Source organism: Sminthopsis crassicaudata, chromosome 1 (assembly GCF_048593235.1).
Source record: "Sminthopsis crassicaudata isolate SCR6 chromosome 1, ASM4859323v1, whole genome shotgun sequence".
Lineage (NCBI taxonomy): Eukaryota > Metazoa > Chordata > Mammalia > Dasyuromorphia > Dasyuridae > Sminthopsis > Sminthopsis crassicaudata.
In genome coordinates this window covers 143,605,459-143,668,374 of record NC_133617.1, presented here as the reverse complement: position 1 = coordinate 143,668,374, position 62,916 = coordinate 143,605,459, and the positions used below count along the sequence as shown (strand labels likewise).

Genomic DNA, 62,916 nt, shown 5'->3' with positions numbered 1-62,916 from the left:
TTTGCATATTTAGAAGTATTCCATTTCCTGCCTAGTATATATACCACATGCTGCATAGCATATCGTTGTTCTACGAAGATTGTTTTGTGAAGTGACCACTCTCCTGAGGGATTAGGAAAAAGATGTTCGGACAGACTGGGCATTCGCCGGCTGTCTTCCCCTTCCCGTTCTCATTCTTTCCTTTCCCCACCCTGCTCTCTAGTCCAAAACTAACACTAGAAGGAATCAATGATATTTGGCGTCAGGGACTGAACTAATGAACTATAACTCAAATAATCATTAGCCAAGGAGGCCGATGGCCCATCACCCAAAGTAGCGAAATCTAAAGAGTTCACGTTATAAGACAAGTATTTGTTCAGTCATTTTTCAGTGACCCCATTTGGGGTTTTCTTGGCAGAGATACTAAAATGGTTTACCATTTCCTTCTCCAGCTCATTTTACATAGGAGGAAATTGAAGCAAACAGGGTTAAACGACTTGCCCAGAGTCACACAACTTATATCTGAAGCCATTTTACAGATGAGGAAACTGAGGCAAAGAGATTAAGTGACATGGCTGGGGTCACCAGGCTAGTCAATGTCTGAAGCTAGATCTGAATTCACTTTTTCCTGACTCCAAGCTCAGTGTTCTTGCAAGTTATTAGTCTATGACTTTCCTTGCTTTCTCAGCTTAATTCCTTGAAAAAATTATTTTATTTTTCTTGTTTTCACTTTTCTGCTCACTTCTCAACATTTTTGCAGTCTGGTTTTCAGCCTCACATTCAATTGCCTCTCCCAAATTTATCACTGATCTCCCAATTGCCAAATCTGATGGCTTTTTTATAAATCCTCATCTTTCTTGATATTTTTTAGTGATATTCAACACTATGGATCACTTTCTCCTTCTCCTAGATACTTTTGTCTTTTGAGTATATTGGTTCTTCTCCTATCTGGACGTCCTTCAGGTTCTTTGCTGGGTCAGAGGCAGCTAGGTGGCATAATGGATAGAGTGTAGGATTTGGAAGTAAGAACACTGAAGTTTCAATCTTTCTCACTTACTAGTTGTATATCCTGGGCAAGTCAATTAGAGTCTATTTTTTCATGTTTTTGTCCTTGAATCAATAGGGCTACTGTCAGGGTTAAATTAAATTTATATATATATATATATATGTATGTGTATATATATACTTTGTAAGCCTGAAAGCACTATATAAATGTTATCTATGGTTATTGCTCAAACAATGTATCCATCTTTGTAAGCCTGAAAGCACTATATAAATGTTATCTATAGTTATTGCTCATATAATGTATCCTCCCTGTACAGCTCTGTTCTGTCACAGAATTTTTAAGTTTGCTTTCTATTGGCTCCAAAATAGCACTTTTATTTGTACTGAGTTAATCTAACTGGTTGAGGTTTTCCTTCTAAGTGTGGAATTTATCTGAGACCTCCAATAATTTTACCCAGATGATTTACAATTAAGGGGTTAATTAATTTTATGATAAGCATTACCTGGCTAATTTTAAATGCCTAAGAAACTGCACTATTTGCTGATTTATTTGCAAGCTGATCTGATGTATTTTTCCTTTTCTGCTATTTTTGATATGTAAACTTCTTTCCTCTCCAATAGCCTCCTATTTACAAGTTTATCTTTTTTTTTTTTTTTTTTTTTAATATGGAAAAGGGAAGAATTTAGGACCAAAGAAGATTGAGAGCATTACAAAATGTAAACTAGATGATTTTGATTACATAAAATTAACAAGTTTATGCACAAATAAAACCAATGCAAACAAATTTTAAGGAAAGCAGAAAATGGAATAAATCTCTTCAACACGTATTTTGAATAGAGGCCTCATTTTTCAAATATATAGAGAATTGAATCAAATTTATAAAAATACAATTGATAAAAGGGTCAAAGGATATGAATAGGCACTTTTCACACACTTGCTTTATAAATCATGTTGAGAGAGAAAAATCAGAACAAAAGAGAAAAACCATGGGAGAGGAAAAAAAAAAAAAACAGAAAAAAGAAGTGAACATAGCATATGTTGATTTACAGTCTCCTTTTTTTCTGGAGGCAGATGGCATTTTTGATCCAAAGTTTATTTGGAATTGCTTTGGATCACTGAACCACTGGAAAAAAACCCAGGTTTTTCATAACTGATCATCGCATATTCTTGCTGTTATTGTATACAATATATTTTGTTTTGCTTGCTTTGCTTAGCATCAGTTTGTGTAAATCTTTCCAGGCCTTTCTAAAATCTATTATCAGGAAATAATATTCCATTATCTTCACATACCACAACTTGTTCAGCCATTCCCCAATTGAAGGATATCTACTCCTTTTCTAATTCTTTGCTTCCACAAAAAGAACTGCTACAAATATTTTTGCTGGACTGAATTCTCTTGAGTATTCTTTTAATTCCATAGTCATCATCAACTAACCCCTGACATCATGGAACTTCCAGCTACAAATATTTGCACAAATATTTTCCCTCCTTTATGATTTCCTTGGGATACAGACACAGTAATGACATTGCTAGGTCAAAAGATATGCACAGTTTTATAGCATTTTGGACATAATTCCAAATTGTTCTGTGAAATAGTTGGATCATTTCATAACACCACCAACAATGCATTAGTATCCCAGCATTATTTTTTCCTGTCATCTTAGCCAATCTGAGAGGTGTCAGGTGGCATAATTTTGGGGTACCACTTCACGCCTATTAGAGTGGCTAATATGACAAAAAAGAAAAATGTTGGATGTTGGAGGGGATGTGACCCTAATGCATTGTTGGTGGAGTTGTGAACTGTTTCATATTACTCTGGAGAGCAATTTGAAACTATGCCCAAAAGGCTATAAAACTTTGCATATCCTTTAATCCAGCAACTGCTAGGTTTATATACCAGAGGCATCCAAAAAACAACAATAACAAAAAACAAAACAAAAAAAAAAAAACAGAAAAGAATCTATTTGTACAAAAATATTTCTAGCTACTCTTTTTGTGATGGTTAAAAATTGGAAATTAAAGGAATGCCCATTAATTGGGGAATGGCTTAAACAAGCTGTAGCGGTATATAATTGGAATTAAATATTATTGTCCCATAAGGATGACAAGCAGGATGGTTTCAGAAAATAAGCAGGAAAGAAGGATGATTTCAGAAAAACCTGGAAAGTCTTACATGCTCTGACACTGAGTGAAATGAACAGAACCAGGAGAATGTTGTATCTAGTAACAGCAATATTGTTTAATGAAGAATTGTGAATGACTTATTCTCAGCAATACCAAGACAATCCAAAAGGACTAATGATGAAGCATATTATCTGTCTTCAAAGAAAGAATTGATATTGATTGAATACAAACTGAAGTATACTGTTTTTCACTTTCATTTTTTTTTATTGCATCTTCTTGTAAAAAATGAGTAGTATGGAAATGTTTTATGTAATTGCACATGTATAACCTGCATCTAATTGTTTACCATTTCAAGGAGGGAGGCAGCGAAGGATTGACAGAATTTGGAATTCAAAACTGTAAATAAAAATGCTAATTTTTTTTTAAGTTTGAAAAAATTCAAGTTTATCTTTGAAATACAAATCTTTCCTTTTTTTTTTCCCGATATAATTAGAGACTTTTAGTATTATGAAAATTTTTTCTTTTTTTTTTTTTTTTTTAGGCTGGGGTTAAGTGACTTGCCCAGTGTCACACAGCTAGGAAGTGTTAAGTGTCAGACCAGATTTGAACTTGGGTCCTCCTGAATTCAGGGCTGGTGCTCTATCCACTGCACCACCTAGCTGCCCCCTATGAAAATTTTTTCTAGTCCTCAGCAGTCATTTTTTAAATATCAGGACCCTGTGCTTCAGGGATATAATAAATCAGTTACTAGAATATCTCTTTATGTTAGTATGATTGGCAGCAGTACTTATCAATGCATCCCTGAATATTTTCAGTCTAGGTCCTCTCTCTTTTGATATTCTTTAATTTGAGCATTTAGCTTTCATGGGTTTGCTAATTATCATCTCTATCCTGATGACTGTCAGATTTATATATGAAGCTCTATTCCCTCTTCTGAGCTTCAGGTCCACATCACTAGCTATGCCTTGGAAATTTTGAACCAGAAGTCCCAAAGACATAACAAATTCAACATTTTAAAAACAATTCATTATCTTTCCCTAAAACATATCCATGTCCCAAACTTCCCTGTTTATTTTGAGGTTACTACCATCATCATTTTAATCACTCAAGCTTACAACTTCAGCATCATCCTGTCTTATTCTGATGTTCAGTCATTGCAATCATTTATTTGTGACCCATTTGGAGTTTTCTAAGATACTGAAGTGATTTGTCATCCTTTTCTTCTAACTCATTTTACAATTGAAGAAACTGATCAAACAGGGTTAAGTGAGTTCCTCAGGTACCCACAGCAAATAAGGATCTTGAAGTCACATTTGAACTCAGATCTTCCTGACTCTGTGTCCTGTCCACTGTGCCACCTAACTGCCCTAACATATGTTAATTATTCTATCTCAACTCTCTCCTCATTCCGGCACAGCTGTCCAAGTGGTTTCCTAAATTATAGGTCTAATTAAGGCACTACCCTGCTCAATAAACTTATCTCTTACCTCTATAATCAAATATGAATTCCTGTTTGTTTGACATTAAAAAATCTTTCACAACCTGACTCCAACCTATTTTACTAACTTTATTACATATTATACCCTCTCTTCACACTATATGGTCTGGCCAAATGGATCTTTATTTTGTATTATGTAGGTTTCCACTACATAATACTCCTATTTCCTGGTTTTGTGCTTTTGTACCGGCAACCTCTCATACCTGAAATTCACCCATTTTTCAACCTCTCAGATTCCATAAGCTTCCTTCAAGGCCCAGCTAGGGTCCAACCTTTATGAAGTCTTTCCACTTATTCCTAGTTATTAGCACTTTCCTTCCCCAAATTATCTTGTATATACTTATATAGATATATATTCTTCCCCAACTACATTGTAAGCTCCTTGAGAGCAAAACTTGTCCTGTTTGTATCTTTTTTATCCCCAATATTTTGGAACACATAAGTATTTAGTATAAAATGTCTGTTGATTGATAATGCTTTAGTCTCTGCCAGTTCTTAAAATTTCTGCCTTCTATTTATCTTGATAGCTTCCATTATCCATATGGAAAGAAACATTCCAGTTATTTGGCTTTTAAAATCATTGGCAAAGTATCATTATATATTTGGTAAATAGAATGGATGATGAAGAAACCTTATAGAAGCTTTTAATAGCAAAATTCTGTTTCATAATAATGATATTTCTAAAATAAATGTTACCACACAAAAAATGTGCATGTTTTCATTTTATTTCCATTAGAAAAAATACATTTTGTCATTTAGAAATTTTTGGTCCATTAATTTCTTTCTTTGTATTTTTTTTCTTCTCATTAATTTCTGCCACACTCTTTGATTAGATTAACAGTGGAAATTCTTTAAGAAGAAGTTGATGGTCTTTTGAAGGAAATGTCATTTTTAAATCCTTAGCATTACATGCAATTAATTGAAAGAATGCATACAATGATTTTTTGCTTAATTTTTCTTATAAAATTAGTTAATTATAAGAACATTCATCAATTATTTCTCAGATTATGTATTTAGTAGAATTAAATTCCAAATATGTTATTTTTTCTCCTTTCATATATAAAACAATCCAGAATTCGTGGAGAAAAGCTTCAACCTGCATTTCTTTCTACTCTTTGCTTTTATTTAATTTTGTAGAGAAATACCATAATTTCTATATCCTACCTTTCACTTTCAATAGTATGGCTGTATGTATTGTGTTTTCCAGTAAATATTTTAGTTTGCATTCATTTTCACCCATTATGTCATTTCTAGAATGCCAAGTCCTCTACATTTCATTAAGGCTCATAATTTCCACATTAATTTTCAGAATTAAAAGTAACAACAATCATTTATCCTAACCAAATTGGCAAAACAGTAGAGGGCATGAATTATAGTCAGGATTTCAGTCCTGCAACAGCTACGGCTTCAATTTCAACATGTCCTCCCTGTGGGAAAAATAACAAAACAATTTAGAGGTAATTATATACCAGTGAATAAGGTTAATATTTAAAAAACAAAACATGTTATTCAAATATTCTTAATGTATCACAAAAAGGAAAGCAGTAAAACTGAATAGAAACTAAATGTTAAGTTGTAGATGGTTTTAAGTAAATTCACTGAAAAGAACATTCTTATAGGGAAATGAAATTGTGATTCTAGGCACAGAACAAAAAGCAACCATGACAGAACCATGTAAAATACATCCAGACTGACAGATGTAAATGTACTCTGAAAATCAAAGATATATAAGAAAATGAAAGCTCTCAGGAGTGATATTGAATCCATTATACTTATATAGCACTTTTATGCAAACATAGTTTTACTATTTTAGGTTTTAAATGATATTCTGGTGCCAGTTGTTATTAATTAGATGATACTGTATTAAAATTAAAATAATACTTTGAAGTATCAAATATCGCATTTGTTCTTCACAACCAACTGAGATAGGTATTGTCATTCCTATAAAGAATAAGATACAGCAGCTCTCAACCTTTTTGGTTTAAGGAACCCTTAAAAAGAATGCTTAAAAATTGAAGATCCTGGCCCCCCAAAGACCTTTTGGGTTTTTTAAATTAAATTTATTGATATTTATCATACTAGAAATGAAAATGTCTTAATTTTGACCTCACAAACACCCTGAAAGGCTTTCAGGGCCCTGGACCACACTCTTGAGAACTACTGGTTCAGAGAATATGAGAATAATGGGAATATTCATATGACAATAATTCTCTAAGACTTAAGATGCAGGGCACTGAAATGTCTTGTTAGAGAGGCATTTTACTCCTCCCAAAGTTCCCTATATCCTTGAAATCAAGTCCAGTTTTCTCTATGTGTGTTATATATCTTCAACTAGGTAATACATGCCCACAAAGGGCATGAATTGTCCTTCTCTTTCAAATTTTCCAGTAATGCTAGTTGAACATTCAGAATATAATGTAGAAATTAATATCTAATATCATGTGTTATCTTAAAATAACTTACTTTGGGCAAAGCAGCAACCTGGTAAGCAGCTCTGGCTGGAAAACTACTCTTGAAATCTGGATTAAAAACAATGATAAAAAACAGCTCTATGGCACATTGTTTAAGAAAAAAAAATCAGTTAAATATCAAGAATCTTATTAAGTATATCACAGGAAAAACAAGACTGATTTTCAAATATGTAACTTACATTGTATAAAATACTTTATATAATGATTACTGTAATTCAATATTTTTCTACTAAAAGTTTCAATCTCTTGATCAAAAATGTTTTTGTGATTTTTGAACTTGGGGATTTTTTAAAAATGAAACTGAACTTTGATTTTGACATTTTTTCCCTTTTCCCCTTCAAAAAAAGAGTTCCTACTATATAAAAGACATTTTGCTGGATGCTCTGGAATACAGTGGTCAATCAGGCATTGTTTTTTTCCTTAAGGAGTTTATAGTTTAATGAGGGAACAGAAGACATATACTTAAATAACTGTAATACAAGGCATAAAGTTTAAAAATAACACCCTGACTTCTCAGTTTCTTCAACTTCAGCTCCAATATCTTATTTTTCTACCCCACTTCAGTTATAGATAACCACAGGAACAATTCATAATACCACACATCACCTCCAAAATGCTTAATTTTGAAATTCTATTCTTTTAGCAAGTACCTAGCTTTTAGAAAATAAAAAAACAAACAAAAATATCTTTCTCATTGTAAACTTAACCTTTGCCTGTGAAGTGAGCTTTGATCCCTTGTCTTCTCCCTATTTTTTAAATCTTATCTCTACTTTGATTTCACTTGTTTCTACCCTATGGTGTACAACCTTTAATATTTCACCAGCCACTACTCTATAATCCCTTGATCCCTTTATAACTCATATTATCAAATTTTTCTGTTCCTCCCCCTTCTCCCCCCCCCCCAATACTGAACAGCGTTAAAAACTGGTCTAATTTCATCCATTAAAATTTACAAATTCAGCTGGGCTTGTTTAACAATTTTTACTAACAATGACAGTATTATAATTTTCAATTAACTTCTTTCTTTTGCTCCTATCTCAACCTCTGATTAACCTGCTAAAGTGGATATTCTCTAAGAGTCTAACTTCAGCTTTCTTTTTCAGGATATTTTTTATTAGCAATCTCACTTACTCAGTACCTCTAAGCAAATGACTTAACTCTATATATCAAATCCTATGTACTCTTCTGAGTTTCAGATCTATTTTTAGGAAATATCCCCTAATACTGCAAACTCAGTAAGTCTTACTGACCACTGTATCTTCCAATAGAATGTAAGCTCCTTAAAGATAAGAATTGTCCTTTTTTTTTTTTTTTTGACTTATATTTACATCTCCGGTGGTTAACAGAATATGGCACATAGAAAGCACTTATACATTTGTTTCCTTCCTTCTAATATCAAGGAGCTGTCTTATAATTATTTCTCCAACACAAATTTGAATATATATATATATATATCTTAGAGGCAATTAGAAGACTTTTTGTGGAAATTACAATATTGAAATAATTATTATCAAAAAAAGAATTAACTTTATTAGGTATGTTCAAATGAGTTAAAATAGGAATTAAAAGAATTAAGTTATTTAGGGAGAATGAAGTTTATATCACCTATTCCCAAGCAATATAAAGTCCTTATTCATGTTGTGTAGGTTGTAGAATTTTCCTCCCAAATTATAGTGTAAAAAGTCTACTCTTTCTATGGTATACCACCCTTTCCTTGATCTTAGTGACATCTAGTTTACTATTAAATTCTTTAATATTTTCAGTGGATTTTTGATTTTATTTAATTGAGATTCTGATGAGGTTATTGCAGGGCAGAGAATTGTGGGAACCCTTTCTGGTTAGCACAGGTCCAATGTGAAAGAATTCACAAACCCGAAGAGTTCTAGATGGCAATAATGGAAGTTTATTGTTGGATAAGAAGTCAGCTTTGCTAGAAAAACTGAGTTCTTCAGTGGCAAAGTCCTATTAGGGAAATGATGGCTGGCACTGAGAAGAGAATGCCTTCTCAGTGGGCAGGGTCCTGACAGGCTGCTATACCAAGGGACAAGGCATAGTCCTGCTTTGGACATGCTGCAAAGAATGAGTTTAGAAATTGCCCTTTAAAAAGGAATCTTGAGGCTCAGGTTTCAGGTTGAAGAGAAAGTCTTCAGGCCTAGATGATTATCAATATCCGGCCCAGGTCTCCCAAAATAATTTGAATGGGGATCTGGCTACCAGGCTATCAATGGGGTGATTTGCCTTAGAAAAGGCCAGCCAGGAGGATATGCTCTCATAGAGTCTCTGGAGTCTGGGGGTAAGGAATCAAAGGGAACAGAGTTTCAGAGTATTAATTTTACAGATCAAAAGGGAACACAGTTTCAGAGTGATAATTTTAAAGGGAACAGAGTTTCAGAGTGATAATTTTAAAGGGAACAGAGTTTCAGAGTGATAATTTTAAAGGGAACACAGTTTCACACCCCCTTCATCTCCACTGATACAGATGGTAACCTGTCCATGCCTTCTTATTCTATTTCCTCTGTAGGTATTCTATAGGGGATACATCAGATATGTATCTGTACATACATATATATGTACAGAGGTCTTTTTCTAGGCATTTTTATATTTACACTCTGATTATTTGTTATCCCTTGCTCTTGTCAATGACAAATTCATACTACTTGCCAAATACACATTTCTTTCATAATATATACCATATATCACTTCTTGGATCAGTACTGCCAACTGGCTATAGCCAATTTTTGCTTACCATACCCCTCTCCAGTGGCCTTTAGATCACGGCCACTTTGATTCTTCAGAGATTGTAGTATTTCAAGATTCACATTCATAGAGCTTCTCCAGGAGAATATATGGATTTAATAAAAAAATTTTTTTCTATTGGAAAGTGGCTTGGGATCATTAAAAGTAGTACCACATAGTTTCTCTAAATATAAACCAGAGAGTACTTTCTTTTCATAGTTAATTCTGCATCCAACTTATTTTCCATATACACTGTCTACTACCAATCTATGTACTTATAATTCAATGGATTAGCTATCCAATGCATTTCAAATGCATCGTTCATCAATTTAGTTTTTTCTATGTGGATGGTTAGACTGATGTCTTGAATAATTATGAAATTCAACGAGAAATCCCTGTAATGTCAAAGGGTTTAATGCAATCAACACATATCATTTGCAATGAGTATCAGCTATAGGTCCTCAACCTTCTACATGGAAATCTTCCACACAGATCCTTGAGCCCATCAAAATGAAAATATCAAATACCTTTGAGGAAGATACATCTGCCTATTTTATAACTTGCTTGATGTTAATACTTAGAGGACTATTGAAATGAGTTATCACTGAAATTATATATATATATATATATATATATATATATATATATATATACACACACACACACACACAAAGAAATCTCGAATATCTTAATATATTCATGAGATACTTATTGTTGGAGAAACTTTTAAGACTACATTTTCCCCCCTACCAAGCCAATTGTATTTATATTCATTTATGTAACCAACAATTATAACAAAGTCTATGTTCTTGGGTATTTAAAAAAAATTAATACTGAGATTATAAACATTAAGTTTGCTAGAGAACTGTTTGCAAAAACTTGGATGTTCTCTTCTTATATTTTCATCAAGGATACCCTTTTCACACACACACACACACACACACACACACACACACATTTTTATATATAATTTTTTAAAGAATTTATCAAGATGAAAGAGACATAGTTTGGTATTGATAGTAGTTATCAATAGTCTTCTGATTGTCTTTTGGGGGCCATATATTAACTGTGCTTAATACATCTTAATTAATAAATGTGAATAAGTAAACATAATCCATTACTATATTGCATGTAAAAGAGAAATAAACAAGTTACTTACACTGTTTGTAGATTTCATTAACAGCATTAAAGTCATTTATGTCAGCCAGCAAAACAGTTGTCTTTACCACTAGAAAACACATTGTTATGATGAGATACTTAATCTAACCCCAAATTTATTTTGGCAACAAAATAAGATTTTGTGCCCTTTTTATATTGAAATATGAATAGAGTATATATTAAGAAGCAATATATTTTATATAGAGAGAAACTGACATATAAAGAAAAAAGAAAAGTCCAATAACAGCACCCGGTTAAAAATCTCACACAGGGAATTTAATATTTTGTGAGGAAGTCCATTTTCTTTTTTGGATCTCAAATTGTTAGGAAATTCTTTTAGCACATGAATTTATTCTTATATATTTTCAGGGTGATACTGTATTACATTTTTGGAGAGAACAATGCCATTACTTTTCTTATATTCCCTTGCTTTTAGGAAGGAGGGTATGGCAATTAATTAAGACTATATTTGGAACATACATAAGTCCACCATGAAATCAGATAGTTTTCTGAGTATCTGAACTGGGAATTACAGAATGATCAAATAAGTTTGATCCAGAGTACTCTAAGTCAGCTGGAAAGAAGGAGGCTCCAAAGAGAAACTGTAGCTTGAGAGAACAGTTTAGAAAGTTTAAATATCACCTAGTCTGAAAGTAGGTGTTATTTATATCCACTTTTAATTAGTTTATCCTCGTATTTTAATATTAAATTTGTATAATCTTTCTAAACAAACTCTAGAAACACATTCTTGTCACCTGAAGTTAATGATATTTGGAATAGAAAGAAAGGAGGAATTGTATGTTTGAAATAAGTAGAAAAAGAGGGAAACACAATAAAAGACTAAGTGGTACAGCAAAACTGAAACAAGAAAGCTTAGAGTACAGTTCAAATTCCTGAAATTTACTATTTAGGATTAGTGATACTTAAGAAGGAAGAAAAGTAAAAGCCTTTGATCTGCAAAAGTCCTTTAGATCATTACCAAGGTGGACTGAAATCCCCAGAGGTGGATCTAAGATCAGTAATGTCTAAAACTAGATCTTTCAATAGTTATTCGGCCTCCCTGTATATAACTCCTAGTTTTCTGCTCTGGAAGCACAAGTTTAATTGTTATTCCACACTTATAAAGTGATATTAGTTAACTCACCATTACTGTAATCACAGCCACCAGCTTTCAGAATTTCCCCTATGTTTTTAAGTGCCTGTAATACAAGGGAGAAAGGTTTAAGGTGTTGATAGCATACATAAGTTATTATTAACTTAAATTTATGATCTTTTATTAACCTGCCATTCAAGGACTTTATATGGTATTTAGTCTGAATTTCAGACTCTTTCCAGCCCACCTTTTTGCAAATGGCTATGGGCATTCCATTTAATAGCTTACTGTAAACTAATGAGAAGCAACATCCTTTTATGTTTTGTTAGATGTTTGGAGTTCTGTACTGAACCAGTCTCTCACTGCAAAATTTTCTTTACTATACTCAGTAAATTTTCACTAGACATTGAGTCATTTCTTTGATGATATGCTGCTATGAATCTATATAATCTAGTTTTAGATAGACATCCACATCCATCACTCAAAGTTTTCCCTGTCTGTTGACCTGCCACAACTTGGTCTCTTCTGGCATAGCACTGAGAACTCAGAATCACTTTCTTGACACAAGGAAGGAACAGGTCTTTAGTGAAAGAACTGAGCCAATATTAGCTGAGAATACTTAAGATTATATCAGTGAGACTAATTCTGAATTGCTCAATATTAAAAGGGAAAGGAAAAATAAAATGTAAAAAAATCACTTACCTGATTTGCCTCCTCTGCCACCCCTCCTGATACAAGCTGTCCACTTGCAGGATCCAAGCCTAGCTGTCCTGAAATATACATGGTTTTGTCTACCATCACTGCTTGACTGTAATGAAAATGATCAAATATTATACTTTAAATCAAATTTTGAAAACTTACTAATTAAATGTATAGTTTTCACCACACAGATATACTCATTATATTCTTAATGTATTATTGTGATTCCCCCTCCAAAAATAGCTGAAGATAAATTGTTACTTATAACTAGTTGGAACAAGGATTGGAATGGCCAATGAACTTTCAATTCACAGAACATTCTATTTGTGTGTTTTTAATAACAATAATGCTGGAGATTCATAATTAATAAAAAAGCTACAATAATAGAAGAAAAGTTATAGCTAAAAAAGGAAAAAAAACTATGTTAATGCCTTTTGAACAGTTACAAAAATTTAAAGTATCCCTACATTTTGAGATAAATTTGGTGGATGCTTGCATAGTTAACCAAGAAGAGAAAATCCTGATATCATATTACATAGTTTCTGAAATCAGATATATAAGCAATTTAATAGACTTATTAATTAGTTTGAATTTGTTTTATTCAGAACATTCTTATTTCCTTTTCCTGATTTTGTTATGGACAAAAGAACTTCTCTAGCAGATATCCTATGATTTATATCACAGGTATTTGAAAACAAAAATTGATGTGATTAAAAAATACTTAGGAAACTTAAGAAGAGAGTTGAATCTGTTTATTACAAAAATGAACACCTCTTCATGATTCACCTTGGCCTACAAATAGATAACTGTTAACCTGTTAATTTGTAAACTTCTCTAAGTTTACTATCAGCAATAGCTAATATTTACCAAATGTCTCTTACATGTCCTGCAGAGTACTATGTTACTCTAAATCCTATATATAGTTAAATCTTATGCTAAATATAATTTAGTCATGTATGTTTCTATCCTCCATACTTTATTTCCTTATATGTAAAATGAGGAATTAAATAATACTATAATTAGATAATAATATTCCATTTTTTGTTGTTGTTATTGGGGAAACATTTCAGAAGTTTGCCAGTGCTTAATTATAAGAGCTCTATGAAAATGGTGAATAGAATATTGCATGAACTATTCCAAGACCACAGGCAATAGTGATCAACTAGAAATATGTTCTGTCTTTTAGCTCAAGACCATTTCCAAAAACATAATTCATTAAAACTATTAGTAATTTCAAAAATTTTAACACCAAAATAACCACCTACGCACAGTTAGAAATCAATAACTAATGCAATAATAGCAAGTTGTGACACTCTCTCAGATTTATTTCAGATTTTCTGAAAAGTGCGGATTGGTTAATTTGTGACAACACCCTCTCCATTCTATGCCAAGGCTAGAATGTTCATTCAACACATTTGGCCTTTTCCTGGACAGGCAGTTCTGAGCTGGGATACAACATAACCAGAATACAAATATAAACTAAAAAGAATTTTTTTTTAATTAAAATTTTTAAATTAAAGCTTTTTAATTTTTCAAAACATATGCATGGGTAATTTTTCAACATTAACCTTTGCAAAACCTCATTTTTCCTCCCATCCCTTCCCCTAGATGGCAAGTAATCCAATATGTGTTAAACATGGTAAAAATATGTTAAATCCAATATATGTATACATAATTATATAATTACCTTGCTGCACAAGAAAAATCAAATAAAAAAAGGAAAAAAAGTGAGAAAGAAAAAACAAAATGCAAGCAAACAACAAGAAAAAGAGTGAAAATACTATGTTGTGATCCACACTCAGTTTCCACAGTGCTCTCTCTGGGTGTAGATGGTTCTCAACATCACAAGATCACTGGGACTAGTCTGAATTATCTCACTGTAGAAAAGAGCCATGTCCATCAGAATTAATCATCACATAATCTTGTTGCTGTGTACAATGCTCTCCTACTCATTTAGCAACAGTTCATGTTAAGTCTCTCCAGGCCTCTCTGAAATCATCCTGCTGGTTGTTTCTTACAGAACAATAATATTCCATAACATTCATATATCACAATTTACCCAACCATTCTCCAATTGATGGATATCCATTCAATTTTCAGTTTCTTGCCACTACAAAAAAGAGCTGCCACAAACATTTTTGCACATGTGGGTAAAAGGCTATGCACATTTTGATAGTTTTTTGGGCATAGCAGCAATTTGCTCTCCAAATTGGTCACATCAGTTCACAACTCCACCAACAATGTATCAGTGTCCCAGTTTTCCCACATCCCTTCCAACATTCATCATTATCTTTTCCTGTCAAATGACTTTTTTTTTTTTTTTTTTTTTTTTTTTTTTTTTCTGAGGCAATTGGAGTTAAGTGACTCGACCAGGGTCCCACAGCTAAGACGTGTTAAGTCTGTGAGGTCACATTTAAATTCAGGTCCTCCTGACTTTAGGGCCGATACTCTCTCCACTTCACCACCTAGCTGCCCCTAAGTGATTCTTTTTAAAAATAAATTTTTGTGGTTATCTTTTGTTTTTGCACCATAATTATTCCAAGAATCCTTTCCCTTCCTAGAGAGCCATCCTATTTAAGAGTAATTTTTTAGAGAAGGGTGGTTTGGAAGTATCTTCTGCTATTTCTTCATTGAAGTCCTGCTTGATCTTTATAATTTCATTATTTTCACTTTTTATATTTTAGTTTGTAGTTGATCTTCCTATTTACACTGTTGTAGTTGTATATATTGTCTTCTTGGCTCTGCTTACTCTATTTTCAATTCATAAAGATCTTTGCATTGTTATCTAAACTCATCACATACATTATTTCTGATAGCATATCACATTATGCTCATGTACTACAATTTGTTTAGCCATCCCTCAATTGAAGAAAATCTACTTTAAGTGCAGCTATAAATAGTCTGCTATATATGGAGACTTTATTATCATCAATGGTCTTGTTGAGGTATAAGTCTAGGAATGGAATCTCTGGCTTAAAGGGTATGGCTATTTTAGTCACTTTATTTTCATAAATCCAAATTTCTTTCCAAAATAGCTGTAATTCTACTAATCATTCCATAATCCCTCCAATATTGACTTGCCATTTTAAAATGGCAAAAGAATTTAAATCCATCCACCTATCTATTAATGAATGTGTATGTATGTATGTTGTTTCATATCTTAGATACCAAACCTTTAACAGAGAACTATGATAACAAAGATGATTTCCCACTTTATCACTTCCTTTCTTATCCTCAGTGCATTAATTTTATATGAGTAGATGTTCTTAAGTTTCATGTAATGAAAGGGTAGTTTATGGCTCTATCCTCCACTCAGAGGGGTAATTAAAGAGATGTGAAGAAACAAGGTTCATTGAACTTTGCAAGATATTTCCCAATGGTGAGTTTACTAAGAGCATGGTGGAACAGCCAAAAAAAAGTCGAAAATAAGTACAGCCTCGTGAGAAATGAAGATATGTTATTTCAGAGACAATAGGGAAAAATTGAAACTTCATAAGCAGAGGAGTAAAATAGTCAGACTTTTGCTTTAGAAGAATACTTTTCTAGCTATGTGGAAGATGAAATGGAGAGTGGAGAGACCCATTATTGGCAATTAGAAGAATCCAGTAGAAAGGTTATAAGGATCTTAATTAGTATAATGGACATGTGAATGAAGAGAAAAGTGTGGAATTAGAATTAATATATTGGCAACTAATTGGATGGGGAAAGGCGTGGGATGGCAAGGAGGAAGTAAGGGAATTGAGGCTGACTGATTTGGTAAACCTAGAAAAACTAAAAGGATGATAGTATCCTTTACAGAAATAATAAAATTAGGAAGAAAGGATGGATTTGGAGAAAAAAGATAAAACAATTGAAGTTTTCCCTTTTGTCCTCTCCCATATTTGTGCAGATTCAATTTTTTTTTTTTTTTTGTCCTGCAGTAAGCGTTTATTATTCGACTGGCACATGTCACACCGGACATAACATGAGAAAGAGGGAAATCCCTTGTCCCAAACAGAAATCCATAGAAAATACAAGGAAATTTGGTTTTGGAGAGGGGGCCATCAGGAAGATTTTCATGTGCTCTTAAGACTAACTAGAAGTTCCCAATCATTCATGTACCAATAAGGATTTCCCCCCCCCCCTTTTTTTTTTTTTTTTTTTTGGATCTTCTGCAGCCTGCAAAACAGATTTTATCCTTATTTGCAAACAAGGAAACTGAGACACAGCATTCAATTCAATTCAGCTCTAAGGTGGGTCAGCTCAACTAGTCAACAAGCATTCAAGTGTTACTGGGACACCAGGAAAGGTACAATGATGCACTGGGAATAGACATAAGCCAAAAGACAATCCTTGTCCTCAACAAGCTTAATTTGAGGGATAGAAAACTACACTTAAGTGCTATCTCCAGTCATTAGACCAGGAGTGGAATGAGCTTCCACATTCTTCAACTGGCTCCCCTACTATAGTAGAAGCAATGTTTTTGTGGGTGTGCCCCAACTGCAGGATGGTGAAAGCAATCATCCACTTAATTAGCCTAAGTGAGGTGAGAATGAGATTGGAGTGGCTAACCTGATTAATTTATGTGAGATAAGTGAGGGCACAGGACCACCACCCACTTGTAATTGATGAGCTTTCAATGGAATGAGGCAAACAAACCAATTCTTCCTGCAGAAAGGGAGAGTTAAGTCAGAGCACAGAGGTGAGGAAGGTATTTTGGTGAACAAAAGTCAAATTCTGCCTGATACTGAAGCCCTGCCACAATCTAAGGCAATTGTCTTTTTAACCTTGTTTCTTATTCTTCCATTCCATGAATGTGCACCTCCCTTTCCCAAACTGGCTGAATTTTCTCCCATGCTTTCAAAGTCAAACTTAAATGAGACCTTCCTCTACCTTCTCTATTAGCCTTCACATATTTTTGTGTGTGTACTCATGTAACATTTTATACTTACGCATCTCATTTCTTATTTAAGTTCACTGACAGCAAAGCCATCTCTTATCTAAACTGTAGCTCCCCCATATTTTGCATGGTATTTAAATTACTTTGATCAGATCTACCTTTTAACCTAATTATCATCATTGCCTGGTGAACAGTAGACAATAAATGGTAGCTTATTGAATCAATTGCTTCATAGCTTGAAGTTTATTTTTCTGACATAATTACCATGTAATGTAAAACACATAAAGCACTATATTAATGCTAGCTATTTATATACACTTACGTATATGTCAAAAGATTCATTAAAGCAGTATGGATACGCCTTCCATTAAAGAAATTCAGTGTTCCTCAAAATCTTAGTGGTTTCATAAATTTCAGTGACCAACTGAAAATTCAATGGTTAAGCAGGGATCCTCAGACTTTTTAAATAGGGGGCCAGTTCACTGTCCCTCAGACTGTGGGAGGGCCGGACTATGGTAAAAACAAAAGCTCACACTCGGTCTCCGCCCCTCAGCCCATTTGCCATAACCCGGAGGACCGCATAAACGTCCTCAGAGAGCAGCATCTGGCCTGCAGGCTGTAGTCTGAGAACCCCTGGATAGTTAGCATCTCCTGATGAGAACAATAATACTTGATTTATCACTATGATTATCAATGCATTTATAGGTAACTTCTATATATAATTATTTATAGATAATTATTGATACAAGATCTGTAGGAGTGGGACCCCATGTCTGCAAGTTTTTAAAACTTTTAAAATGCCTAGCACGGTCCCTCATATTGAGCCTCATATTCAGGAATTTCTTTGAAAAACAAAAGAAAACATTATTTTTTCTACTACATTAACTAATTTTCCCAAACTTGTCACTCCGATTGCTTCGCTTCACCTGCAGCAGTTTTCGCAAAAGAGACTTGCTTAGTTTGCCAAGAGCTGTTCCGGTTGTGGCTTGGAAAAGCCTGAGGCAAACTCCAAGGGGTTCTGATTCTAGATAGATTTCCGGGAATCTGCGAACTTATAGGGAAAAAAAATCACATCTTTTTACCACATTAAACTCTAATTAAAACTCAGCATTTCTTCTAATTGTTTAAAAAAACATGCTACTCTAAGAAAGGGGCTGTGGGTTTCAGCACACTGACAAAAAGCTCTCTGGCACACAAGAGCCCTGGCTTAGAAAGGGACACAAAAGGAAAGTGGGTCAGAGCTGACACTCGGATTTGAAGAAATGCTCAGATTGGATCTCTGGTTCCCACACTTATTGACTCTGTTCCTTTGGGCCCCAGTTTTCCTGTGGGTAGACGAGAGTGTCTCTCCTCCAGGATGATTTTTTTGTCACCTGTTAGCCCTAATTCAGATTCTACAATCTGAATTCCCTAACAGCCAGCAGCTAGGCGGCAGAACAATCCGAGGCGGTGACTTGGTGATACTAGAGTAAGAAATAGGAGTATGAGTACGTAGATTTTTTTTTCTCAATGAATGAAACCCATTAACAGCATGCAAAATACTTTACTATAATCAGAGACTGTGCCTTCTTAGTGAGCAGATTTGAAATTATTCTTTATATCTTATACCACAAACAAGATCATGCTGGCCAGCGGGAGACTTGTCTATCACAGCGCCAGCTACGTCACCAAGTCTCAGACTTCTATTCTCTTTCAGCTCTAAACCGCCCCTATAGGGCACACACAAGCCCATTCTTTTTTTTTTTTACACAAGCTCATTCTTTTTTTTTTTAATTTTTTTTACACAAGCCCATTTTAAAAAAATTTTTTTTACACAAGCCCATTTAAAAAAAAACTTTTATACAAGCCCTTTTTTTTTTTTTTTTTTTTTTTTTTTTTTTACACAAGCCCATTTTTTTTTTAAATTTTTTTTACACAAGCCCATTCTAACACCTACCGTTCTTACCTATAGGGTCCGATTGCGCCCGGTGCTTTCGCGGTGCTGATCACTTTCTTAATCAAGGACGACATGTCGGTTCTTTATCTTCCGTAGCTTCTCTCCAGGGAAATATGCACGAAAAATAAATAGGACTAACTTTAGGCTCTTCGGGTTCTTCTACTTAGTCAGACCAGCCCACCTGCAAAATGACGTTTCGGCAAAAAGAAAGCGCCTCCAGGCGGAGTCTCTCGGCATTCTGGGAGTTGTAGTTTCCCCGGGAAAGACGAGCCACGTGAAGAAGCCGTTCTGTTAGCGCATGCGCTCTCTGCCGTACCTGCTGTGCACGCTGCTGGGGGAGCGCCGGCCGGAGTGCCGGTACCTGCCACACTTGGGCCCGAGGGTCTTTGGCCGTCTCCGGGAGCTCTGGGTCTAGGTAGGTCCTGGGTCCAGCAGTCGGGAAGGGCGAGCGACGAGAAGGAGCGTGCGGGGGCGGCATCTCGAGATCTCGGGCGCCTGGCTGGAGGTGGGGCCCCGCAGCCCGTCCCAGCCCCCACGTCCCTTACCTGGCGTTCCAAGCCCACCTCTGCCACTGAGCACCCGGCTGAGGGAAGAGAAGGGGCATTTATTAGACACCGAATGTGCGCCCCGCACGCAGTTTTACAGTCATTTTATGCTCTTATATAAGTAACCCTGAAACTATCCCATAAGTCCAGGAGCCCGCCTGAGAAGGGTCACTGGATGTCCCCGAGGCCCAGCCGGCCTTAAATCTGAGACCGGACCGAGGCCTGTGCACCTCCCCCTCCCCCCAGGCGGCCTCAGTTTCCTCAGCTTGCCCCTTCCGTAATTATCATACTAAGGCTAATCTACGTAGCCTGGTATTTTGCCACGCGCTTTGGAAGTATTTTGGAAGTTTGATTCTCACCCCGCCCAGGTCACTTAGTCATGGAACGAGGCTACGTTCGAACTTCCCGACTGGGCCCCTGGCGGAAGCCCCCCAGCCTCCTGCTTGCACCCCCACTCCCCCGGACTCCCCTACTTCTCCGTTTCCGAATATTTCCCGAGTATCCTGCGCGTGGCTTGCTTATCTTCCCCACTGGACCCCCTTTGGTATCCTCGGCGCTTAGACCGTATTTAGAAGCGTGAAGTACACATTTATTGATGGTCGGGGCTAGTCTGTGGCCCTCAAACTCACCCCCGCCGCTGCCCATTCCCCCACGATGTCCAGTAATCTATCCCAAGCAGTCCCAACGACAGCTAGCACTTATGTAATGTTTTAAGGCTTACAAAGCCCCTACAGATATTCTCTCATTTGGTGCCACAACCTGGGCGCAATTATTATTCCCATTTTACAGATGAGAAAACGGAGACAAGCCTGCTAAGTGACGGTCCAGACTTACATAACAAGTAAGTGTCTTGAAGCCGGAGTGGAGCACAACTTTTTCTGTCTCCAGTACCAGCTTTCTTAACATTTTACACCCAGCTGCAGCATCCCCTCCCCTTCCCCCGACAGCAAGTGATCTGGTATTCTATGAACATTCTAATACAAAGAGGTTCTTTTCCTCTTTCTTTCTTTTTTTTTTTTTTTTTTTTTGATCTCTTCAGGATACAGACCTAGTTAGGGTCAGAGGGCATTTGTAGTTCCAAATTGTTCTGTAGAATTGTTGAACTAGTTCACAGCTCTACCAACCGTGCATTAGTGTTCTTATTTTCCTGCATCCCTCCAATATGTGTCATTTCCTTTTCTGCCATGTTACCCAATCTGATAAGTACCTTGCAGTTTGTTTAAATTGAATTTCCCTAATTATTAGTGACTTAGAGTATTTTTTCACGTAACTATTAATAGCTTGAATTTCTTACTCAGATAATTGCCAAACAAGGCAGTTTCTAAATATTTTAAATTTCTAAATATTCAAAATCATTTAAAAATAGGGAAATGCAAATAAAACATTTATGAAGTTCCATTTAATAATCATCAGATGGACAAGAATTGACCAAAATGGAAAAGGGGCCTTGGGAAAACAGCATACGCGGATGCACTGTTGGTGGAGCTCTGAATTGGAGCAGTCTTACTGAGCCACACTCTCGGGTCCACACTTCATATCCATAGACTTAGATCCCAATGCTCCTGGACCACTTTTGATCTAATTTTAAAGGATGACCCTGATATTTTTTAAGTGCTCCTTGTAAGTACAATTGGGCTTGGGCCTCTCCTCACTCCAGCAGAATAAAATGAGCATCAAGAATTTATGATCCATTTTTATAATGCTGGTTAACTTGTTTGATGGATATAAATGGCTCTTTACCTGAGATAAAACAAGTTCTAGCCAAGCTCACTTTTTCATGACAATGTAGTTTCATTTCATGGAAGGCAGCATAATATAGTAGGTAGTATTAGAATTGGTGAGGAAGCGTGGATTCAAATTCTGCCTCCTTTTTAAAGCATGGAAGACCAAATTATGAGTATGGAAAAAATGAAAAATTATTCACAAAGAAATAATAAATCATTATTAGAAAGTATTTTGCCTAATTATATAGCAACAAAATTAATAAATAGAATAGTGTTTATAGAAATGTAAAATTGCTAAATTAGTAGAACAAGGGATTTTATTTAAGTACCCCAATTCTGAAAAATAACTTGTACAAGCCATAAAAATGAATCTTAATGTTTATTCAAAGAACAAGTTATTTTATTTATTTTTAATTTTTTTCACAGTATATATGCATGAGTAATTTTTTTTATATTATCCCTTGTATTCAGTTTTTCAAATTATCCCCCCCTCCCTCCATTCCCTCCCCCCGATGACAGGCAATCCCATACATTTTACATGTGTTACAGTAAAACCTAGATACAATATATGTGTGTAAATACCATTTTCTTGAAGAACAAGTTATTTTAATATTTCATAAATTATTTGTGAAAATAAAGAGAGCCTATCAAATTCTTTCCATCAGATTAATGTGGACAGATAAATCAGAGAAAGAAGATTATAAACTAATATTCCTAATAAGTCTCATTGTAAAAATCTTGAGTAAAATATTAGCAAAGATGCCATAGGGACATATTTTAAAAGATTGTACAGTAGCACCAGATTGGATTTAAACCAGAAAATGCAGGCTTGATTTAGCATTGTGAAAATTATGAACATAAAAGACTATTAACAAAACCAAGAAAATCACATAATTATATAGATAGAGAAAAAGCTTTTTATGAAACAGTATTCATTTTTGTTTAACAACTTTTTTAAGACAGGTATAAAGGGACTGTTTCTTAATACAGCAGATAGAATCTTATTTAAAGAACAGCATTATCTGTAATTTGTAATTAGTGATCTCCATTGAGATCAAAGGTGAAGCAAATTTATCCATTATTATCTGATATAGTTCTACAAAGACGATATACAATAAAGCAAGAAGACAGTATTGAAGGAATTTGTATTGTCAACCCATCTCCCTGGAATTTTTGTAGTTGCTATATTGCTTTAGAAAACTGCAAAGATTTAATTAAAACTTAAATACTTAATCACTTATGCACAGAGATAGAATATAAAAAAGCCCACAAAAACTACTAGCCTTTCTTTATAATGATAGGGAAAAAAATTCCTTTAGGAATAATTATAGAAGATCATAGTCAAACAGGTATCTTATATGGCAGGTACCATTCTGAGCACAAAGGATTCAAAAAACCTGGCATGGGGACATGATTCAACTGATGAAAAATGAGGCGTTCGTTGGAAAGTTTTGAGCCATATAGATAAAGGAAGGCTTTGAGAGACATTTATTGCACTGCCCTCCAGCCCCCCAGTTGGAGGAGAAAGACAATGGAAAAGTTGCTGAATATAAAAATCTTTCTGTGGTGATGAGATTTGAGCTTGTTCTGAGGGAGGCATGATATTTGAGGAGTTGAAATCAAGAAGAGAAGCAGATTGAAAATGCAAATGTATAAAAGATTTAGGAGTTCACCTACCAAGTCACATCAAAATTATATGAAGACAGTTGCAAAACACTTTACGGAAATAAAAGTTGACCTAAAAATTGAGCTATTAACTGCTTATGATTAGATTGTCAATATAATAAAAATACAATATTACTACCAGATTAGTTTGCAGATTTAGTGCTAGGCCAATCATATTAATAATTACTTTGTAGAACTTGACAAAATACTAAAAATCTGGAGAAACAAAGTTAGTAAGCATTAAACATTATGTACTTTTTCAAAGCCCCAGGGTTACAAAGAAAAAGCAGAGTTTATATTCTAATGGAAGAGACAGTATATATAAATCGGTAGATATACAGTGGATGGAAGTTAACATTATAGGGGATAACACTAAGCTAGGAACCATAAGCAGGGGAAATAATAGAGGGAAATGGGAGGGAAAGAGGAGTTGTTGGGTGAGTTGTATCCTTCTCAGACTAGAAGACTATAAAGCAGTAATGATTATAACTATTTTGTGTAAGTAACAATATAGAAAAGTTGATCCCTGGAGGAGATGAAGTAAAAAACCCAGAAGCAATGTAACAGAAGTAGCAGAATGCTTGATAAATTCAAGAACACAAAATAACAGGGATAAAATATTCAACAGAAACTGTTAGAAAAGCTGAAAAGCAGTCTGGCATCAATTAGGTTCAGACAGACATCATACACATTTACCAAAATAACTTCCAAATGGATAAAATCTATGTATGAAGTCATATTAGATATTACAGTAGGAAGAAAGGAAATACTTTTTATAGCCAGGGTTAAGGGAAGGTTTTTTGATCTGCTAAGGGTCAGAGAGGATAAAATGGAAAATTTTGCTTACATAACAAAATTAGTACATCTAGATTAGAAGAAAAGTTAATTGGGGCAGAAATTTTTTGCAGCTAATTTTCCTGATGAAGATCCTTTATGTTGTAGAAAGATTTGATGCAAATGTATAAAAACAAGAATACTTCCCCAAAAGATAGATGAATCATTTCAAACCGGGAATTTTAAAGAAAAAATGTAAATTATCAACAACTGAATGAAAAAATACCCTGAATCCTCAGTAATGGAAGATTCAAATTAAAACACTTCTAAAAGCAGAAAATTGGGGAGAGGGGGAACTTTCATAGCTAATCTCTCAGGTAGGATATGATTGGATTTGGAGTATTGCTTTGATGTAGGAAATGATGAACTGGTTGATTTAGAAAAACTTGGAAAGACTTAAGACATATGAAGGAAGATGTTATCCACCTTCAGAGAAAGACGATAGAAGGAAATAATCATAGTATGATCTTACATATATGTATATGAGTATATATGAATATGTGTCCATATATGTGAATGTGTAAAAGTTTGTGGATATTTTTAACATACACATGTATAATATATAATCTCTGTGCTTAATTGTAGCCTTTAAGTTGAGGGAAGGAGGGGGAAAAATTAAATAAAAAGTAGCAGTGAACAAAAGAGCCATCAGGAAAGAAAAAAAAAAGGTTTGGCAGCTTTGAAAACAATGTTTAGTATTATATAGGTATTCTTGAAATGGAAATTTGTTGTTTTATATTGAATTCTCATGGTCTGCTATGTACATGGCATTTTTTTTTTCATTTTGTATTTAAGTTTTTTAAACATTACCAAAAATTTCTCAAAACACTTGTGAGATTCTACCTCATTTCTATCAATCAGATTCACAGTGATGAAAAAATGGTTAATGGCAGTTGTTGGAGAAACTGTGCTTAGTTGGTGGAGATGTGAATTGGTATAGCCATTCTGGAAAGACTGACATGCCTCAAATTTATTTACCTATATATCCTTGGACTCACTAGTATCCCGATACCACATATGGGGATTAAAAAATCAGAGGGAAAGGATCTCCTGCACAAAAATATTTGTAGCAGTGCTTTTTATTGTAACAAAAAAGCAGAAACAATGATAATACCCATTAGTTGATGATAGTTGGACAAATTGTAGTATGTTAGTATTGTACAAAATGATTTTTTTAAAAAACATTTTCATAGAAACCCAAAGGCACTTGTATGAATTGATACAAAGTAAAATGAATAGAACTAGAACAATTTATACATTGATTACAGTGTTGTAAAGAAAATAGTTAAAAGACAAGGAAGGGATTTGTGTGTGGTGGTGGTCAGGTTTAAAGAAATGATGGGGGATGAAGAGATGATGGGGAACATGTGGAGTAATGATAATTATACCAGAAAAAGGAGAAAAGAAAGAATAAGAGTTCCACAAAACAATATGTACTTATTTTATTTTTATTTATTTGTTTATTTATTTTTAAATAACATTTATTTTTTTAATTAATTTTTACAATTATAACATTTTTTTTGACAGTACATATGCATAGGTAATTTTTTTTTTTTTTTTTTTTAACAACATTATCCCTTTTACTCCCTTCTGTTCTGAATTTTTCCCCTCCTTCCCTCCACCCCTCCCCTAGATGGCAGGCATTCCCATACAATATGTACTATTTTAAAAATCAAATTGTACATACATAATAACAATTCATAGTGTTGTATACAGTTTTTTGTCCTCTGTTCAAGTTCATAATAATAAAGTGTAACAATTTAAATGTAGTTAATATTTAATTAATCCTTCACTGCCCTTTGCAAATGATGATGTGTAGATAATAAGGAACCTTTTGCTGGAAATCCTAATTTTTTATATATTCTTATTGAATTAGATAAATACAATATAAGTATTTTGGGGGAAAAAAAGTATTAAGAATCTAAACATTTTTTCTGTCATCACTTTGGGTAGATCATTATTCTCCACTGCAATATTTTCATTTTTGAAGCAAGTTTTATGGGTCATTCTTAAATAAAATTATTCTAATATGTGTTGATTTTTGATGAAAAGTCTCACTACTTGATCTTTTGATTTATATATACTGGATGCTTTTTTTACAGAAATGTCTAATGCAAGAGAAAAGAAACATGCCAAGAAAATGAGACATCAACCAACCAATGTGACCTTATCTTCAGGTTTTGCTGCTGTTGATGAGAGAGGAACAAAGCATCATAATGGAAATGAAAAGTCTTTCCAATATCAAAAACAAGGTATTGCTTATGTACTTCCATCTAGATTGAATTGTTTTTACCAGATTGTTTTGGTAGATATTATACAGATAACATATTGCTTAAATTGTAAGCCTAACATGCATTTTTAAATTATATTTTTTATCCAGTAAATGTAACCTCTTTCACAACAGGGACTATTTAATATTTTTTTGGTAGTTCTAGTAGATACTATAGACACTTAAATACTTATTTCTTTAATAAAAGTGATCACAAAAATTTAATGTTCTGACTAGTAATTATAAACAGTAGTTAGTACTAGCCTAATAACTAACTAGTACTTAGTACTTTATAATTCAAGGAAGTAAAGTGGAAGAGAGGAAAAGTAGGAACCAAGGCCTGAAGGTAGGTAAATGAAGAGTGTGAAGATAAGGGATCTTAGTCCTCTTTTGTCTTCTATAGGTCATTGATTAAATAAATAGTTTTTGGCAATTTTAGTCTTTTTCTTTAGTCTTTCCATTTCACCCTAAAAAAAATTTCCTGCTGTACTTCAGCTTCCTGTCTTTTTTGCAAAGCAGAACTCTAAGTCAAACACTTCATGGTTCCATGGCTCCCTCTAATTAAGAGGACCTCAGGTCTTCCTTATGATCTGAGATACCCCTGGTCCTTAGAACCTTGGATTTATAATGTTTGATACTGTGTTTGATGTTTGGGAACTCTGGAGAGGCGATACAAAATACGAAGTCCCATTGATTGATACACCTTGTTTGGAGGGTCCAAAATAATGTATCAGTCCCCCAAAATGTCTTGGATGAAGACTCTGGCCATAAGATGGGCAAAGGTAAGAGTCATCACTAGTTACTGAATGGTCATAAGATAGTCACCTGCTTATTTTGGATAAAGAGAGAGGGGTCCTGAGTCACAGAAATAAGTTGGGGGGCTTTCCAAAGAATCAAGGCATCATACCAGTGCTGAGTTTGGATGTGGAATTGAGTAAAACAGAATGGAAATATCTTTGTCAGTGTTCTTGTGGTTGGACAAGTGGCATTATAGCTAGTAAACAGGTGGTGATTAAAAGTTTGAGACCAATGACAAAAACTATCTTACTAATCATCCCTAAGTGGTTTATATAAAATATCAATATTAATACTTATTGAAATAGAGTAGGGCTGCAAATGAATCGTTCCTCTCACTTGTAATTGACAGTGGCCAGGCTCCCTCCTTAAAAGATCTTGAGTATGGAGCGATTCACCACATTTAGATAGCTTATACTTTAATTGTTAGGAGTCTGTCCTCACAGAAAATTCTCTGCAATATTCCTAGGTCTATTATTTGGGGTCTGACAATGAGCCTCATCCCTCTTCTACATGATGGCCTCCTAGTGTTTGAAGGCAGCCATGTATTCCCATTATTATTTGTACAGGCTTCATATGTTCTACCTGTAAGTGCCCCTGTTGGCACTGGGGACAGGGATTTTGTCTTATTTGTCTCTGTTTTATATACATAATAAACATTCAATAAATAATGTTGAGTGATTAATAGCCTTTATGCCTGAGATATTTTTGTGCTTTTTAGTTTCATACTAAATTATATTACGTATTGTCTTCTTTTTGAAAATCTTAGAGTCCCGTTCTGGAACTCCTCAGCATCAGCAGCCAAAACCAACACATGGACCTTCTGAATCTTGTGCAAATGAACAGCCTTCCAAGGGTCAGTGCAAAGGAGAGAAGGGCAAAGGACAAGCAGGATGGAGAGGAGGGCACCAAGGGGCTTCTCGGGAAATCCCTAAATATATAACTGGTAGGTACTTGTAGGTAATTGGATTATAGCATGTCTCTCTTAGGTAGGGCAACTTAGGGAAGTTTAGTTCTACTGCTGGAGACTTTACTTTTCCTTTTGAGTTAAAGGTTTAAGTAAATGAAAAGTTTTGTGGGTATTTTCTGTATCACTTTTTTGCATTCTCAGAGTGTGATTTTCTTTGTAGCATCTACTTTTGCACAAGCCCGAGCTGCTGAAATTAATGCCATGTTGAAGGCAGTGACACAGAAATCTTCTAATTCACTAGTGTTTCAAACACTTCCCCGACATATGAGAAGAAGGGCCATGAGCCATAATGTGAAACGCCTTCCCAGAAGACTTCGAGAGATTGCTCAGAAAGAGGTATGGTTTTAGTAATCATTTATGGAAGAAAGGACTCCACAGATGAGGGCTCTCCCACCCCAGCAAGTGTGGCTCTAAAGGCTTCCTTCATTCCTATTGGCTGCTCTGCTTGGGTTCCTCTTGTCCATCATCATTCTTCTGCTCCCAGGAAACTCATCATCTTAAAAATTGCTTCAACTTTGATACTCACACGTCACTAGTGTTCTTCTCTCTGCCCCTCTCCTTGTGGAGGACTGGAGGGCAGATTGAAAAGCTCCCAAAGCTTCCATTTAAAGTGGGCCCAGCTTGCCCTCTATTTCTTCCTGACTGTGCTACATGTTTTGGACTCTGCAATCATCATGCCTTTTCCTATCCCTTTCCTTGCTTTTTAGTTTCCTGTTGTGTGATGCTTCCCATTTGTATCCTCAGCACTTATCATAGGGCCTGGTACATAGGAGGCACCTAATAAATATTTTTCATAATAAATCTTAACCTTCCTGTCTTTCATTTTAGGTGATACTAGTTTCACCCCTTAGTGGAAATTCATATTTGTTGCCAAATTTTAAACATTTAAACAAATATTGTCTATAAGAAATTAATACTAGGTCATACAGATGGGTAACCCAGTTAATTTAGTGCTCTGATATAGGGGAGAAGGGAATACTTTATGAAAAAGTCTTAAATTGCCTTCCTTCAGAAGGATCTAGATAGCCTTAAAATTGCTTTAAATTAGGAGAGAATAAGGCATTGTATGATTGGAATAAATATTAACAAATAAGTGGATGTTATTTCTGTTCTTGTATAGTTTTTATACTTGTGTTGAGGCCTTAAATACTATTTGATCTATAATCTATCTTATGTTTATTTAACATATTAAGCACACAATGCTGCTGCTTTCTTGGAGAAAGAGAACATGATTTTTATTTATCATATCTTTTATATGTCATTCCAGAAAATGCCACAAATTTTTGTATATTTGACATATGAAAAGTAAAATTTTAATCTTAAACCTAGGTTTTTAACTGTGCAGTTTAACATTTTTATGTGTTGAGTCAGTGTCTTATATTGGGATTTAAAAATCACCTCTAAAAAATGTTTTTGACAACATAGGCAGAGAAAACAGAGCATCACAAGAAGGAGCATTCAAAAAACAAGTGTCGCAAGGCTCGGAGATGTCATTTAAACCTGCTCTTGGAATTTAATCGGCGACAAAAAAAGAATGTGTGGTTAGAAACTCATATATGGCATGCCAAAAGATTCCACATGGTGAAGAAATGGGGATATTGCTTAGGGGAGAGTCCCACAATTAAGAGCTACAGAGCTTCCTACAGAGCAATGACAAAGCATTGCCTCCTTCAGGTATGATGTTGGCCTTTCATTTCCTTTATTTTGTTTTTATTTAGTATTTTCTAAGCTTTTTAGATAGAGAATTAATAGTTTGGCAAAACATCATTGGGCAGCTATGGGAAATAGGGATTAGAGTCCCAGGCCTGGAGTCAGGAAGACCTGAGTTCAAATTCAGCCTCAGACACATTATCTGTGTGGCCCTGGGCATGTCATTTAACCCTGCTTGTCTCAGTTTCCTTATCTATCAAATGAGCTGGAGAAGAAAATGGCAAACCATTTCAGTATCTTAGACAAGAAAATCCAAAATGGGGTCATGAAGAGTCAGATAGAACAACAAAAACCAAATGTGCATCCTGCACATTTGTAACTAGTAACAATCATTCTTTTTTATTTTTGTCTGATTTATTTTTTAAAGTTAATTAGTGATACATATGTGTAAGGGCCCTTTAAATGGCCGGGCACAGCGCAACAGATTTGAGTGGCCCAGAAGTATTCTCTGTGGATATAGGACTGCCCTGTGGGTGGGATCCTGGCCATATTGAGATAGTTTCATAATGGGTGACGGCTCTCTTGCTGGTTGGCTATGTGTGTGATCTCACAGGCCCTTTATAAGCCCACTGCAGACAGCAGTCGCTCTCTTTAACCTGGCTCCCTAACCTGGGGTAGCTGAGCCAAGCTGATAGAGCCGTGAGATTTAAGAAGTTAACAAGTCAGGGCATCAAGTCAAGGCATTATGTGAGTAGGTATAATAAAGGCTTACATGTGGCTGTCCTTGAGTGCGCTACCGGTTATTAAACTATAGATTCAAGAAATCATGGCCAGAGACCTTTGAAGGCCTCAAGAGGAGGCGAGTCGGGTAGAGTTGACACTGCAAAAGTCAGTGGTCAAAGGTACTCTGTTGGGCATAGTAATTGTAACTGCCAGGAGGGCATGTTACACATATGAGATTGCAGGGATTGTGTGTGTGTGTGTGTGTGTGTGTGTGTGTGTGTGTGTGTGTGTGTGTGTGTGTGTGTGTGTTTATGTGTTTATATTAGGGGGTAGTATTAAACTATTCCAGTGCTTAATTTTTACCTAACTTGAGAACTTTTAAAATCTTTTATATCCTTAAATATTGTATATTGTCAAGGTGGGAAAGAACAAGGAGTATGGGGTAAAAAAATAAAACATTGCCAAAAATAGTCTCAAATTCCTTAATTTTCAATAAATAATTTTGATTTACCAAGGAGTTACCTAATTGTTTTTATTTATGTTGTAAAGTATATCCTCAGAGGTTAGGGGGTAAGAATGTACTTTGAAGCAGTAATCTTGCTATACCTAACTTAGAGACAGATTTAGTTTAATTGCTTTCCTTCACATCCATTATCTTATCTCTTCTGATCCTTAAAATAACCATATGAAGTTGGCAGTATTGTATTATTTTCCAAAAGTTCATAACATAAAATAAATCATTTTAAAATAGTAAATTGAAATTTATAAATGTGAATCCTTTCCTATCTAATTCATTGTACAAAAACATTTACTGATGCTAATTTGGAACCTTTGCAAAATGATAATTTATAAAGATAATGAAAGCAATTCATCTTATTAGAATTTTAGAGGTCTAAAACATTAGTATGCTTTTACTTTTTGTTGAGTCCTATTTCATCAAAAAATCTCAAACCTAGCTTTTAAACTCAACTCTTTCTTCTTTTGTGTGCAGGATTTATCATATTACTGTTGTCTGGAATTAAATGGCAAGGAAGAAGAAATACTAAAGGCACTGTCTCGACTGTGTAGCAACGATACAGGTAATAATTATGTTGCTATGCAGGATAAAATTACTTCATCTTGTTTTAAGAATTAATAGAAAAAAACCAGTCCTTTTTCTAACAGAATTTTAATGAACAGCAGCCACTAACAAAGATCTTTTTGAAAAATTTTAGACCACTGTTTACAACTAAGTAGTAGTCATAGATGACTATATATATCTTTATCTCACATATCTTAGATGTGCACGCAACTGTGGAAGATATAGAGATATAAAAAAAAAAATGTGACTTTTGGTAATTCTAAGAGAATTTATAGTCTAAGGAAAACTGTGATAACTATCAAATTGTTTCTAATGCTGTTCCCAGAAGTATCTTCTCAAAGCTATCTTCTCAAAATTGTACTAATAGGGATCCTGTACATCTCATTGTTTTAGGACTAACTTTTGCAGCAGTTCATTGTCTGTCTGGAAAACGGCAAGGCTCTTTAGTCCTTTATCGGGCTGATAAATACCCTGAAGAAATGCTTGGTCCCATTACATTTATTTGGAAACCTGAAGGTGGCACTAGTGCTACTCCTATAAACAGAAAATTGTGGTTATGGCTACATCCAACTCTCAAACAGGTATAATTTTTTTTTTTTTTTAGTAGGCAACTTAGAATAGATTCTACAAAAACGTGAGATATTTAAACACTTAGCTGACTGTCCTGTATTTGAATGCATAAACAGAAGCTAAAGATGTTTCATAGGATTGTAAATATTGACTGAAAAGTAAGAGGTGATTTTTCAGTAATAATTAAGCTTTAAAGAGACTGGTTAAAACTTGCCTAGTTTGAAGATTTGTATTTAAAAAATCACAAACACTGGTCTAATAGAATCGCTGTAGTATTTGGGTGTTAAATAAAGGATGTTTGGTGATAAACCATTTTAAGAATGTTGGTGATTTTCTAAATTAAATTCTTTCATGGATTGGCTGTTACCTTTTCCATATTCTCATTGTGTTCCCATTTTAAAATTGTTAATTTAAGCTAATCTATTGATTGGTTTTTATTTGGTTCAAATTGTTGATACTTTAGTAAAAATGCTTTAGATAAATTGCCTAAGATGCAAAGTAAATGTGTACATTTTAACAAAAAGATTACCTTAAAGTCAACTTAAGATTTGCCCATCTTTTTAATTTTAAAATAACAATGAAATGCTTTATATTAATTCTATCCTTAGGACATATTAACTGAACTAAAAATAGTATGTCAGTGTGTGGAACCTCCAGAAGCAGCTGCCTCTATCCCTGGGGTGGCTTTGACATCACATGAAGAGAAAAGCCACATTAAGCAGATTGAGAATTGCAAGAAAAGGAAGAGGGATGATGAAGAAAAAGATACCAATCCAGTGAAAAAAATTGTGGGTGATGGAACTAGAAATCCATTTCAACCATATTCTTGGACATCTTCAGCTACTGGCATTGTAGTGAGGTAGGGGACCACTTCATCCTAGGGCGTTTTCAGCAAAGAGTTCTCCATGTTTGTTTTCCAAAGTTGTTTTTGACAGCGATTCATATTTACAGCCTTATCTTCTTTTCTATTTTTAGTGATTTGACCATGGAAATGAACAGATACCGGCTGATTGGTCCCTTATCTCACAATATTCTTATTGAGGCACTGAAAACTGCTTCTGTCTATGCTGTAAGAATATATAAAGTTGTAAATCTTATGATCATCATAGCAAATACACCAAATCTAACTTAAGATAGGGTATTAGAAATGGATAAAACTTCTCATTCTGTGTTTTATCATTGTTTACCTCTTTTTTCTCCTAGTGAAGTAAATCTAGGAAAATAACAATCATAACAACTCTTTTGGCTTTGTTTTTATTATTATTAATTGGTTTAACATATTTTTTCATGGTATCATTAAAAATTTTGTTTTTGAGTCAATTCAGTGACTCAGTACATAAACTTGGTAAAGTCAGGTTGCTTCTTAATGCTTCACGTTTTCCTTGTTCTGAACTCAGATACAGTTAGAACAGAGAAGATGTGCTGTTTAACTTTCAGAAAGGTAGATAAAATAAGGCTACTAACTTAAAGCTGATATGCTATTCCAACAAGAGCATAAAACAGTCTTGCTATAAAACATGGGATCTATACAGAAATTAGTGATTAGTCTGATTTGAAAATGATTCTGTATCTGATTGGTAAGGACAAAGTTACCATTACAGAAAATTTTAGGAAAGTTCCAAGAGGTGACAGGGATCAAAAGGATATGTCTTACATAAAGATCAGACTGAGATGATAATGCAGGTTCAGACTCTTGGTTCTTAGGAGATCGACTCATTTCTGAGGGACTTGCAGAATCTCTGATGAGTTTAATATTGATATTTACATTATTGTAAACTTTGAAATGCATACATTTGCATATGTTAACTTTTATGCTATAACATCTTGTAAAATGGTTTATTCCTTATTTTGCTGTATTACAGAGGAGTAGATAAAGGACTTGCCCATAACATTGAGAGCATAGGTGGGATTGTAAACCCAAGTCTCTGAAATTAAACTTATTAAACTCTGGATTTAGTGTTCTTCCCAGGGTCCTGTCCTGTTTCTTAAGCAGATACTTGTGCTAAACTTTGAATTCTATCTTATTCTTAGTGAAATTTATAAAAATGTTGTAAACTTTTTTTAGAATTAAAATATCTTAAAACATTCATGAATTATTTTAACTAACAATTCATTTTTAAGAAGAGTATTCTGTAAAAGTTTGAAAGCTAGAAAAAAAGGATGACTTCCTTTTCTTAGTATCCTGTTTTTTAAAAAATGTGCTTTCATATATATGTAAAAAATAAAAGTTGGTTTTGTTACAGGTGCTGAAATAGTTTGATAAGATCAACATCTGTGATTTTTAATAAAATTATCTAAAGCATTCTTCCCCATGTGAAATCTTGAAAAGGGATATAGCAACAGTTTCTTGGTTAATTAGCTGTATTTTTATCTCTAGAAACTATGACATTAAGTTGCATTAGTAATTCAGATTAATTAGTGGGTTATTTAGAGGAATAGTGTCAAGTTACTGACCAATATGAAAAATGAGAAAAACTACAAGTTTGGTCTTCATAATCAACACAAGCTAAAGATGTATATTATCCTAATTGATAATAGAATTTATTCTTTTTTAGCAGGTAGAAGATGCAGAAACAGTACTTCATAGTTGGTGGGTTGAAACCTGTAAGAAACCTGATAGTGTATCTGTTCATCGTCGTCAAGAAGCCATTTTTGAATTGTTGGGAGGTATACAAGATGGGAAATGAAAGAGGGTGGGTGCCTCTGCTTTTGGAGGTCACACATGGTACTTTTTGGCAGATAATATGTCCTAAGTATAGAATTAAAATATTAAATTGTTAATTTAAAATTGGAAAGTTGAAGAAATTTAAGTTGATTTTTATGCTATCTTTCTATTAAAGAAATATAATTAGTTTTTTGAAATTGTACATTAAAAATATATGTATATACATATATATATTTAATATATATATATATATTTTTTTTATATTACAGAGATGTTAAGGTTGTGATTTTTTGCATTTTGATTTAGCTATTTGTGCACTATTTGAAAAGAACCTCAGAAATCTGTCAACTCCTTGAGTGAGATGTAGTTACTAATCATTTTCAATTGACTGTTATTGTGAATTATGTAAAATTAGGTACTAAATAATTCAAACTTATCTGAATATTTTGTTGATACAGTCACTGTGTTCTCTTATTTGTCTAGATCGAAAATGTTTTATATTGTATTATGAAGTTTTTTGGTTTTGTATTAGTTTTTCATATATTTGTGATTCTTTGTGCATAAATTATTTTTTGCAATTCTTGTGTAAGGGAAAGTGAAAAAGCAAGTGTTGTTAACCTGTCAGCCCTAGAGAAAGGAGGCCCATAAGAAAGTCAGAAAACATCAAAATGAGCATAAATAGATCCGCATATTTTTTTGATGAATAACTTTTTGTTAAGTTTATCCTTTTCATTAAAGGAATAGCATCTCCAGCAGAAATTCCAGCAGGTACTATCCTGGGTTTGACCGTTGGAGATCCTCGAATAAATTTACCTCAGAAGAAGTCCAAGGCTTTGCCCAATCTAGAAAAATTTCAAGGTAATATCTCCTAGTTTTCCTTAGAAGACATGTTGACTGAATTTACACTCTTTTTCTTACTTGTATGCATTCTTCCAAATTTGTTTGTATTTTTAACCAAAAAAATAATCACTTAAATAGTAATGTCAGTGAGTTTAGTTGTAAGGAAGGGATTTGCACCCGCAGCTGGTCTTGTGCTCAGTGGAAGCCTCTGTTTAGACATACAGATGATCCAGGTTCGAATCCTGGCAAGGCCAACCCAGGTGCTGTTTAAAGGTAATGTTTCCATGTATAGTATTTTGGCATGAAACAGTTTTTTTTTTTTTTTTTTTTTTTTGGGGGGGGGGTTGTTTTGTAAGTTAGCTCTAATTTTATACTAATTGAAGCCTGACTATAGAAATTTATTGTTACTTGCCAAAATTTGCTACTTCATTTGTCCAGACTGTAATTTAAGTATATTTAATCATAGATTATTGAAAATTAGTGTCTAAGTAGTTGAATAAAGGACAGATGTGTAGAATAAAACTTTTAGAAGAATATCTTACTGCTGCTTTGACTATTTTCTGTCAAAACTAAATAAGAAAAGGTGTGTTTTTTGGAAAACAAGGAATTTTAAAATCAGATCTTGATTGATGAAGCAGTAAATTTAAGTTGTTTCTTTGAAGGATAGTGGTGTCTGGAATGACCATTCATCTCTTACCTATTCCATAAGAATAACTATCCTTTTTCATCGATCACATTATAGTCTCTTTTAAGGCTTTAATCAACTTCTGAAACTTTGCTGATGATTACTTTGGCCTTTCTGAGGAACTACATGCATTCTGATCTAGCTCTTTTCAATTTTGTTTAGTTTCTACAAGCTTTAGCCTGTCACATTCAGCTCCTTATTCCTCTCATACACATCATTTCCCACATCCAATATGATGCCAAGGCTTTTTACCTTCAGGACATCTCTATTATACTCCTCTTTCTTTCCTCTGACTTTGCCTCCTGATGAAGGCCCTCATTCCTGCCTCAGGCCTCCCCCCTACTCAACATATCCTGTGACTCCCTCTTGCCTATGGGATCAGATATAAAGTCCTGCCTGGTGTTCAAAGTCTTTCTTAACTTGGGCTTCCTCCCTTGGTCTTCTGATACCTTGGTGCTTTTCACATCCTCCATGGTCCAGTGACCTCAGCCATCTGACGCTTCCTGAATCGCGACACTTTATCTCCCAACTCTTGGATTTTTCACTGGCTAACTACCTACCTGGAACTCTTCCTCATCTCCACCTCTTGCCTTCTTTGACTTTGCTGGAGTCCCAATTAAAAGTCTACCTTCTGCCTTCTACAAGAAGCTTTCCTGACTGCCATTAGTTGATTATCTCTAATTTATCCTATATTTAGATAGAGTGTTTATACATAATTATTTCTATGTTGTCTCCCCCTTTAATCTGTGGGCTCCTTGAGACCTTGGATTGTTGTTAGTTTTCTTTGTATCCCTAGAATTTCCCTAGAGTTATAGTACCTGGCATGCAGTAGGCATTTACTAAATGCTCATTGTTGACTATTGGCTGACTGACTTATATTGCCTATATATCTGCAAAAAACATTACAAAAACCCCAAACCTATATCAAATAAAATTATCACCATCTTGCTTCATTGTCATGGACTTGTCAACTTGGCAATAACCTTTCTTATATGTCACTTCAATCAAAGCAATTTTTCCACAAATTAAATGTAATACTTGAAATTTAAATCTTTTAGTGAAATAGATCAGTAAAACTAGATTAGAAATCCAGAATGTTGAACTTTGTGTATGAGCAGCTTCATGATTGTGCAGAACTTAAAATTCTTTGACACAGCTTATCACCAGAAAGCTGGATACTTAGATCTTAATCTAGGTGAGAATCAGACCTTGTCAAAAATAGACATATCAGATAGAAGGTAACAGGAGCACTTGAAGTCATTGTCTACATCCTAGAAATGCTTTGCAAATGTTTGCTAAATAAATTTGATCCTTAGTCTTACTTATCTATATAATATGACACTTCTTAAAGACAGCATTCATCATTTAAGGTAATTGGTTTTCCAATTAAAAAAAAAAAAACTTTAAAATATGGTTAAATAGGCTTGTATTAAAACCTTTCTTTGTATTTATTGATTTTTTTAAATTTAGAATTTTTGTCAGGTTCTTGCTATGTTTATAATGTAGATTTACAAATAACTGCTGGATTTATCTTTTAGAATTTTGACTTAAGCTATGCTGATAGACTGTGACATCTTAATTTGTCTCACATTCCTGTTTCTCTCCCCCTACCAAAACATGAAGAGGGGGGGAAAGAATCTTCTTGTCAGAGAATTAAATAAATCATTCTTAACATTTTATTTTTACTTTTGTAAATACTTTCAGAGGATGAATCTGCTGACCCTTTGAAGGACATCTGAGCTTATGCATCTCATCATACAGTTTGGCTAATTTCCATTGAAAAACTCTTTTAACTATTGTCTGGCAGTCTGTTTTGGTTCTGAAATGAATATTTCTTATTTTCCTTTTGCTTTTCTTACTTTTTATCTAAATCCATTTTCTTCTCCAGGTGAATAATTTAGCTATTTAATAATTCTTTTATTTGAAAGTGCTTCATTTAGCTTTCTTTTAAAATTGAAATTTGTCTTCTATTCTTGGTTGCTTGATTGCTTTAACTAGAAGGGTCTTGAGTAAAATTTGAAAGAGAAAAAAGACCAAAGTAAACTTTTATTTAGTTGGATATAGTATAGTGTCTGAAATGGTATAACATTCTAGTTCAGGAAGTATAGGCCTTAAAGTTAATATATTTGGATCATTTAGTAATATAGTCATTATATCTAATCTTAAAGGGCTCACAGATCTTCTTAAAGGAAGTCTTAAAAGTCTTCTTTTAAGAATGATCCATCTCAGCTGTCTTTAAAATGTTTGAAAATAGTTTGAACAATTTCCTGTGATTCTCACATGCCAAGTAGTAACTTTATCTTATTGGTAGCCTGAATCAAATGAAGTCTAATTTCTTCTTAAAATCGATATAGTACCAGTTTGTAGAAACATAGGTTATCTAGGAAGATTTTGAAATGTATTTTGTTAGTGTCTAAAACAAATGTTTGAACCTCTTCAATGTAAATATAAATAAGCCTTGTTTACCTTGAATTGAAAAGTAAATATTTCAAGTGTTTACATTGTACTAGAATTATTCCTGCCTTCAAGGAACTTATACATCTTGTAAGCTTCTCATCAATCTTGCTTTCATTGCCTTTCACTATGAATTATATTTCAATTTTGCTTCCAATTTATTTTTTTTCCAGCCACCAGAGCTCCAAGAAGCCTCCCATATCCATAGCTTTGAATGATTTCTCTCTCTGCCAGCATTTCAGCACTACAGCTTGAAACAAACATCAACTGGATCTTTTTTTTTTTTTTTTTTCCCAATTTTGCAGCCCAGTGAAGCAAAACTTAAGATCACTTAAAAAAAAAGAATAATACTTGAGAATAAGTTTTTGAGTTTTTTAAAACTAATTTTATAGAGAGAGTTGAAAAGTATCAGTCTCTGTTCTTTCTGTATTTGTGTGTGTGTGTGTGTGTGTGTCTGTCTGTCTGTGTCTGTGTGTCTGTGTATTGCTGAGAAAAAATTCAAAATAGGCTTTCTTACCTTTCTCTAACCTCTACCTTAAGATGCTTTGCATTTTAGGGTTATAGGTACATGTCCTTCTATTGAGCTCTTTTGAAGTATTTCACAGGGAAGATGTTGAGCATAAATGCTAAAGTAATAAATATTAAAATAAAAATTAGTTTTCCCAAGACATGCTTCTTTTCCTTCTCCCAATTTTGTTGGCTTACTGAACTTTTCTTGGGGAAGATTTAAAAAGCAAAGAATACTAGTTAATGGATCGTGTTACCTGCAGAAAGGAAAAAGGAAGAAGAAAAGGAAAAAAAAAGCAAAAAAGGAAGATAGATTTCATATAGCATTTGATCTTTGTAAACACAGAAGGGAATAAATTGTTTAATTAGAACTTTAGAAGTAATTTAGTATTGAGATATTATATTATTTGACCTCCTGACTTTGTGATGTAGTAGAAAATTTGCTGTTTCACAAGCTGTTAAGTCTGATCATAAATGAACAATTTTAGAGGTAACTGGTTGCTCTTGTTGACAAAATGTTTTCTAAATTATATTCTCTGAAACATAAAACTTAAATATTTTGTCATTTATAAGCAACTTTCAGAATTTGAGTGTTTACTTCACCTTATTATATTTATTTAAAAATGTATGGTTTGAAAGATTTTTTTTTCTTCATAGATAATGAAAAAGTTAGACAACTGCGCTTAGAAGGTGTGCCTGTGGAGTGTGCTCATAGTTTTATCTGGGACCAGGATATATGTAAGAGTGTCACAGAGAATAAAATCTCAGAAAAGGTAAATAATGTGGCTTCTTTAATTAACAGTAAATTAACTGGTTGAAATGTCTTGCCATGATAATAGTAGATTCCTATTATTTTGTGTGTGCCTAGGTCCTCCTTTTTTTCACTTGGGGAAATATAGAGGAGCATACACTGTGTGTGCAAATTTCTTTGCAGACTTTGATTAGTTTTATTTAAGCATAATTTATTTTTATTATCTACTTCATGGGCTTGTTGTAAAGGAAGTGGTTTGCAAATTTTAATTTACTCTATAAATTACCTTATTTTAATTGTTTGTAATTTTTTTTTTTTTTTTTTAGAAACGAAAGCATTTCTTTTTTTTTTTTTTTTTTTTTTTTTTTTTAATCCATTTTTCCAAATTATCCCCTCCCTCCCTCCAATCCCTCCCCCCGATGACAGGTAATCCCATACATTTTACATGTGTTACAATATAACCTAGATACAATATATGTGTGTAAATACCATCTTCTTGTTGCACAGTAATTATTAGCTTCCGAAGGTATAGGTAACCTGGGTAGATAGACAGTAGTGCTAACAATTTACATTCACTTCCCAGTGTTCCTTCTCTGGGTGTAGTTATTTCTGTCCATCATTGATCAACTGGAAGTGAGTTGGCTCTTCTTTATGTTGAAGATTTCCACTTCCATCAGAATACATCCTCATACAGTATTGTTGTTGAAGTGTACAATGATCTTCTAGTTCTGCTCATTTCACTCAGCATCAGTTGATTTAAGTCTCTCCAGGCCTCTCTATATTCCTCCTGCTGGTCATTTCTTACAGAGCAATAATATTCCATAACCTTCATATACCACAATTTACCCAACCATTCTCCAATTGATGGACATCCATTCATCTTCCAGTTTCTAGCTACAACAAAAAGAGCTGCCACAAACATTTTGGCACATACAGGTCCCTTTCTGCTCTTTAGTATTTCTTTGGGATATAATCCCAATAACAGCAATGCTGGGTCAAAGGGTATGCACAGTTTGATAACTATTTGGGCATAGTTCCAAATTGCTCTCCAGAATGGCTGGATTCTTTCACAACTCCAGCAACAATGTATCAGTGTCCCAGTTTTCCCACATCCCCTCCAACATTTATCATTATTTGTTCCTGTCATTTTAGCCAATCTGACAGGTGTGTAGTGGTATCTCAGAGTTGTCTTAATTTGCATTTCTCTGATCAGTAGTGATTTGGAACACTTTCATATGAGTGGAAATAGTTTCAATTTCATCATTTGAGAATTGTGAAACTAAAGCATTTCTTAAAAAGATTAAATCCTAGTTTACATAGAGACCATTTACTTATTTCTTTGAGTTACAAATTGTTAATTTTTTGGATTTATGACTTTAAGTTTAATAACTGCAAAGTTTTTACCCTAGCCCCCATCTTGTGAGATTCATATCCTATAAAAGAATCTTTAAGACACTCAACTTGTGGTCCCACAGTTTCTACTTGAAGATTTCTTCTGAGGGAGAACCTGTCATCCTACTTTCATTTAACTCTTAATTATCATCTGGAAATAGCATTTATTTTAAACAGCAGCAGAATTGGTATGATATAGTAGATAGAGATCTAAATCTGCCTACTTCTGTCAGGTGCTGGCTGTGTGACTCAATTTTTCAGACTATAAATTGCAAAAAAGTTGCCTACTTTGCTTCTTAAGTGGGAGTTGGAGTTTCCTCACTGGTAGTTCCTTAAGGGACAGTTAGGTGTCAGAGTTTATAGAGTACTGGACCTGGAGTCAAGAAATTTTAGTTCAAATCTGACCTCAGACACTGAATAGATCTATGATCCAGGACAAGTGACTTAATCCTGTTTGCACCAGTTTCCTCATATGTAAAATGAGCTGGAGAAGGAAATGGCCAATCCCTCCAGTGTCTTTGACAAGGAAATCCAAATGGTGTCATGAAGAGTCAGGCACAACTGAAAATGACTGACCAAGAAGTTCCTAAAATGATAAAGTAGTATGAAAGCAGTGAAAGGACTGAAATCAATCTTATCTATTCCCCAACCCCTACTAAAAAAAAAAAAATAATAGAATTTCAGTCCAGGACAAAAATGTAGTGGTTGCTATTACATTACATTACATTACAGTGGTTGAGTAACATTACCTGTATAGTTTATAGTATCTTTTATCTTTATTTTATTTTATTTTTTTTATCTTTAGGATCTAGAAAAAAAGATTCTCAATAATTTGGCCCTTTTGTATAGTTTTATAGAATTAGTTATTTTAGCTAGATCAAATGAGGCAGTAGAGTATTCTAAGATTACTAAAGAAGGTTACTTTTCTTTTTCGTTTATCCTTTAATTATCTGGAGAGAAGGAGATTTTGTACCTAATTCACCTAGTTAGCTTTCTACTATCACTTTTGTTAGCTGTTATATAATATTGTGAAATAGAAACATTCCCATTCCAGAAGAAGCAATTTGAACTTTGCCTAGACTCTGTCATACCCTATAGTTATTATCTGATAAATCTCCCTTCATTCAGTTTCTTGACAGTGCTATTTGCACTTAGTGCCTTTGCTATCTCTCCTCTCACTTCTTGACTTCTCAATGGAAATTGATCAGTGATTCTTTTTTTTTTTTTTTTTTTTTTTTTTTAATAATATTTTTTTTCCAAAAACATGTAAAGATAGTTTTCAACATTCACCTTTGCAAACTCTTGTGTTTCAAATTTTTCTCCTCCTTCCTAACATAGCAAGCAATCTGATATAGGTTAAACATGTGTGATTCTCCTAAACATATTTCCATATTTGTGATCAGGGATTCTTAATTGTCAGATATATTGGTCATTTCTCAGTCTTCTTTCTTCTTAACTTGTCTACTGCGTTGACTCTGCCTTTTCCTTCTGGATAGTCTTTCCACTCTTTTGATTGTCCTTCCTGTCTCACTGTCTTTTGAAAGTTAACCCCAAAGTTTTATCCCAGGTTCTCTTCTCTTCTCCCTTTACATTCTCTCTTGGCAACTTTATCAGCTCTTGTTTCTTTGCAGATAACTCACAGGCATGTGCATGTAGCCCCAGTCTTTCCTATTGAACGTTTCAGATGAGATGTCCCAGAGACATCTTAAACTCAAAATGTCCAAAACTGAACTCTATCTTTCTCTCTATAATTATCTCATCCTCCAGGCTTCTCTTGTTCTTATCAGAAGCAAAAATAGAATGAAATCCTTCCATTTTCTAAGGTTTCTAACCTCACCACCATTATCCTGGACTCCTCATTTTCCTTTCTCCTACAATTTTGAGTCAGTTCCCAAAATGTCTATTTCTGCCTTCACCACATCTCTTGCATCTCATATCATCTCTTCACTTGCTCTAAACTGAGAGGATAGGTGTGTGAGTGAAAAGAGTTTAGACCATAATTATAATCCTTTTGCTGAAATTATTGCAATAGCCTTCTAATTGGTTTCCTTGCTTTAAATCTTCTTTACTCCATTCTCTCCTACTTGCTGCCAAAGTAATTTTTCTCAAGTATAGATATATTTGACCATATGACTTCTCTACTCAACAAATTCCATTTGTTTCCAATTGCTTCTAGGATCAAATAGAAACTCTCCTATTTAAATTTCAATGCCCTCCACAGCCCGTCCCTAACATGCCTTTCTATCTCCATTAGTGATTCCTCCATCTCTCATTCTTTTCAATCAGATTGGCCTTCTCTGTTCTTCATGAGTAATAGTGTCTTTCATGACTCCTTGCCTTTGTCCTGTGTGTCTCCTTTACCGAAAATGTCTTCTCTCAGTTTTCATCATATGGAGTCTCTTTTAAAATCTGGCTTAAGTGCCATCTGAAGCTTTTCCTTTAACTCTGATGTTCCCAATTATTGGTGCCTTCCCTCCAAAACTACCTTGTATTCAAATTTTTCTTTATATATATTTTTTATGTTTTATGTTTTTATATATAAACATATAAAATTTATATTTTATGTATTATGTCTCCTTAGAAAAAAAGTAAGCTTCTGGTGAGTATGGATTCTTTAGTTCTTTGTACTTATATCTCTAGTGCCTAGCACATAGTAGGTATTTTAAAAATATTTGTTGTTTGATTGCCTTTCCTGTTGATTCTTTAAAGGGTTAGGAATCCTTGCCTTGAATTTTTTTCCTTTTATCGTAGGAATTAAATCAGATGAGAAGTGAATTGATGGTGCCAGGGTCACGGCTTAATTTAGGCCACCGTGAATCCAAGATACCCATACTATTGATTCAACAACCAGGGAAAGTAACTGGTGAAGATCGACTAGGATGGGGAAGTGGCTGGGATATCTTACTTCCCAAAGGTTGGGGAATGGCTTTCTGGATTCCCTTTGTAAGTTACTTTCTGAATCTGAATTTTAGATATATTTGAAAATGTTTTTATAGTAAAAATCAGGCAGTGAAAATGTAATAGGCATTATGTGCAGTCTTTTTGTTCTTCACTCTAAATAGTCTGTGGTAATGAAACTGCTTGTTATGGAGCCAGTCTTTCCTTTGTAAATTGAAATGGAACAGGGCCTTCTTTATGAATTTTTGAAAAGTTTTCAAATTGGTCTCTGATAAATTAGAAGCAGTAAAAAAAAAGTGGTGGTATTGTCATGCTTTTGAATCTTCTGATGATACTGTTCAAAAATCTTTCTAGATGTAGAAGCTAATTTTAAAAAATATTATTATGTCTTCTTCACTTGTATCAACAGCTAAAACATTTATGAAAGCTATAACTGTCTTTTATCTGAACTTGTTTTAAGTATCATTCTAATTGTGCTTAAGAAAAAATGGAAAGTCATTTTGAAATTTGTGCCTTTAGACTGAGCAGTAATTTTCAAATGTTTCAACTTTAGAGCAAGAGAAATTGCCACTCGATACTAACAAAGAATAGGAACTTTTTGGAAGCAATTTTATGTAGCATGGTGTTTCAATTTTAAGTGGGTAAAGTGACAGTTTTTTCTGGATGTTGTTAGATATTCTGGATATTCTTCTCAGATCTATCGTGGTGCAAGAGTTGGGGGATTAAAAGAGGGTCGCATACACTCTCGATATAAGGGAGCACCCAGCATCCCTGATGATTTCCCAGACTGCCCTGCTGGAATGTTGTTTGCCATAGAACAAGAAAATAATCTTCTGGAAAAATACAAAAGGTAGAAAATTTCTTAACTTTAGTAATAATTCACATTTATTAAGGAGAAGATTTGCTCATTGGTAAACCAACACTGAAGTAGTTAATTGTTAACTGGTCTATGTGTTTTGTTTTGAGATAAATGTTTCCAAAAAAAAATTTTTTTTAATATGTAATTGAGTACAGTAAATTTTTATCTATTTTTATATGTGTTATGTAAGTAGTTAGGAATCCTTTCCCTGGGTTTCTTAGTTTAGCTGATGATATTGCATATTTCACGTAGTCGAAGTATGCATTTTCCATTGTATTAAGCTGACAAATTTTAAAAATCAATTTGCAAAAGAAGACCAACACAGATAAAAGAAGAAATTCGGTTTTCTAATGAATAATTGTAAACTCAAATGAGAATTTTAAAATGACTTGACTAGGAAGGATATGTATATTTGAATAATATCTCAGCTTTTTTTCCTAGTAATAATACAAAATGAGCTTTGGAATATTTCAACTAGATCGCTAGATCCTACTGGGATGTGGGTCGGAACAAAAATATGTACTAGTCTTCACTAGTACATATTGTAGGTTGTTTTTAATCTATTCAGATTTGAAATAGTTGAAGATTAGGCTTGTTTGTTTTAGTCCAGACAACCCTGAATAGCCCCATCTAGTTTCAAGACCAGTTTAAGCTCTGTGTTGAATCTAGAATTCTAAATCTGATTTCAGATCCCATCCCTTAGAAGGTCAGCCTGGGGTGGCAGTCATTTTCTAAAAAGCTTTAGGATTACCAACAATTAGGCTGGATTTTTATGGCTAATTCATATTTTCTGACATTTATATGAACTATTGATTCAATGCTTTGTTGATTTCTTGGAGATTTTCAAAGATTTTAATAGTTTTAATCAGTTAGGCTTTAGCATATAAATTCATAAATGTAGTTCTTCTCATTTTAAACCATGGCCATAGCTTTCATTCATCCCCAACTCTCCAAACACAGTGCCTAGATCCAAACCTTTATCATCTTTCATCTGTCATCAAATGTTTCCCTATTGCAATAGGGAATTGACCTATTCTAGTTGTTCTCCCCACCTCAAGTTTTTTTCCTCCTCCATCTTTCTTAAGCATAAATCTGATCTATTTTAGCTCTTTTATTAAACTGCAATCCTGTGCTGTTGCCTTTAGTATAAACTCCCTTGTTTGTCATTTAATGTCATTCATAGTCTATTTCCCACTTACCCTTCCAGGCTTATTACACACACACATTGCTGGCCACATCTGGCCTGCAGGCCGTAGTTTGAGAACCTCTGTTGTAGACAAACCAGCCTGCATCGTCACTCCCTGTTCCTGTCATTGCATTTCCTACCTCTGCCTTTGTACAAGCTCTACTCTGTATCTGGAATGCATTCCTTCCCACCTCTTAAAATTTCTTCAAAGCTCAGCTCAAGCATTAGTTTGGAGAAGAGCTTTCCCCCATCCACTCTACTCCTGCCATTATTTAATATTGACTTTGTAAATGTTGGTTGCCCCATAGAATAGAGGCTTCTTTAGGGCAGGAACTATTTAATTTCCTTATACAATGCTTGGCGCATCCAGACTAGATGTTGTTATTGGGAAGATGATATTTAGGCAAGTGGTTCCTGTGACTTAGGAATAATCCCACATTGTGCAAATTGGTTTCTCTTTATTTTTAATTAGACACCCACCAGCAAAGAGGCCCAACTATGTCAAACATGGTACTTTGTCCCCTTTCCGATGTCCTTGGGAACAGTTAACTCGAGATTGGGAATCAAGAATTACAGCTCAGACAGAGTGTCCTATTTCTCCTTCTTATTCATCGGCAAATGGTATGAGTGATCCTGGGAGAAAAGACCTCTGTGTTGTGGAGGGTGAGCAGGGGCCAAAGCTGTCTTGTGATACTGAGACTTTGAAGGAAAAACCAGAAGAACCAGCAGAGATGATGGACATCCATTCTCCAGATGCTGAAGTGTCAAGAGACCCAAGAGAGCCAGGTGTATGTGGAAATGAGAGTGGCAGAACAAGGGCCTCCTTCTGTGTTCTTAGGTAAGTGACAGAATAATCATAGACATTTTTTACTTGCAGATGGGATTTTGATGATCCTTCCAGATTTAAAAACGTACATGGATTATGAATTGAGCATTTACACAAGCCAATTTTAATTGTCTTAATTAATTTTAAAAGTTAACTTTGTCCAGGTGAAGTTATTTAGTGAGTCCTTGTTTTTTAATTGATAGTGCTAGAGTAATGAAAATATTGATGCAAATAAACATTAGCAAACATAGTTTCTGCCAAGTCATATGGATGATCGAGGGTGGGGGGATATGTCTTGTCCTGTATTCACAGAAGAGCTATGGAGTTTGTCCATGCCTTGCTGGTAAATCACTAGATTAAGCAAATCCTCTAATTCTTGTGACTTTGTATTTAAAGTAGTGTCCATATAATTCCAAATTGTCTACACATGATGAAGGGTATCCTAGTAAACCATGACCTTTTCTTATCTTTTTAGAATTCTAAATTTTTAGATAATTTCATCTTCAAACAGTACTTCTGAGCTTTCTACCAAAGGTTATTTTTTCCTATTCGTACTTAGGAGGCAAAAATGTTAAATGTTTATTATGGAGAACAGTTTTCCATTGATATGTCACTTTTTTTTCCTACCACATTTATTCCTTTACTCTTGGGAGGCATTCCACAGTTCCTTTCTTCTTAGATTATCCTTTCTCTAATCCTTATTCCTGTCTACTTACTATTACATTTGCTACCACTTCCTAAATCTTAACTTTGGCAATCTGTTGGGCCTTTCTGTCAGTGAGTTTTTTAAGAATGTGTGTGTGTATAAGACTGCAAAGGAAAACAACTTCATTGAAATATAGTTCTCAGAATATATATTTTTTAAAGTTAAGAACCCCTTTCTATTTTCTAAATTCCAACTTCCCTCCAAACTTATCTTTTTTTAAAATGATAGATGTTTAAATGAAATAATCCAATAATTGATAAGAATGCATATAGACTTTTCTAGGCTTTGAATTCCTGATGTTTTCCCATAGGTAACATTTTAAAAATTTAGCTGCCTCTGCCAACATTTGAATTTCTTTAATATCTATTATTTTCTTTGAATAAAATATTTTGACTCCATTTAGGAATAGAAAATTATTGAAGTGGCTAGCAGCCTGGTGTCTGCCTGTTGCTAGAAGAAATCAAGCAGCCTTCCGAGGTTCCAGGATGTCTCAGCCTGAGCTGACAAAGGCTACCTGCCTGTCCATCTTACGTGACTATCCAAGATTCCTGGTATGGGTCAGCCTGTCTTTGCTCAAAAAGGGAAACCCAGAGTTGCACACCATGATCTGTGTACCATCCAAAGATGATTTTCTGCATCTAAATGAAGATCGACTTTATTGTGGCCCTCAAGAGTCCAGACACAATGACCCATTCAAAGCCAAGGCGCGGAAACAAAAAGAAAAGAAGAAAACCGAGAAGCAGCAAAAACCAGAAGGAGGTGTGGCCCCAGGTCCGGCAGGAGAGCCACACTGCACCAGAGCATGTGCAGAGGGAGCTTCTGGTTTGTGGCCAGGTCCTCTCCCTGATGTTACTGGCCATTGCTCCCGGACCCTCCTTGGGTTTGTGACACAAGGAGACTTCTCACTGGCTGCTGGCTGTGGAGAAGCACTGGGATTTGTCAGTTTGACCGGCTTGCTGGAGATGCTTTCAAATCAGCCAGCAGACCAGCGGGGGCTAGTTTTATTGAGAACGCCAGCATCTCTGCAGTATCGATTTGCTAAGATAATTATTGATATATAAATGCTGTTTTGTATGACAACAAGGTACAAATACTGCCAAAGAGAATATAGCAAGAAAAGCCTCACACTTTTAAGTTTTGCTTTTTGCCTTCCACTCTATATGTTTTATGAAATTGTTTGGAAAAACAAGCTAAAAATCTGTCATAATGTATTATGTGAAAGAATGAAATGTTAACTCATCATGTCATATGTTTACATTGTTTACATTACTCAGTGGTGTTGATTTCCATTCCTTTCCTTTTCCTTTAAAATATTTAAATTCTGGCTTGTATAACTACAGTTATTATTAGTATTGTGATTTCTTGTTCTGTATGTTTTTTGCTTAGAAATTATTGAAGATTATAGTTTTCTGTCAAAAGGGCAGAATGGTTTGTTTGAAACAGTGTTTTAGTTCACATGACTAGCTAATGTGCATTTAATTACTGTAAAAAATATAACTTTGTGGAACACAAAGGTATCCCTTTGTGTAATGTAACTCCTGGCTTGCTGTAAGAATCTTAGCCATGGAGAAGAAAACCGTGACAAATTTATGGCTGCTGTCTTGTTTCAAGGCTGAACCTACTTATGGAAAAATGAGTTGGATTAGAGGTGGAACAGGGGCTCAAACCTGAGTTTGTAATGGCCTTTTCCCAGACATGACTGAGCAGCATGGATCCTCGGGAATCACTCAATCTTCTTGTGCCTTGTGCAGCTTCAAAATATTTCTTTAAGCCATAGGTGTATATAGAGCTACCTACCTCAGTAGGGTGATGGCTGAATTTGGGAGATACTCTAAAGTTATAAAGATGTTCTGTAAGTTATGTAGTTATATGCTAACTGCAATCTCAAGATGTCCAGGAAATGTTAGATAGCAGATAAGAAGGGGTGACTTCATTGAGAACTCCAGCATCTGTATACTAATGATGCTTAGGAAAAACATCTGCCACTTTCCACTTGGGGAGAAACAGATGGTTCACAAATTAATTTTCCCTTTGTCTCCATTATCACTCTCCCTCCATCCTCCTTCCCCTCAGTGTATATGCCCTTGTCTGTCCTCCACTCTTGGTATAGTGACTTAGAGTGAGATCAGGCTTGGGACCAGTTTGGGATTTGTTTTTAACTTGCATGTTTAAATTAAATATTAGTGCATGTTTATGTAGATTTAATTTTTGCAACAAAAATTGGGAATAAATATTTGTTGGGTAATGGGAAGGAGGGGCAAATAATAGGGAAAGGGCATAGCATTATTGCAATATTTCATTAGATCTTTAACCAACAATCTGATTTCTAATGATTAATATCTTTGCATGCCCTACTCAATTCCCTGAATATACTTATATCCAACCAAAGAAATACTTTGACTCACTAAAAAAAAAAGATAATAGTATCTGTCACAGTAAATTAAAACTCATCATCATTTGATGTTATATGTTAATGTACAGATTGTTTAAGACACTTTGCCTATTGCCTCAGTTACTAAGTGATTAGAGCTAATGAGATTACCTTGAAACTTCACTCCTAGAATTCTCTTAGTTTCATCTTCAGACAACCACCTGCCATAACTGGTCTTGAGTAATTAGAAAGGAGAAGGGAATATTATAGAGAAGAGACTAGATGGATCTAGGTAAAAGCATTATCACTTTGGGAAAAAAACTTAAAAATACCTATACTGTTGGGTCACTAGCTCCATTGTTATATAAAAAGGTGTGTTGTTATTAAGGAGCTATAATGGGACACTAGGTATCTTCCTCCTATTAAAATGAAATGATAGACAAAAGGGCCCATTTTCATTCATTCTATTTATTATTAAGAATCAAATATTTTTGAGCCCTATTTGCTTGTTTATTTAACACTATAGTAGGAATTGGAGATATAGGACAAATGCTCATATTGTTGGACAGATGACATATATGTTAAAAAACAAATTATGTGCTACAAACAAGTGTAAAAGCCAGCATACAGAGGCCAAAGGCTCCAAATTAGATACAGTCTTAAAATTTGGAAACCAGGTTAGAAAAGGTGACCCTCTGAAATGGAAAGATCCAGTAAGACCCAGCATGATGACATTCTTTTGGCCTACAAAGCACCTCTACATATATTATTTCATTTAATCTTCGCCAACACTCCTATTTCTTCTGCATAAAGCTTTGAGATGATGTGACTTGTCACAGCCAGTAATGGAAAGAAAGAGGACCAGAATCCAGATCTTCTAATTCCTAGTTCAGTATCCTTTGTCCTAACTATACTAAATAAAAGGATCCACTTATACAGCTACAGAAATAGCTGTGCATATAAGTGGGATGGTGATGAGCTCAGATCATCTTCTAAGCTATTATTAAGCTTAAACTCTTAACAAGAGTTGATGATTTGAATTGTTTTGGTAAATCTCTTTACTTATCCTCAGATTCTCCATCTAAGCCTTAAAGTAGTTGGATTTTGAGTTGCTGTGCCAAAAATTTCAATTTCAAAAATTTCAATCCCTATGGTCATTTTGATGATGACCAACTTAACTTTGCTAGTCCTCAAATGACAAAAGTTTAGTCCATGCTTGGCTCTGTCTTCAAAATTTTTACATCCTGGTGTGGGATGTCACTGGTATAGCTTTTAAGAACCCCAAGTGTCACTTCAGTGCCTAAGTGAGACATTCATTGAAAAATAAATGGCACTTTGGTGGATCTGTAATCTCATTGGCAAGTGAGTACTTTGTGGTACAGGTTATAATCCATTCATGTGTGACTGTTAATCCATGTCCTTTTTATCCTCCCTGAGGGCTTTCTCTAAATCTCTTTGACACTGCATCAGTTATTTCTGGCTGTCATTATATGGCTTTGTGCAGTTCTCTGATGAACAATTTCATCTCTATTGTTATATCTTTCAAGGAGTCCTGTGTGATTTTTGACATGCATGGAGACATATTGTTGGAAGATAGCCTTCAGGACAGCGTTTTGCTCTGACAAATGTAATTAACATGAGATAAACTGTAGTCTTGGAAATTGTAAAATGTGAATATTGGATGTAAATGTGGTTTGTGTGGAGTTTAGAAAAAGGAGCCCTAGAGAGTAAATCTCAGGCTCAATGTGTCTCCAGTGCTGCTTTGGAGAGAAATGTTCTGATTTTAAACAATCAGTATTGGTTATTTTAAAATATCTTTAAAGTAGGGGATCACCCTACTTTAATCCATCAGGCTTGATGGACATAGCCCTTACTTGTTTTGTAATGTCATTGGCTTCCTGAATGAATGTATTCTGAGAAAGGGCATGTCTGTTCTGTGCAAGTGGTCAGGATCAGTTATTTTGCTAGGTGTCTCATAAATAAATAAATTACCATTCTGGTTTATTAAATCCCTCGAATTTGGTTATTATTGCAAATGGCTTCACTTTTGCCTTGATCACTCTTGGGTTAAATAGATAAAACTCAGTTGAACCTTTGAACTGGAGGCTCTGACTTGAGGTCCAGGATGACCCCAATTTGAGCAATGAGACAGCCAATCTCTTTAACATTTTTTTCCTCAGTATTTTATTTTTTCCAATTACATGTAAAGATAGTTTTCTTTCTTTCATTTTTGTAAGATTTTGAGTTCTAAATTTTTTCGGTCTGATATAGGCTATACATATACAGTCATTTTAAACATATTACCATATTTGTCATGTTGTAAAAGAAAGAAGAACAAAAGGGAAAAACTACAAGAAAGAAAAAACAAAAAAAAGGGAAAAACTATGAGAAAGAAAAAACAACATAAAAAAGGTGAAAATAGTATGATTTGGTCAGTGTTCAATCTCCATAGTTCTCCCTCTGGATGCAGATGGCATTTTCCATCCAAAATCTATTGGTATTGTCTTGGATCACTGCATTGCCTAGAAGAGCTAAGTGTATCATTAAATTTAACACCATTTCTTAACTGCAACAATAACAGTAGGCATTTAGAAACAGAAAATGAATCAGTGAAACCTGAGAAGCCTCCTGAGCATTTCATGTCATTTTTCTAATGTAGGCATGGAATATTTTTGAAATATTCTTTGAATAAAAAAACTTTGAAATATGTTGATGGAACTCATCTATCCTAGTAAAGAGGGGAGGTCCCTGGCTGGGATAAAGGGTAAGTTGGTGAGATTTTGGAACCAACCAGTATTCTTATCTCATAAATTGTCAGGTTAAATTAATACTTTGAAGGCAAGAGTATCACTAATGAGATGGAAAAAACATTAAGTACTATTGGTGAAAGGCTGGATTACATAAAAGTAAAGATAAGTCCTGCTCTCAAGGACCTTCCAGTCTTAAGAAGAGGAGATGAGTTTGGAAAGTTAACTAGGTTTTTGAGTGGAGCCATAGGCAGAGTAAATTGATATGCTCCTTTCAGGAAAAATGGCAATATAAATTTGATATGATTCCAGAATTGAAGAGTGGAAGGAGTTAGTGGTTGGGGGTGTTGAATGCTAGGGCAAAGTGGAAGTATAAAGCATGGCTAGGGCCTATCTAAAATAAGGAGGCCTGGGCTGGAATTTAGCAGTCAGAACAGTTGGGAGTTCTGGAAATGAAAGATTAAGTCATCAGGTTGTGGTCCACTAAAATTTCCTCACGGCTCCCTATGTTCATGAGATGCCAGAGATCCACATAAGACAATTTGCATATCACTTCAGCGGATCCATTCATGATTTCATTGATGCAGATAGCCTTTTTAATAATGGTTCTACATCTACAGCCCATTCATGTGAGATTTTTATCTTCCTAAAAACTCGTAAAAAAGCTATCTCACATGTTGGAGAGCTGGGTAATAGCAAACTGCTCTTGGCTAATATCAGTCTATGAGATCTGAGAAAAAGATTGGTGAGGTTAGTAACCTATCTCACTAACCCAGAGCCCTTTTTCACTATGTTGACAAAGTCAGGTATGGCCACACCAATTGTGTAATAACTCCTAATAATTTACTTTGTTTATGTAGGATTATTATAAAGGGGGGTTTGTATAGTGAAATACACTACCCTCCAAATCCTTTGCTAAGGAGAAAATATTGCTGCCTTTTCTCCATAGTGTTTAAATGTTAACAGCATGAGTTCATTTAGCTAGCTCCAAGGGCTTCCATTTAACCAGTAAGTCAACTCATAATGTCTACACCTACCATACACTTCCCCAACTAAGTGTCACAATTGATAACCAAACAGATTTTCTATCTACTTCCTAAAGCAAGGATACTGTTTTTCTAAGTGGTCTTTTTTTGCTCAATCTCCTGATGAAAATTGTACTCTTAGAGACCACTGAAGCTCCACCTGACATAAGAGTTACCTGTCCCCTTTCCAATGCACAATGTTCTCAGCTGTACGGCTTCCATAGAATCACAGCCAGAATATTCCAAGTTTCAAGGGAACTTTAGTTCTTATCCAGCAACTTTAGGCCAACAACTCATTCTTGTATGTCTAGCATGGGAGGCCTTCCAGATAATATCCAGGAGAAAGTACAATAGATTTGCCACCCTGTTGAAGAGCTCAAGTCTTCCAGTGGGGATTCCTCATCCTAATAGTTCCTTAAATGAAACAGCTAGGTGGTGCAGTGGATAGAGGACTGGACCTAGAATCAGGAAAACTTAAATTCCCAAGTTCAAATCTGATCTCAGTAAGACTGGGCAATTCACTTAACCCTGCTTGCCTCAATTTCCTCACCTGTAAAATGAGCTGGAAAAGGAAATGGCAAATCACCCTCATACCTTTGCCCAAGAAAACTCCAAATGGGGTCATACTGAAATGACTAAACAACTGCAAAAACCAACCAGAAAGCCTGTTGCAATAGTTTAACCATGAGGTGATGAGGGCCTGCAAAAGGGTGGACATCTATGTGAGCAGGGAGAAGGCAGTGCATAGAAAAGATGTTTTGAAGGTAGAAATAAGATGTAGCAGTAGATTGGAGATAGGGAGTAAGAGTAAGGAACTGAGGGTGATGCAGGTTGTATGCCTGAGTAACTGCGGGAGGAAGATGAAAGGGTTTGGAAAGAAATGGTTCTGTTTTAGACATGTGGAGTATGAAATATCTATAGGACATCCAGTTTGAGATATCCATCCAGTAGATAGCTGGTGATGTGAGATTGACTTGTTGAGGGGCACACAGCAAGTAAGAAGATGAGTCTTCCTGATTTCAACCCAGTGCTTTATTCACTAGGCTACCCAGGTACCCAGTGGTGGAATAGTATTGTGCTGTAAGAAATGATTAAAGCAGGATGATTAAAAACAAAAACAAGACAAAAACAACCTGAGAAAACTTATAAGACTTAATGCAAAATGAAGTAAGCAGAACCAAGAGATCTTTGTATATAATAACAGCAATATTGTAACAACATCTATTCTGATCAATACATTGATAATTCCAAATTATTCATGAAAAATTCTATCCATCTCCAGAGAGAAAACTGATGAACTATAAGGGCAAATTAAAATACAATTTTTTCACTTTATTTTTCTGGCTTTTTTTTTTCTGCATGGCTAATATAGAAATATGTTTTATATAATTTCATATGTAGAATCGATATATTGTTTGCCTTCTGAGTGGGTAGTGGAGGGGGTGGGAGGGAGAGTATTTGAAACTCAAAATATAAAAATAATGTTAAAAATAATAATATTTATATTAAGACAACTCTGAGATACCACTACACACCTACCTGTCAGATTGGCTAGAATGACAGGGAAAGATAATGCGGAATGTTGGAGGGGATGTGGGAAAACATTGTTGGTGGAATTGTGAATACATCTAGCCATTCTGGAGAGCGATTTGGAATTATGCTCAGAGTTATCAAACTGTGCATGCCCTTTGACCCAGCAGTGTTGCTACTGGGTTTGTATCCCAAAGAGATCTTAAAGAAGGGAAAGGGACCTGTATGTGCAAGAATGTTTGTGTCAGCCCTCTTTGTAGTGGCCAGAAACTGGAAAAGTACGTGGATGCCCATCAACTGGAGAATGGCTGAATAAATTGTGGTGTATGAAAGTTATGGAATATTATTTTTCTGTAAGAAATGACCAGCAGGAGGATTTCAGAAAGGCCTAGAGAGACTTACACAAACTGATGCTGAGTCAAATGAGCAGGACCAGGAGATCATTATATACTTCAATAACAATTCCATATGATAATCAATTCTGATGGACATCTCCAACAATGAGAGGAGCCAAATCAGTTCCAATAGAGCAGTAATGAACTGAACCAGCTACACCCAGCGAAAGAACTCTGGGAGATGACTATGAATCACTGCATAGAATTCCCAATCCCTCTATTTTTGTCTGCCTGCATTTTGGATTTCCTTCACAGGCTAATTGTACACTATTTCAGAGTCCGCTTCTTTTTGTTCAGCAAAACAACTTTTTGGACATGTATACATATATTGTATTTAATTTATACTCTAACATATTTAACATGTATTGGTCAACCTGCCATGGGGGGGGGGGGGAGAAGGGGAAAAATTAGAACGAAAGATTTGGCAATTGTCAATGTTGTAAAATTTCCCATGCATATATCTGGTAAATAAAAACTATTAAAATTAAAAAAAAAAATTTTAATTTGCTGTTTGTTGCCTTTGCACATCTCTCCCAGTAGAACTTATAGTAAAACTCTCTCATTTTTGAACTATATAAGCCTTCTCTTACACATTCTTTGGTTTCATAAATAGAAAGAATACCAATAATAACATGGTTTAATTCCTCCAGTAGTGGGTATATCAAGTTGATGGTTAATGGACAAGGATCTCACATTTAAAATTTAATTAAATTCTCAAAATTGTGCTGTTCTTAGCTTTCTTGCACCATTTTCTTACACTCTGCTACAATCCCTCCAGGAGCAGAAAGACTCCAACACAGAGCTAAGAGCCAAATCTGCTGTTTTTCTTTTTTTATGATTACAGAACTCATGGTCTATTAACACTGGTGATAATCTCTGTACTTAACTAAGTTTGCAGGTCTATAGACAGCAAGCATATGAGTGAAATACTGTATATTATTATATAACATAAAATGAAATTTCATAATTTTTTTGGTAAAATTCTATGGAACATGTTGATTTTACTATAAAAATTTGTATTATTGAAAGTCTTCGTACCTTGAGATTTTCTCCACATTATCTATTTAAGGGGTGTTGCAGTCAGGCCTTAGGGCAGAAAGATATGTAACTATTTAAACCATGCATAGAATATCCCCTTTAGACTTGTACCTAAGGGAGATTAGGTAGTGATATGAAATAGGGATTTATAGACCTTAAAGGGCAGCTCATGTAGTGGACAAAGCATCTGGCTTAAAGTCAGGAAGACTCATCTCCCTTATTTTCACAGATACTGGAGCTGTGATCCTGGACATTGCCTTGGTTTCCTCATCTATAAATTGAACTAGAGAAGGAAATGGCAAACCACTCCAGTATCTTTGTCAAGAAAACCCCAAAGGGGTCATGAAGAATTGGACATGACTGAACAAAGTAAGATTTGAAAGACCAAGTAGATGCAGGTATTTGAAGGTGTTCTGTGAGTCATATGCTGAAATGAGGAGGCAGATTAGACCTGATGTAAGGAGAAACTTCATTAATGTTTGGAAGCCTTAGGAGGAATTGACTCCCCCCTCACTCTTTGAGCAAAGTCTAGATGAGCTGCCCCGGTGTCCTGCTGGGGGAACCTGCTCAGATGGCCTCTGGGGATTCCTGCAGCCTGGTCCGTGAGCCTATCTCCTGTGCCCGGGGAAGGGACAACCTTCCTTCCTTAGTCCATGTTGCGTCCTTAAGAGCTGAACAGAAGAAATGTTTTTTAAGGACAGCAATTTAGGGATGTGGGATGTGGCACAGCTCGGTGCCAGTTTGGCTTCATTATTGCACACCATGTGCTTTCTCATGTGAGAACAGTCAAGCTTGGCCAGTCACAAACACCCAGCAAAGCAGATAATTGCTGCAAATCAAAGGGGAGGCTGTGTGAGCTTAGAAAGCACTGGGATGAGTTGCATGTGCAGCAGTCAGAATGGTTCTGCAATACAGAATACTGCCATGTTTCCTCTAGGCCTCTTATCTCTCTCTCTTTCTCCTCTTTGTCTCTTTCTCTCTCTCTCTCTTTCTCCTCTTTGTCTCTCTATCTCTCTCTTTTTCTCTTTTGCTCAGTCTGTCTTTGTCTCTACTCCCTGTCTTTCCTCCCTCTCTCTTTCTCTGTCTCTCTCAGTCTCTCCTCTCCTCCTCTTCTCTTCTCTCTCCCTTTCTCCTATGTATTTTATGCACTGAAAATTATTATTCTGAGAAGGAGGGCTACAGGTTTCACCAGACTTTTAGAGATGTCACTGACAAAAAAGATTAAGATCCCCTTGGGTTAGGTTATTTCTAAGGCTCCTTCTAGCTGTGAGGCCTTTGAAACTAAGAGTGTATCAGGGAGAAAGCAAAGGCTTATCCCAGATGCTTTTCACAGATCTGTTTCTCAGAGTTAACCAAAATACCAGCTCCTATAGCAAAGATCTCTTCAGTTTACATTGTTTCACACAGTTCCCAGAAGATTGCCAAGTGAGCACTTTTTGGTGATGGTGGGTGTCATCGTCTTAGGAGAAGGTACATTTAACTCAGAGAAAAAAGTCTGGCTCATTGTTTTGCTGTGCAAAGAAAAGCAGTAAAATTCTCACTTTGGATGGCTCGTACCCTTGGCTCATATCTGTGGGAAGAAAGCATCAATACTGCTATTTTTAGGCATTGTAAGGGGACACATGCAGATTTGGGAAGGTGGGAGAGGAGGGAAAAGAAGAAGGGGGCTGTTTGCACAGGGTTTTTTAATTTGGTGAAGGTATTGTCATTGACAGTAATGGCCACTAGGTGACACCAAGCCCTCAGGAAAAATCACTAGACCTTAGGGAAACTGTTAAGAGTTAACTTTATGCTGGGCTAAAAGAGAATTGTGTGTGTGTGTGTGTGTGTGTGTGTGTGTGTGTGTGTGTGTGTGTGTGTGTGTTAGAACCAAGGCCACCCTTGCACAGAACCATGTTACATAGCCTCCTAGACTCAAGAGAATAGATTTTTTTTTTTAAAGATCCCACTTCCCATCTCCCCAAAAGGACACATCATCTTGTCAGCTTACATCAGTGTTACAACAGCCACTGTTCTCAGAAAACCCCTCATACTGCATCTCAAGCTTATTTTCTCTTATTGATTCTCTTATGTACATCCTGTAAATAGTCGCTTTTCAGATTTATAAAGATGCTCATTAAATCACTCTTGGTCTTTTTCCTAAATGGGGGATCTTGGAAGGACTTTACAGACACGCTAATTCATTCTCAGAATACTCAGTTCATTACATGGAGCAGACACTCAATGTTTGTTGGACAAACGCATGATATCGCTTCTCAGGAAGTGCACTAAGAGAATCAAGGTCTCCTAAGGCTTCAGGGGAAAGAGAGAAGCCAGAGAGAGTCCTGATTTGGCCATGAAGCCTGTTACTAGTCAAGCTCTCCATCCCACAGGCCAGCAGGACTGGTGGGCAGTCACTCTGCTTGAGGTACCAGAGAGAGGGGAAGCTGGCCTTCTTGTAACAAGGGTTAGTGCAGTGCAGCAAACATCAAACTGTCTCAAGTCAGAGGATGATCAAATTAGGCCTCTGAAACTTCTTATATCACGAGAGGGAAGCCATTTCACCTCTGAACCTCGTTTTTCTCATCTGTGAACCAGCAGCCCTCCAAAGTTCTTTCCAGCTCCAGGTCTAGAATTCTGTGGCTTCTGTCAAGGTGCAGTCCCACAGAAAGGAGAAGGGACAGAGGTGTGTGATGAGAGCAGTTCTAGGTGGGGCTACACAAGGGATATTTACTTCATAGATATAAAAAGAGTAAAGATATAAGTTCAGCTGTCTATTTCTTCTCTTCAGGGTTCTAAAGCTACCCTTGAGAGGTATCTTCCATGCTATCAGCTCAAGCTTCCATTTCTCCCATCATGGAATTGGGAGAAGGGATAGTCTTTTATACTCTCAGCTCATATCTCCATTCTGGGAAATCTCTCCACTTCCCCAAACTGTTAACCACCAGCGATTGATGTCCTGCTTCGATTTAACCAATTACTTTTGCTTAGCTTTCAAAGAGTAGATATTTATTTGAAGAGATGGCAAGAATAAGTTTAAATAGTTAAAACTCTGGACCTGAAGTTAGGAGGAACTGAGTTCATATTTGGCTTCAGACACTTATTAGCTGTGTGACTTGTCCAAGGCACTGAACCCTGTTTGCCTCAGTTTCTTTAACTGTAAAATGAAATATAAAATGGCAAACCACTCCAGTATCTTTACCAAGAAAATCCTAAATGGCATCACAAAGAGTCAGGTACTATTGAATCAATTGAATAATACCAAGATAGCAGGAAGAGAAATATTAATGCTTCTCCCTCCCACTCACCCCCCCCACACCCCAGGAGAAATATTCTTTCCCTGGAGAGAATGGTAAAAGGGAGAGCGTTCCCTGCCAAGGAGAGGGATAAATATCTTTTTTGTAAAAACTAAGCAATAACCAACTGATTAAATTGAATTGGAGCTTTAATCATTACCAATGAATAGTTTGGGGAGTGGGAAAAACTTTTTTTTTTTTTTTTTTTGGTGAGGCAATTAGCATTAAGTGACTAGTAAGTGTTAAATGTTTAAGATCATATTTGAACTCAGGTTCTCCTGACTTCAGGGCTGGTGAGAAACAGTTACCAGAATGGAGAGCTGAGAGTATAAAAGACTATCTCTTCTCCCAACCCCATAGGGATACCTCTAGAAGGGGGAGATAGAAGAGTAATGGTTACGCTTTAATCTCAGAGTCAGAGCTGAAACCTATGTAGTTCTGGAGCTCTCCAGAATGAGTGGAATGGGTAGCAAACCATAAGAGCTGTGAGATATTTACAGAAACCCTTATGGGCCCATCAGAGGAAACTCATTAGCTGTCCTTTCTGTTTTATATTACAATGTACCAGATGGCTGTCTCATACCCATTCAGCAGTCCATGGGATAGAAAGAAGATATATTTGAATATTTTATGTGTGTTATCTGACATGGTTCTGTATATTTTATCATAATATTTTGGCAGTAGTCTTCAGAAAACAAACATGGGGTCATAAACCACTTGGAATTCTGGGAGGAAAAGAGTTGCATAGATATAGTCCAGGTCCTCTTAGCCCATCACCTTCTCCATACCCCTCTCCAAACTCTGGAGTGCCATTGACACAGCCCTGAGCTCACTTATCCCTCTCCTATTAAAGTATAGCAGTTTTGTCTTTTTTGTTCGTTCATTTTCTTCAATTAGTTTCTAGATTTCATCTTCCTTCAGGTCAATTTTGTTTCTTGTCTCGCAAATTAACTAGTTTTTTCATTTGCTTCTGAGTGAAATATTTCTCTTCACCAAATGTTCTTTATGTTAAGTCTGAGAACTAGTGTGTGTTGCTCAGTGTTTCTGGAACTTCCCGAGAATGTCATTCCCAAGAAGATCAGCAACTTAGAGAAAATTCCTGGGTGTTTACAAGTGCTTGAGTGTGCTATTTATAAAGCCACTGTTTTTCACCTTGAAGAACTGGTGGCTCATTGTAAATGTTATATACTCCAATCACCTCATTAATTGGACATAAGGTGAAATTTTTTATGTGGTCAAGGAGGTTTAAATATGTACATTTGTGTGTTAATATTAATGGAGACTTTAAGCCATATGAGACTTGACTTGTCAAAAAATGAATATTTGGTATCATGACAATATTGAAAACATGGATATTTATAAAATATGTTCCATTTGTGTTTCATCTATGTTATACTCCAGGTGGTCGCCTACCTTTTCCTAACCTCAGTCCAGGCTCCTGCCATTGATTATCCAAGTGAGTAGACATGGTCCAGTACATGGTGACCAGCAAAAATAAAACTAAAAAGAATAATTAAAGCTAGTAGAGATGGGGTTTTGAACTAATTAACTTGTATCTCAGGTTTTGTTACTAGAATAATGAGTAGGCTTAGTCAGCTATATAATTGCAAGGAGACTTCATTTACTGAGATTTTATATCTCAGGGCTTTTATAATGGGTACAAGGGAATTGAAATGTTGTCAGCAAATCTCAGGGAATGAAAATGAAAACAGCTGCAGTTTCCCAGGAAGTTTTTGAAAGATACTTAGTGAAAAAAACCTGACCCTTGATGAAGATAAGATACAGTGGGATAGTTTCTGTTAAGATTTGCCCATCTCTCTGTCTATCTGACCCTTTTACTTTCTGCTTGGAGCTTCTGTACTCAATGCCTGACCTGGAGGCCCTGCAGATAAGCTGGGAATCTTTGGCTGCTACATTCTCAGATTCTATCTAGGAGTTGGTCTTGGTCACTGCAGCCTATACCAGGAGATAGCATGAGAAACTGGTCCATCCCAGAATTACCTGTCTTTGTTACCTTGTTGCTGACTTGGATTGGTGGTCTTGGCTCTCACCTGTATGTGAAATGTGAGCCTGGCATTGGATAGCTGTTCTAATTTGGGAAACTCCTTGTTTTCTGGTTCTTCTGTCCCTTGTACAGACTTTGTTTGTTATCAAACCTAGATTGTCCCAGCGATTCTGATGCTAGGGGGCAGGAGTGAGAGGCAGATGTATTGGGTTTGAATCCTAGCTCTGAAAATAAGTCTATGTTTGGGACAGCAAGATGGTACTGATCCTGAAGTCAGCAGGACCCGGATTCAAATCCAGCCCCTTTTATACCTCAATCTATGATTCTAAGACACAGGTATGTGGCTCAGTGGATAG

General features: G+C 35.2%; 2 protein-coding genes across 3 annotated transcripts; one reads left to right on the top strand and one right to left on the bottom strand.

Annotated features, from left to right (window-relative positions):
• Nucleotides 1-5,314: 5,314 nt before the first annotated feature.
• On the bottom strand, nt 5,315-19,794 carry RIDA (reactive intermediate imine deaminase A). The gene is made up of 6 exons (XM_074268788.1): nt 19,589-19,794; nt 12,768-12,873; nt 12,117-12,171; nt 10,974-11,042; nt 7,071-7,126; nt 5,315-6,034 (listed from the first exon to the last, which is right to left on the bottom strand). Exons 1-6 carry the CDS (start codon nt 19,651-19,653, stop codon nt 5,984-5,986), a joined length of 402 nt encoding a protein of 133 aa, XP_074124889.1. The 5' UTR covers nt 19,654-19,794; the 3' UTR covers nt 5,315-5,983.
• Nucleotides 19,795-19,890: 96 nt separating this feature from the next.
• Nucleotides 19,891-53,252, top strand: POP1 (POP1 homolog, ribonuclease P/MRP subunit). 2 transcript variants are annotated; one of them, XM_074268774.1, is made up of 17 exons: nt 19,891-19,994; nt 20,914-20,965; nt 26,450-26,599; nt 28,181-28,357; nt 28,542-28,717; nt 29,807-30,055; nt 31,746-31,833; nt 32,229-32,416; nt 33,014-33,264; nt 33,381-33,474; nt 34,964-35,072; nt 35,809-35,928; nt 40,214-40,329; nt 44,451-44,642; nt 45,293-45,447; nt 47,115-47,480; nt 48,578-53,252. In XM_074268774.1, exons 3-17 carry the CDS (start codon nt 26,452-26,454, stop codon nt 49,233-49,235), a joined length of 3,087 nt encoding a protein of 1,028 aa, XP_074124875.1. In that variant the 5' UTR covers nt 19,891-19,994; nt 20,914-20,965; nt 26,450-26,451; the 3' UTR covers nt 49,236-53,252. The 2 variants fall into 2 exon arrangements, with proteins under 2 accessions (XP_074124875.1, XP_074124865.1); XM_074268764.1 differs by having other exon boundaries at nt 34,961-35,072.
• The last annotated feature ends 9,664 nt before the right edge of the window (nt 53,253-62,916 follow it).

What these genes read in the sequence shown, in the direction of transcription:
- RIDA (XM_074268788.1), bottom strand. Translation starts at nt 19,653, where the DNA reads ATGTCGTCCTTGATTAAGAAAGTGATCAGCACCGCGAAAGCACCGGGC. An exon ending in TGGCTGTGATTACAGTAATG is followed by an intron (nt 11,043 to 12,116) that starts GTGAGTTAACTA and finishes TGTGTTTTCTAG; the next exon opens with TGGTAAAGACAACTGTTTTG. An exon ending in TAATGAAATCTACAAACAGT is followed by an intron (nt 7,127 to 10,973) that starts GTAAGTAACTTG and finishes TTTTTAATCCAG; the next exon opens with ATTTCAAGAGTAGTTTTCCA.
- POP1 (XM_074268764.1), top strand. Translation starts at nt 26,452, where the DNA reads ATGTCTAATGCAAGAGAAAAGAAACATGCCAAGAAAATGAGACATCAA. An exon ending in AATCCCTAAATATATAACTG is followed by an intron (nt 28,358 to 28,541) that starts GTAGGTACTTGT and finishes TTTTCTTTGTAG; the next exon opens with CATCTACTTTTGCACAAGCC. An exon ending in AGAATAAAATCTCAGAAAAG is followed by an intron (nt 40,330 to 44,450) that starts GTAAATAATGTG and finishes CTTTTATCGTAG; the next exon opens with GAATTAAATCAGATGAGAAG.